At 35.8% G+C, this 69,779-nt stretch overlaps 5 protein-coding genes and 1 long non-coding RNA gene across 23 annotated transcripts in view; 3 read left to right on the top strand and 3 right to left on the bottom strand.

The window, feature by feature from the left end:
• The window catches only part of LOC115978700 (cytochrome P450 CYP749A22-like), a 3,992-nt gene extending 3,922 nt beyond the window's left edge, over nt 1-70 (top strand). Inside the window, exon 5 of the mRNA XM_031100548.1 lies at nt 1-70. This exon is cut by the window's left edge and continues 672 nt beyond it. The gene's annotated coding sequence lies outside the window, so the exon portion shown is untranslated.
• A 16,470-nt stretch (nt 71-16,540) lies between these two features.
• LOC115978982 lies at nt 16,541-20,433 on the bottom strand. Of its 2 annotated transcripts, none has more exons than XM_031100915.1 (7): nt 20,298-20,433; nt 18,891-19,093; nt 18,269-18,331; nt 18,114-18,161; nt 17,926-17,979; nt 17,005-17,071; nt 16,541-16,898 (listed from the first exon to the last, which is right to left on the bottom strand). In XM_031100915.1, the coding sequence occupies exons 2-7, from the start codon at nt 19,038-19,040 to the stop codon at nt 16,762-16,764; spliced, it is 519 nt and encodes a 172-aa protein (XP_030956775.1). In that variant the 5' UTR covers nt 19,041-19,093; nt 20,298-20,433; the 3' UTR covers nt 16,541-16,761. The 2 variants fall into 2 exon arrangements, with proteins under 2 accessions (XP_030956775.1, XP_030956774.1); XM_031100914.1 differs by having other exon boundaries at nt 18,891-19,050; nt 20,298-20,432.
• A 6,104-nt stretch (nt 20,434-26,537) lies between these two features.
• On the top strand, nt 26,538-33,666 carry LOC115978698 (casparian strip membrane protein 3-like). Of its 4 annotated transcripts, none has more exons than XM_031100545.1 (5): nt 26,538-26,801; nt 27,026-27,096; nt 30,934-31,230; nt 31,348-31,474; nt 33,192-33,666. In XM_031100545.1, the coding sequence occupies exons 3-5, from the start codon at nt 31,004-31,006 to the stop codon at nt 33,405-33,407; spliced, it is 570 nt and encodes a 189-aa protein (XP_030956405.1). In that variant the 5' UTR covers nt 26,538-26,801; nt 27,026-27,096; nt 30,934-31,003; the 3' UTR covers nt 33,408-33,666. The 4 variants fall into 4 exon arrangements, with proteins under 4 accessions (XP_030956405.1, XP_030956406.1, XP_030956404.1 ...); XM_031100546.1 differs by having other exon boundaries at nt 27,000-27,096; XM_031100544.1 differs by having other exon boundaries at nt 26,538-27,096.
• A 102-nt stretch (nt 33,667-33,768) lies between these two features.
• On the bottom strand, nt 33,769-35,313 carry LOC115978697 (photosynthetic NDH subunit of lumenal location 2, chloroplastic). Its single transcript, XM_031100543.1, has 2 exons — nt 34,788-35,313; nt 33,769-34,075 (listed from the first exon to the last, which is right to left on the bottom strand). Exons 1-2 carry the CDS (start codon nt 35,274-35,276, stop codon nt 33,977-33,979), a joined length of 588 nt encoding a protein of 195 aa, XP_030956403.1. The 5' UTR covers nt 35,277-35,313; the 3' UTR covers nt 33,769-33,976.
• A 12,886-nt stretch (nt 35,314-48,199) lies between these two features.
• LOC115981325 (14.7 kDa ribonuclease H-like protein) lies at nt 48,200-48,673 on the bottom strand. Its single transcript, XM_031103478.1, has one exon. The coding sequence runs from the start codon at nt 48,671-48,673 to the stop codon at nt 48,200-48,202; it is 474 nt and encodes a 157-aa protein (XP_030959338.1).
• Nucleotides 48,674-67,503: 18,830 nt separating this feature from the next.
• The window catches only part of LOC115978695, a 10,487-nt gene continuing 8,211 nt past the window's right edge, over nt 67,504-69,779 (top strand). For 11 of the 14 annotated variants that reach the window (XR_004088830.1, XR_004088829.1, XR_004088822.1 and 8 more), the window contains exon 1: nt 67,909-68,485. This is a non-coding gene — a long non-coding RNA (uncharacterized LOC115978695). Of the gene's footprint in view, nt 67,877-67,908; nt 68,486-69,779 lie in introns of those variants that run through there. The other 3 variants (XR_004088831.1, XR_004088825.1, XR_004088819.1) reach the window with 2 other exon arrangements.

Genomic DNA, 69,779 nt, shown 5'->3' with positions numbered 1-69,779 from the left:
TAGATATCGTTGCACAAACTCCCTGCTCGTGGCTCCAAGAACCTCTTGAAAATTTGATCTCTATAATAAACCTTGGGATGGCTTTATGGCTTCAACCATGATCTATACTATGGCTGCAACAACGCTGTAACCGTATTGATTTTTCTCTATTTTCTTTTGAAACCATGGGTGGAGGCTATATGATTCTCTCTAAATAACTCAAGTTATTAGCGTTTACAATCTCACTAAAACTTGTTTACCGGGCCTTTATGTAGGCTCCCTAATTAAGATTACAAAAGCCCACTTGTATAGCAAACATAATAAAATCACGTTAAATCAACAATTGAATCTACAATTCTCGATTGATTGGGGATGTACCAATATTCTAGAAACATCATTTTCTTCAACATCTTAGGTCTTTATCTCGAACTCACAAATACACATCAAAGACTCAACCTGTTCGTATTTTCACTTTAATTAATAATAGACTTCCACATGTCAAGCATGTAATTTTTAGAAACCAAAAAAAAAAAAGTAAAATGTATCTATATATCTCTAAATGTGACTATTTTTAATAACACCCCATATGTTTTACTATAGTTTAAATTAGAACTATGTGACTTAGGATTGCTTTAATCCCACAACTTTAGTCCATTTCTTTTGGAATATTTTCATTGGAATTCACTGCTTATAAAATAATATGTGATAGAAACTGGAGCAGAGGAAGATACTATAGAAAGAGAGTTGCTATTGGTGTTCTCAACACTACAATCATCTGACAAATCTTATGAAAGTTTTGCACACATTATTCAACACTCCAACTAGATGGCCAAGAGTCTTGTCCTCTACTAGCACTTCTTAATATTTTTAATAGAAACATCCAATGTTCAAATATTCTCTCCCTAATGATCAAATTATCAAAAGAAAAGAAAAAGACTAAAGTAGGTTTGCAATGCGGTTCCAAGAGGTGTAACTAAGTAGCCCATGCCCTTTCCTTGGATTCTATATATGTAGACTCTACAAGGATATGGTTAGAGGAAATTCCTTCTTGCATCACCACACATATACTTATAGATGTAAAACACTATTTCTGAACAAGATAAAATATGTTGTTTGAAATCAAATAAAGAAGAATGGTAAATTGCTTGATACTATCCAACATCACAATCCATAAAATTGATAGAATAAATTTATATAAATATATATATATATATATATATAATCTAATATAATTCAAACTCCCACATGACATCAATTTAATTTAGGTCCAAAATGCGGCAATCAACTTAACTTTAAGATTGAAAAATACAACAGTATAAAATTAGGTAAACAATATCCTTGAATAATTTTATTTTACAATTAAAAACATACACTTAAACACTTTCATATATCAAGTTTAGCTATTGCATCAACTTTGAAGCTACTTCAATCGAATCTGAAACCATAGCACAGAAAAAAAGTGAAACAAAACTCATTAAATGAAGTAGATAAAGAAGAATATGCTTCTATTTAAAAAAGTAGGTGCTCAAGTCTATAAGAATTATGCATAATGCATAAGAGAAGAATATATATATATATATATATATATATATATAACCTTATTATGTTTGTGGTACCAGTAAGCTTGCCATTGAATAGCCACAGTAAGAAAATAATTATTTATATTAAGAAGTTTTCAACTAAAGTGATATGGGCTAAAATGGGTATTTACCCATAATTTTAAAACTATGTAACAAAATACTCATTTTTTCAAAGTGTTTAGCAAAATGCCCCTATTTTGGAACTTGATTTTAATAAAATCAAGTTCTGCGTAAAACGTGATATCCTTAAAATCGAGTTCTATGTGTTTTTTTAAGTCGAACTCAACATTCACAATGTTAAATTCCACTTAAATTTTCAAATAAATAAATAAATAAGTGGCAAAATATGCATAGAACTCAACATTGCTAATGTTAAGTTCCACCTGTAACCTGATTTTATTAAAATCAAGTTCAAAAAACAGGGGCATTTTGCTACATAGTTTTAAAATTAGGGATAAATACCCATTTTGGCCAAGTGATACTAGGGATACCTTAACTTTTACTACACAATTCTTATAAATTGATGTGTCACCAATTACAAAAAATTAATTCAAACATTTAGTTATTAAGTTGTTGAAGTAGCACCAATCATAAAAAGGTAATTCAAATGTTTATTTATTAAATTGTTAAAGTAGCACAATTTGCATTCATTCTCACGTCAAGTTGTAAGCTTTTCATAGCAAAATTGAGTTTCAAGTCATAATATAAACAAGCCATACTCAGTGCACTCAGTGGCATAGTTACTTGAAGACTGAGGGGGGCTTGGGCCCCCTCAAAATTTTTTAAAAAGAAATTAAAATTTTTTGTGGAAATATCCTAAATAATTTGAAAATTTTTAAATAACCTTATTATTTTGGCCCCCTACCTGATAATATACATATATATTTAAGAAAGTCTAAAAATAAACATAATTTTCATTTAAATAAAGTACAATCTATAAATACATATGTCAAAAAATTACAATAATTAAACATTCAGCATCTTTAAAATGAACACATAGACATTTTAACAATTACTTCAACCAAAAAAAAGGAAAAAATTATAATTTTCATTCCCAATACATCTAGGGCGTACTTGTACAGTAGAAAAATTGAAAAGTCAAAAACTTTGATTATGTGCTGCACCACCATCTGTGCGCATGTTTGCCTTACTATTTTTTTTGTACACAAGTCACATGTGAAAGATTAAAGCTTTTGTTTGTGCCATGGGCCCATCATCCTCATCCCCAGGTCACCTAACTGTGTAGCAGTGCTCTATCTATGCCCTATAACTAACCGACTCTATCTATATCCTGATACCTATTGTTTTTAACTCTTTCCAAGTACTATTTGCTTTGTTTTGATTTTTTTTAATTTACTTTTCATTACTTTCTGTTTTATATTCCTTATAATATATTAAATCGTTTTGCCAATCTTGTCTCATGATTGTTTAATTTTAATGGAGACATTTTTGTTTATAGCCCCTATTGAGTTATGAAGTATTGTACGTTACTATTTTACATTTCATATATACACACACAAAAATTTATATATGGCCCTCCTAAAGATAAATTCCTGGTTCCGCCACTAGGTATGCTTCTATAAGAGTTAGATTATTTTCCTTTCCACTAGACCATATAGGACTCTCATAAATAAATAAATATATATATATATATATATATATTTGAAGTGTTGTTTTTAAAATATGTGATTTAATATATATATTTGAAGTGTTGTTTTTAAAATATGTGATTTAATGTCAAACACACTGATTTTATATATAAATTGGCGAAAATTAAAAGGATGCTTTTTAGGTATGGGTCAGTGTTTGAGGTAGGTTTTACTGATTGTGTGTTCTTTTTTCTTTTATTCTTTTTTTCTAGATTTCGTTTGTTATGATAAAATTTGTTTTTGCATTTGCTTACACTATTTTTCATTAGCTCGCACCAACAGTTGGACATCACCGACAAGTCTCTTTCATCTTCTCTCCTTCCCTCTTTGTTTTTCATGCTCTGAAGGTACAATCCCAAACCCAACTCACATCATATCCATGTCTTTGAATATTTACTTTTGTAATCATTGCTTAGGTTTTTTTTTTTTTTTAATAACTATTAGAAGTGCTGTTTTTAAAATATGTGATTTAATGTTAAACCCACTGATTTTATATATGCATTGGTGAAAATTAAAAAAGGAGACTTTTTAGGTATGAGTCTGTGTTTGAGGTAGGTTTTATTGATTGTGTTCTTTTTTTCTTTTTCATTTTTTCCTTCTAGATTTCCTTTTATATGATAAAATTTGTTTTTCTGCTTACACAATTTTTCACCATTCATGTCTTTGAAGTTTGGAAACTTCATTAGTTTCATTAGATTTTTTTTATTACCTTTAGGTAGACAATTTTATAATTTTATATTGAAAAGGAATTTTTTAACAATTTGACTATGGAGATTATAAGAGATGAAGTTTATTTTGTTAAGGTCAACTTTGTGCATTACTTTAAATTAGACAATTGGTATAACTTGACTAAAGTTACACATTTTCTAGATTATAGATTCCAATTAAATCTAACCATCAACACAACAATACTTTGCACATTATATATGGAGTATTATTTATATAATAAAAGCGTCCGAATTTTGTAAAGATGGGATGTAAAACCCATATTTTACAATATCCAATAAGTGATTGCCACATCAGCATTTTACTTAAAATTCAATATAACCTACCACACCTAATAACATTTTAATAAACTTGCAATTTGATTGGATTTATATAAGAGTATTAGAATTGATTGAGTGTAGTTGTGCTTACTCTTAAATATGTGATAAGATAATATAACATATTGGGATTGGAGGGGTAAGATATGGGTTTTATACCACATCCTTACTGAATTTAATCTTATAATAAAATGAGTTAAAAGCCATGACTATTTCTCCAAAAAAATTAAAAACTTCCCTCTAAGACAAATGATTAAATTCTCATTAATTAGGATAACTTGCTTTAGGTAAAATTCTATTAGATAAGTTTTAAGGAATTTATAATTCTACTCCAATCATGGTTCAACTTGTGTCAAACTTTATAAGCAAAATTTAAAATTCTACTCCAACTAAAATTATATTTCAACCAATTTTAAGATTTTTAAAATAAAATTTAAAATTTATGTTAAGTATTTTTTTTATCTATCATGAAAAATTTAATTATTTTGCTCATCTATCATTATTTTGTATTTTAATATAATAAAATTCAAACATTACATACCTTCCTTGCCCCAAGTAGCTCAATATATAATTTTTCGCATTTCAATAATTTAATATCCCATATTGGTTGTGTGTGTAAGTGTCCGCTGCTTATAATTACAGTCTACAACTACAAAGATTAAGCCCTTTTGTAGTTATACTCTAGTTATATACTGTATTATAAACCCTATTTAAAATACTAATATTACTATTTTCATGTGCGTTCTAATAAGTATTACTGTGTACAAAAAAAAAATTAATATAAATAAAACTCTATTAAAGGTTCAAGTGACTCACAAAAGTTTTGATGTTATTTTTAAAATATTTTTTTATATAGAATTTATAATTAATACATGCATCGCAATTAGCAAATGCATGCATATTACTGGTAATTAATATTAAAAAAAAAATTAGCATTTGGCATGTCAACCTATTTTAATTAAATTCACCGCTGCTCTCTCATTAAAATCATCTTCCACACTTACTCCAAAAAAATACTATATATATGATCTTCCACTCTTTGGTCACTTTTATTCTAGTTCAGTGAGGATTAATAACACTATTAACGGCAATGGCTACCAATTAACTTAACTGATAATTTTTTTTTTTTTTTTTGTTATTGAATAAGATAAACCAATTGATATTTTGGTCTGATGATAAAAAATAATCATTATAAAGTAGACACTATAGGTTAAATTTCTACCATATCTATTTTAAAAAATTGTCCTCTAGTTCTAGTGAGTACCATGGAGTCAAGAACTATCATAATGCAATTTAGATCCATCAAGCAAAACACCCAGAGGCAAAGATTGAGGTCCAGGGGCGGAGCCAAAAAGGGGGGAGAGGGGGCAATTGTCCCCCCTGACTCCTCTAAAAAATGCCTTGATACTTGCTATGTGATGTGTATTGAAGTAGTTTGCCCCCCCTACGTAAGTGGAAAAAATAGAAAAAACACTCCCACTATTATGAAACAGCCCTAACACTGGAAAAAAAAAAAAAAAAAAACAAGCTTCTCAATTCCCTCACACAATCACACTTTCACCTATTTTAATATTCTTAAATAGTATTTATTTCCAGTAGTTTTGATCTTGTCCCATCTATTGTACTATTTGCAGTACTTTTCTTCCCTATTCTAATTTTTCTTTTATTTCCTTATTATAATTATAATGCTATAAACATAATTTTTTTCACAATAAATTTTATAGTTGTGAAAATGGTTAACTGTGTGAAGGGTGAACAACTTACATTGATGAACCCACCACTTTATTTCCTTCACAACTTACAATTCTCTATTTTAACAATTGTAAAATTTATTGTGAAAAAATTTGTGTTTGTATGACAATTCAATTTGTAGGTTCCATAGTTAACTTTTGTAGATTGATTTTTTTTTTTAATTTATTTTAAGCAATCAAATTATATCTAAATTTTATATATTTAAATTAATTTCTTACTTTGATTATTAGGAACTACTAGTCGCTAACCCATGCAATGTACGGGAAAACTATTAGAAAATAATAAAGCATGCATATATTAAAAGACAATTTAAGTTCATGTGTGCTTGCAAGGGATACATACCTAAATAGTTATTGCAATAGAAATAAAAGTCTTATCTTTGAGATAAAGAACTGATATAAACAAACTAACCTTACATAAAACAAATTAAAAAAAAAAAAAAAAAACATAAAACTGATGTCACGGAAAATTCAGCCACATAGTAGTAATATATAAATCTCTTAAAACCTAAACCTAAACATAAGGACTAAATATATAAACAAACTAACCTTACAAAAGCTGAACTTTATAGTAGTAAAGGTTTCGGTTTTATATATATATATATATATATGATTAATTATTTTTGTTTCTTTGTTTTAATAATATGAAATATATACTTGTAGTTACAATTGTCTATTTATTTTGTTATTATTATCGATTAATATTTTTAGATTAATTTTGTTTTTAGTATTGTTTTTCAATCTTGCCCCCCTAAATTGAAATTCTGGCTCTGCCACTGATTGAGGATTAGCAATTTAGCATATTTTGTCAGATCTAGAAACAATATAACCATTGTATATGTTTTCTTTAATTGATTTGTGGTTTTTGAAGTCAGTTGTTATGGCTTTTTTTCTTTGGGGGTCAATGTATCAATCTATTATGGAAGATGATTTGTAGTCCATTGTTATGGTTTAATAATGAACTCAGTTTTTAGCCACAGAAGTACAGAACCATAAACTTTTTTAAAAAGATGATGGGTACTGGTGGGGGGCTAATATCATGAACTCAGTTGTAGCAACAGAACAAGTAGTGTTTCGTTTACTGTTAGATTGAATGAGAATCTAAGGTCTAAAAAGGATGTAATTTTTCTCATGTTAATAATTTTGTATATGATATATTTATGGTTATAACTTACGCTAGTATTAGAAAATTATGATTTATGATTTATTTAGTGTGTGTATGACATAAGAATTTGTTTGTATTACTTTGAAGAGTCAGTTGATGGGCTCATTAGTTTAGGACATTACATAAATCCGAACGTTTCAAATTCAATCCATAACATTATTATTCCATAGAGGTATTTGGGATGTCTCTTGGACAGGGATAAAAATAGTCCGGCTATATATATATATATATATATATATATATGTATTTTTATCTTAATAATAGATTTGCACATGTCTACCATGTAGCTTAGTAAACCAAAAAAAGCAATTTTATTGTACATTTCTTCTCCTCCTTACTTATAATTAAATATTTAAAAAAAAATAGAAACTGACTGCTTAAGAAATAGAAAAGAAAGATTACGCAAAATGGCTTAGGTAGCTTAAAAAAAAAAAAGAACCAAAATAATAATAAATCATATGAGGGAGCTAGTAGGTTGCTAAAGTAGAATAAGGGAGAGCGATAGTCAGAAATCAATAGATGAACCATGTGCCTAATAAACCTAGTCCAAACCATTGTAAAAGCTAATTCCCTTGATCAAATTAGTGGACCTTGCATTTTATATAATCCATTAAATTCAGTTGTATTGAATGTTCACCCAAGCCATGAACTTAATTCCTAAAGATTGGCAACATATATATTTAGAAAGTTCTGGAGCATTGCTCTAAACTCTCATAAAGAGGATGGGCCCAGGTGAGACCCATGTGTAGGGCCACCCCCTTTGTGAGAGTCCGAAACAATGTTTCGTGACTATCTAAGTATTTTTCCCTCAAGACAATGTATATTACGTGTAGCTTATTAAACTTAACTACTTACAAGTCATGCAATTACAGTTAAAGTAATACCATTAAAAAAATAGTACACCGATTGATAACAATTTTATAAATTGTATTGAATTACATTGTAATATTTTTTACGATAAATTAAAGAAATTTTTTTATTGAAAAACTAGTAACACAATGGCCAAATTAAAACTAGGATCAAACCAAAGGGTCTAAAGGTAAATTGTAATTTCCTCCTAAACCAAGAAGGCTGTGACTTGTGACTTGTGAGTCCATATGTCAGGAAAATGTCTACGATATTATGGGTTTTAGAGACATCATATAATAAGCATTTGATACAATTCACAATTCAAAGATGTTTTGAGAATTATCTCTAGGCACTATTTTAATGATATCTCACAAAAATAAAAATAATTTTAAAGTGAAATGAGTAAGTAGATATTCAAGATTTTGAAACGAGTTCCAATTTAAACATTTTGAGATCCAAAACAAGTTCCAATTTAAACATTTTGAGTTCTAAAATAAGTGATATTTATGGTCTTAAAATTGGTGAAGTTATTCTATCTAGAAGTAAAACAGCACTCATGGTTCTAGAAAAAATTGTATATGTAACAGCCGAAAAGGTATCATTCGTGTGTTTTCATAATCTTTCTTAAACTTAAAAAATTCCTCATTTTATAAATTGTCACTCTTTAAGCAAAGTAATTCTTAGGTACTTTCAGAGCACGATGAATGATGATTCCTCCTCTCATATTCATGTTGGAGTTCACTCATTAAAGTCATAGTGGGATCTACAATAAATGTGAGATGAAAAAACACTATTTTACTATATTCCGAGAGTACCTAAATATTTTCTCTCCAAGCATTAGTTTTATTTATTTTTTATATAGCACTCTCTCATATTCTTGTAGTCTACGATCTACCTATAAAGTATAAGCCCAACCTAGATAATCATGAATTAGCCTTTATCTATGAGGTTAATTTTGGTTATTAATCTATAAAATCAAATGGGACATCCTTTCTCACACTTTAATCCATGGGACTAATGGCACAATCTTAGGCCCATATTTGGCATGAGTTGAATATAAGTGACTTGGACCTACGAGAAAGTATGATTAATGTCATGTCTACAAATTTTCACAATAAATCTTACCAATAATTGGTATTATTTTTTTACTTACCAATAACAATTTGCCTCATAAAATTTATTATAAAAATATTGTGGATTTAGCATTTTTTTAAGAAGGTTATTGGTTGCTAACGTATAAATATTTCTTAAGCATTTGTGCATTATATATATATATATATATATAGAGAGAGAGAGAGAGAGAGAAAGAGAGAGAGAGAGAGAGAGAGGGGGGGGAGGTTAAAAACTATTTACCAAATCTAAAACTGTAGCTAGCTCTTGAATTTTCTGTATAAACGACATCTCAATACGTTTCCGTTTCAAACCATTCAAGTAAACAACTTGCAAAGTGAATTAATGACTTATGTTGTTCAAAGCAATAATGAGAGCCTTGTTTAGCCTTCTGCCACATTGGGTCTTGTGATGCATAATCAAATCTGTAAGGCAATAATGATAACTCAATCTAATACATTCTGCAAAGAGGTCAATTTTAACTTTTTTGTTCAAATTTACACAGATTCTAATACTTTCATCAAGACAAATATAAATTGATACCTATGAATTATCAAGTTTAAAGGAAAAAGGAAGTGGAACTGAAAATGAAGGATGAAAAGAAGTAGGGACGAGATCATTGGCTTGCACTTCAACAAGAATAAGGATAAATAAATACAACATTGCACCGTGAATTTTTTCATAAATTTTCTAACATCAATTCTTTCCCACCTTATTGTTTTCTTATTTTGAAGTAAATTCATAAGGACTTAAATCCTTAATTATCTATTATATACAGCTAAATGATTAGACATATTTGAAATAAATATCTTCTCCAAAAAATATTTTTTAATTTATAAAATTTAATTTATTCTTAATATATTTTTTTCAAATAAAAAGAATAGTGACTTTTGTAAATATGAGCATTTTTAAGGGTTTTTTTTTTTTTTTTTTTGTATTAGTACAATGACATTTTCAACTTAAATGAATTCCACTTTAAATAATGTCTTTTGGCTAGGTTACAAGATTTTATCATAGTTTTAATGTAAGCATGTGACCTTTCACAAGAATCAAATGAAATTAGGTTTACATAGACATTTGAGAAGGAATGATCCAATAGACAATATCTATTATATCAAATCACCAACAAAAAAAGAAACAAAAAAAAAAAAAAAAGATTTTGAAAGAAGATATTGGTTTTAAAAATATGATAAACAAGTCATATTGGAGTAAATGAAGTTTCATTATTATTATTATTATTATTATTTTGGATCTAATATACAGTTATATAGAGTTCAGATCATCTTACTATTCAATATTTGAAAAGACAACATATATAGTCAAAGTTATAGTTAGAAGTTATTATAATAAGATCTTTTATTTGAAGTCAGTATAATAATAAAACTCTCATTTTAAAATATGTGACTATGTATATGGAAGTAAATGTGTTGATTTAATGTTTAAGAAAGGCAAAATGCTATATGACACAACATTTTTGTAAACTAAGTTTTATTTAAATGTAGAGCTTTTTTTTTCTTTTTCTTTTTCTTTTTCTTTTATGAGCTTTCTGAACAATTGTATGTAGTTAGTGGTTAGCATTTAGCAAATGTCATGTCCATTGTTAGCATCCACAATGGTTTATGCCATCCTATCCTATTTTACTATTTCAAAAGTTACTTTATCAATTATACAATACTATTTTACAATTCAACCAACATTCCAACTTTTATTTTATCATACTACATATTAAAATAATATAAAAATATTTCTCACTTCTCTCTCTAATCTTTGTTTCTCTCTCTCAACCACCCACCATAGTCACCACCACCACTGCACCATCACCACCCACATCGATCTCCACCAAACCCATCACCAATCTGAGCAAACCCACAACTCCGACAGTCCGACCACCAAACCCACCACCAACCACAACCACAACCACAAGAAAGAGCCACCACAGAGAAAAAAAAAAAAAAACACAAAGAAGCCTCCGAAAACCACCAACAACAACCACATCCACAAAAAAACAACCACCACACAATCACCAAGAGAAAAAAAAACACACACACACACACAATATTGAAACCCAAAAACCTAGAAACTCACCACTGCTGATCCAGAAACCAACAACCGCCAATCTCACCAATATTGAAACCCACCACGTTGATCTCCACCTCGCCATTCCACCACGCCGATCAACAAACCCATTACCCATGGCAGCAAACCCAATACTAAAATCCACCAACCCACAACCAAAACCGACCCATGACTGAAACCCACTCACGACAGCAACTACAGAGAGAAACCCACCCACGACAAAAACCCACCCATGACTGAAATCCACCATCCCCCAACACCACCGACCCAGACCCACGTCACCACCCCCGCCACATCAACGGAACTTTTATGCCACGCTTACCTCTACCGCTACCACCACCACACGGGGTTTTGGGTTTGAGAAAATGGTGTTTCTGGTTTAAGGAGTAGAGAGGGCAAAACAAGAACAAGGGAGAGAGAAGAGATGAAAGACGGGGAGAGAAAGAGACAGAAAAGAATAAATTTATATGGAGGTAAAATATATTAAAAATTATTCAATTGAGCTACAGTGCGACTTACATTTAGAATCGCATGGCAGCACAATTGTATTTTTTTTTTTTTTGCAATACTTACATTTTACAACTTCGTGGGCATTTTGGGCTTGAATGCTAAAATAGGCTTACATTTGGCATTTGCCCTTTCTGTTGCTGATGCTTTTAAGGATTATCCATGTTAATATGTGAAGAGTTACTGGCCTAATGTCACAATTATTATAATGAAATTGACCCCTCAAAGTATAAAGAATTGAGGTTACAATCTGTCTTGCAACATCATATGAGACTTTTGTTTCCTTATAACATAATCAAAATGATGTTGTTTTCGTATCAAACGTTATCACAACATTAATTTGAGTTTTTTAATGCCAAAAAATTTATTGTTTTAAATTATAACGAGACATTAATTTGAGTTTTTTAATGCCAAAAACTTTAATGTTTTAAATTATAATGAGACAATTTGAAGACAATTGAATAAATTGACTTGATTAGGGATGACAATAGAGCCAGACGAGATTGGATTATGGGTGCCTTGTCCACTCTTAGATGAAAAAATAAAAAATAAAAACCCACGTGAGGTGAGTACAAGATAGGTTAAGGTTTGGTGGGGCACTAGCTTTTTGTCATCCATAATGAGATGGTGTCAATGTTGTTGAAAGTAAGTTCTCATTTGGGAAAAGGAAATGGAATGAAAAAAAAATGAAAATAATAATTCTAGAATATTATTTCATTCCCTTCCCTTACTTGGGAGTTTTAATGAAAGGAATGGAAAATTCATTACCTTGTTTGAGAGTTTAAGTTGGAGAAAATGAAATGAATAGTACGGAATACTCATTCCTCTCTATTTCCTTAAAATTTCAAATTTTCATTCCCCCCAAAATTGGGAGAAATGGGAGGGAATGAAATTAGATTTAATAAATTTTTTACTAAAATGCCCAAAATACCACTATATATTCAACCCTTTATTTTAAAATAGGGGTCAATAGTAATATTTTCATAAAATAATTCAATTCTATTCCCTCTATGTTGCTCCCAAACAAAACTACTTACATTCCATTCATTTCCATTAATTTATTTTAAAACATCCCATCAAGGTTACTTAATTTCATTCCATTCCATTTCATTTTTTTCCCTTACTTAAATACATTTCACTCTATTCCATTCATTTCCATTCTCTTATGATCATTTTATTTCATTCCATTCCATTCCCTTATGAACTCTTCATTCTGGAGTTTACAAGGAAATAGAAATGAATAATCATAAGGGAATGAAAATGAATGGAATAGAAATGAATGATCATAAGGGAATGGAATGGAATGTATTTAGTAGAAATATGAGAAAACATACGAAATAGTGTCTATAGCTATTTCTTGTTTAAAGAATAAAAACATTTGTTTTCTTAGTTTTGCTCAGTGTTAGACTTTAATTTGTTACATTCACCGCACACTTTTAGTGTGATGGTTACTTCACAAGTACAAAGTTCTTGTGGGGTGGGAGGGCAAGGGCCAGAGTTCACCTCTTCAGGAGAGAGTTTTACACACATATACACTTAGATTATACTAGAATAGAATTTCTATCATGAATAAAAAAAAATAAAAAATAAAAATTTAATTTCTGAAATCAATCTATTATAAATTCATTTTCTCACATATTCATTTTAAATTTTGTGTCATGAATGTTCATTCATCATGGAAACTGTAAGGGTACAAAAATGGTTCCGAACCCACTTAGAATAGTGGTGCTTGATATTTTTGGCCCAACACAATTAATTTAAAAGAGAGTGAGCTTTCTAAGTCAACTATAATGCTATGTATGGCCCAAGCGTGAAATCAGTGAAGTTTTGACTCTTAATATGATGAAATGAAACACAAATTAAGTATAAACTCTTCCTTGGGCTTGTCTGAGGATGGAATGTTCATATATTATTTGCTCCAATCTTAATACAAGTTAATGCTCTCTTCTCTCTTGTTTAGCTTCTATTTTCAACCCCTTTCTTGGAGGGATTCTTTTCCTTTATATAATCCCTCCTAATGCATTTGAGCTCTCCACTTGTACGTCTCTGGGTAGCAATTAGGATGCTTGTCCCATCAAGACCCTGCTAGAGGTGGTAGAGAATGTTGTGAGCTGTGGAGCTACTATTCAGGTGTTTTTTCCTCATAAATGCGGTCAGCTAAGTTGGTGTGGTACATTAAATGTGAAGGTGATGGTTATCTTCCCAGATATTTCCTCTCTTCTTTACTTGCACATCTCTGATGTCTTCCATGGTGCCTTCCCCTTTCAGTGCAAATGGCCAATTGAGGTACTCTCGAGATGCATTCGTTCTTAAGGCTTCTCGGACGATGGCTTCGTTCGCATTCCATCCTCGGACTTAGTCCACGTGTCAGGTTTAGATTGGTGCATGAATAGTCCTTTGCCCATCCTTGATCTAGACTTATGGGCTCTATGCTATGTTCGGATCCTTCCCTCCCACAAAAACATTAGGTCATATTAGATTTGGAAATACACATGAAGTAAATTATTGCATATAAATCATAGTCAAGGTCCTGAAAGGAGATGATATCATTGAATATGTAAAATTTTATGACATATTAGATTAGGATTTTGATAATTCAATAGTTACAATGGGGAGGGGCTATTTAAACCCTAAATATGATAGACACACACTAGGAGATGCTAACCAATTTAGCTACAAAACTCTTGACATAGATTAGAATTTTAGTGTAATAAAATTTGTACATATTTATTTCCATTTGACAAGAATGTAAATAAATTGTATTCGCATAAGAAAATCTAAAATATTTATATTCTTTTGGCATAGGTCAAAAGTTTAAGAATGTATTCATTTAAGTTGTATCACAAAAAATAATAAGTATAGATGTGGTTTTCATTCCTTATTTCTTAAACATCATTCACATGTCATGTAGATTAGGTTCATTAATTTTTCTCACACAAGAATCAAGAAAATTCATATTTTGTGAAAAAACCAACAAATGAGTAAACAATTAATATGACATAATTGAATTTCAAAATATTTTTTCGATAACTTATTCATAAAAAAATTGTTCCATTCAACATTTTCATGCATCATTTTGAACTCATATCTACGGTTTAATGGTACAATTTAAAGTTTAGGATAGATATTGCAAATGACCCTAGAAATTAGGATAGATGGTTTCGATAGAATTAACTTTGATGCTGCTATAAGAGCATCGAAAGTTTGTACTGCAGTTGTCTTTAGAGATCATAAGCAGACACAATTTGGATTGAGATCTATGGGTTGAAGCTCAACCTAGACTTTTTGCAATCTCCAAAGCTCTTGAAGTATGTTATACAAGAATTATTATGGCCTCTCCACCTCAGTACTCCATTGGAGCATAGAGTCTATTATCTCTATTTTGTTTTGTCTTTAAGTCTCTCTCTTTTTGGAAAGTCTCACATGCTTTAAGAAAACTTGACTCTCATTCTCTTGTTAGTAGGGTGGGTTTGTGAGTTATGATTGTAACTGTAGAGGAACCCCTTCCATCTCCTCCATCCCTCTCCCTGTGATGGAAGTTTAGGATGGAGATGGACTATGTTCTTCTTTTATGAAATAATTGAAGGATTCAAGTGATAATCTAGTGGTAATAACATCTTTTATGGTACCCCATATTTTTTATGTGGATGTCACCTCTCTCCCCCCATTGTATACCTATCCCAAAAAAAATCCTATTTCAAAGAAGATAAAGAGTAAAGGAGAGATAGAAGAGGTTTATGAAATCTGTCTCACACACACACGAGAACTAGCTTGTTTAACCGTTTAGAATTTGGAATTTGCGGTGTAGGAATCATGATATTAGGGGTGTCCAGGAGACCCGGTGACCCGCTCAACCCGGCCAACCCGGCTGAGTCCGACCCGCCACCACCAGATCCGACGACTCCGGCGGTCGGACGCAGGTTCCGAACTGTCAAACCCGACCCCCGACGGGTCGGTTGGTGGTTTTGCATTTTAAAACCCGTGAAACTCGACCCGAACCAATACCTTTAACGTTTCCGGCGAAATATTACGCAACCCAAACCAATCTCCGAAACCTTTAAATGTTTCCGGCGAAATATTAAGCAACCCAGACCAAATCTCCAATATCTTTAACGTTTCCGGCGAAATATTCAGCATACTAGATCAAATACGGCGAGATCTCGACGGATCCATCTAGATTTCAGCTAGATCTCGTCAAATTCGACCAGATTTCGGCCAGATCTCGTCGGATCCAGCCAAATTTCAGCCTCGGCGATGAAACCCGAAACCGACCCAATACAACCCGAAACCGACAAGACCCGAACCAAAAAATCCGGCCAGTCGCCCGGGTCGGTTTCGGGTCATATTTTAATCCACCCGACTAAGTCGGGTCGGTTCTGGGTTGGGCACAAACTCGACCCGGCCCGACCCGTGGACACCCTTACATGATATGCCTCAAATACAAAGACATGGGCCAATCCAGACGTCTAATTCACTTATTGTCACTCTTGCCTTATTCATGTTTTTCATTTGAAAACTTATCTAATATTAGTTTATATTCTGTTTCCATACTCCAAATAATTGTAGTTATGTTTTTTATACATAACTTCAAAAGCCTCAATTAACATTCAGATCTATCTTTTAAGCAACACTTTGTAATGGTGATGACGCGCAAAACTTGGGCCATCGGGCACTTTCTTGTCATTTTGTGAGGCCCGTTTCCATCTCCCTCCAACCTTTTTATGTTCGGTCAATTTCATGCATTAAATATATGCATTCTCCCTCTTAGTTTGTGAGGCTCGGATATATCATCATCTTCTCACAAGGTAAACAGGCCACACATGTAATAAGAGAAAGAATGCATTTATCTGATGCATGTGATAGCTTCTTGTCAACTACAAGCAGTAGAGGAGAATTCAAGCAGATGATGAGAATGGTATAAGCACTCAAATGTTATATGGCTATTAAAATTGATGCAAAATTTTGCTATGTTTTGCTTATTCAGTAAAGGACCTTAAGAAGGTCTAAGCAGCTTCCAACTTCAAGTTACCATTTGCCGTTCTGCACAGACAACTACTCGTGGCACTTTTGATCATTGGAACCAGTTTTGTCATTGTTGTCACCATCAGAAGTGGTATCATTATGTTCCCCAGCATCTAACATACAGCTTTGGTCCTCAGATGAAATGGAGTGATTGTTGCTGCCATCAACTGTATAAAAAGAGAAGGGGGGCTGAAACATTGTTCTGGCAAATACTAGTTAGTGGATTCACTGGTCATGCACTAGGACCAGGACATGATCATTTATTGCACATACCTTCACCACCTTCATCTGCAGGAGCATAAGCTGAGCGCCTTGAACGAACTTGCTGGTGTGGCGTCGGCTGATGAGCATAAGAAAGATAAGGAAAACACAAAGAAGAAAGAGCATTGTTAAAATGAAGACAGATGGAAAACTAAAATAAGAAACACAGCCCTAGTTGTATAGGATTTTTTTGAACTTCATGTTGCTATGAATTATCTGGTTACCTTTTATTTGGTTTTTGTTTTTTTACTTTTGCCAGAGTATTTTTAGCAGTAATTATTGATGCATTAGGTGAGTCTTGTTGAACCCACAACCTCACTCTCCACCTTGCCCTTAACCTCTTACAAAGTAAATAGATGTCATTTGAGCTAGAGATCATTGACTTCTACTTTTTTCTTTATCTTTATTTTTTCCTTTCTTTTTGCAGGAGTTATAGCAAATTATGGCAGGAATAGGAGGTTGGTCACTGTTGAGAACAATAATGGTTATCTTGCCCTTTGTTAAAGTGAAATACTAAGTGATAATCATACAAGAGGCACCAAAGCATGCACACCAAGTAGTAATTTAATATATAAAAGTTTCAAATAACAAGGCTATCTATAAAACTTTAAAATTTCAATTTTAGCACATGAATAAATTATCAAAGTTGACCCCAAGTTATCTGGAACTAGAGGTGTCTGTTTCTTTGTCCAACCAGTATAAACAACCCCATGCAGAGGTGGTCTTCTTTCCGATTCTAATTATGCTTTGCGTTATATGCAGGTTTATCATGATATTAACCCCAGGCAGCTCCATATACACAATTTAAAACTGTAATAAACAACGCAATTTATTAATTTTCCTGCATAGCATGTAAAGATCTATTAAATTATTGCATAGTAAGCTCAGTCTAAACTTCAAGTAGAATAAAAAGCCAGACTTAACAGTAAGTACCTGCAACTTTGGGCGGAGTGCTTCAAGGGGTCCTTTAGGTTTTTGTGCTCCTTGCTGTTCAACAAGTCAAAAAGGCAGGTGGCAGGCCAAGACATTAGGCATTCAAACTAGAAATTATGCAGTCAATGTCAAAACTCGTTATAGCAACTGTAACTGTTTTGAAGTTCTCAAGAAATTAAAATGAGTACCTTTCCCAATGCCCAATCAGCAGAATCAAAAAAAGCACGTTCATGGTCCTAGAAAAAAAAAATTTATTTGTGGTTACTTTCAGGGTAAAACTTGAACTAAATTAATGTCTTCAGAGAAAAAGAGAGAGGATGAGGAAGGAAAAAAAAATATTCACCTTGGATATCAATGGATGCTTCCTGGGTAATAGTCCTCCATACTTTTTCTTGACTATCTCCTCCTGCAGAAGACATACCAGAGATTGATTTTACTGTATTCCATGATGAAAAATTGACAATGATACGATGAGATTATTTTGGAAAACTATGCCTGTGACACCGCTTTTCAATTCTTGGAAAGTCATGATTAATGCAACGCAGCTTTAGATTTCAAATTTCAGGCACTACAAAATGGAAGTGAACCACCTTGCCTCTAAGAATTTTATATTTTTTCTGAGTTGTCTTGTGGTGAAAACTGAGACAGGTAAAAATTTTGGCCAAACAAAATCTTTTCTCAGCATTTTTATGATTTCAGGGGTATCAAATTAAATAACATGAGATCTGAATTTTTTAACATGTTCAATTTTTTATTGTCCTTTATCCTGATCTAGGAAGCACAAACACTTCATTTGTGGAGCCGTACTCGTGTCATACTCACCATGTCATGTTATAATTTTTCAGAATTTGCTCGTGTCACAGTGCCATACCTGTGTCCTTGCTTCCTAGATCCTAATTACGTATGAAGCCCATATTCTTTCACAAAACAAACCCAAATATAAAAAAGAAGAATTTCCACAATACCTCCTGCTGGGGTGAAGGCATGGGATTTTCATCATTTCTATCCAAAGCTTTGTTAAGGTCATCCACGGAACTGTCACCATCAACTTGATTATTTAGAGTATTATCAGTAAGCTCCTGCTCCTTTATATCCTCATTATTTGCACCTGACATTTTCTGCTTTCTGCACCGGTGAGGAATGCAACTATGAACAACTGATTTTATATCTATCACAAATGAAAAAACTAGATTTTAAACTTCTCAACAAGTGCAGGCATTGAATGCAATGTCAAACAGAAGAGAGAAATTTCACAGCAATTACATGACAAAAGGAATGAGCCCATTCATCCATTCATTGTTGCCAATCAACATAACAAAGTAGCAAAAGATATGTAATATTCCTGCCAAATTACCCAGATAAAGCCACAGAATGTGATATAACTATGACTTTGTTCCTTAGTGTCTGACATTGCTACAAGTGCAGAAGTAAAACCATGCCCTTATACAACTGGTCCTAATAATCACTTCCATTCTTGCAATTTTTACTAATTTACTAATTCATCTCAGCATCCTCATAAAAAAATAAATAAACTTACTCTAAAGTCTAAACAAGCTTCTTAAATTGACAAATGAGAATTTTGTATTTCGTTTGGCTTTATTGATATAATAATGTAATTACACAACACTCAAAATGCAGAGTTCCACTTTAACCATTCAACTCTAATTCTCAGCCTCCCAACTATTTTCCCCTTTCAAGCTTAATGTCAATACACGACACAAATGATTACTTCCGTATATGTTCCGACTACTGATCACAACCGTTCCCCCATCGTCTCCTGAAAATGTAAGACTTACTACATTATGTCATAGTTATACACTTTATTCCATTAGTTGTCTAATCCTATGCCTCATCCAATTCATTCATTCAAATGGTCAATTATTACACAAATACACTCTGATCCTAATGAAAATTCAATAAATATCTCACCAAATAAACTCATGCACAAGCCAATTTAGTAACCAACAAAATCAATGACAAAATAAATAACCAAGTCATGTAAAACAGCACAAAGACTTTTTCAATGACCAGCACAACTAGTTCACAGCTAAAGTTAACATATTGAAGATTGAACAATACAAATTTGTTAATACAGGTCACCAGCACAACTAGTTCATAGCTAAGCATTTATTACAAGCATTCAAATTTATAGTCCCATTTCAGAGCAAAATCATTAATGAAAAACCCAAAATAAAAAAAGACCCAGATGAGCAAAAGGCTGAAACTTCACAATAATTATGGCTGCAAGGTTGTTAAATTTACAAAAGCGGTATTGGGTATTGGTATATTGATGAATGAACATTGAATACTAATTACTAAGCTTTGTTTAAAGCATGCAATAAAAGAATACAGAGAGTAATGGATTTGATAACCTGATTGATCTTAGATCCGACGGCAGAAGCGGCCCTACTTGATTGAATTCCACACCGTCCTACTAAAACAAAGCAGCCTAGAGACTACGCAGTACGCAGAGATGAACTTTGAGCGTTCGGGTAGGTGGGTTGGTCATGGGCTTTGAGAGCAAATGGGCTTAATGGTAAGACTGTTGCCTGCCTTCTGGATTGGGCCTGAATCTTTTCTTATTGCATTTATCAAAAGACCAAGATCTTTAGTTGATTTTTTGTATAAGCAAAGGTTGAACCCAATATTTTTTATTAAATCATAAAAAAATTTTTACAAATTAAACTAATCGAAACCTACAAACGAGGGAGACTTAGACACAGAAAGTTTTGTAAGAAAGACCAAGGGACATGAGGTACTAGACTACCCGGTGAAGCTGCATGTCTATTAGCCCATATGATAGAGCGGATATAGAGCTGTATTTATTCAATATCAAGTTGTACATTGGATGAAGTGCTTTTTCTATTAAATTAACCTTTCATATCTTTTATCTCAAAAATAAATAATAATAAAAAGTTGTGTAATGGGAAAGAGAATAGATGTGAATTTTGCAAGCCAGACATTGTCGTCCTCCCTCTCTTTTGTATTATTAGAAAAAACTAAAGCCACTTTATTGCATCTCAAATGAGCATTAGTGTCCGGCCTTCAAATGTAACGGTATGCTAAATTTTAGCATTAAAGCACAAAAGATATGCTTTACTTGGACTTATAATTGTAAGACGTTAATGTAGCAAAATGGTATAATATTAAATTCATATTTTTAGAGTCCTTTGGAAACAGCTTATTTAGCTGAAATTGAAAACTTTTTACTGAAAATTCTGTAAATAAAGCTAAAAGTTAGCTGAAATAGTAGAATAAAACTCATAAATAGTATCAAAAAATACAATTGGACTCATAAATAGTACCAAAAATAAGCTGAATAATACCAAGAATAAGTTAAATAGTAAAAAAAGCTGCATTTTTCAGCCAATGCCAAACGCAACCTTAGTCTTTTTGCTTTACTCTCTCCTCGCATTCTCTATCTCTCTTCGTCTCCCACTCTCCCTTTCACTTCTTTGATTCTCTCTCTCTCTCCCCTTCAGTTCTCACTTCCTCTCTCACGGCGGTGGTGGTGTTTTTTTGTGTCGAGATCAGCATGGTCAAGGGTTGTTGTGGTTCTGGTTGCGAGATTGGCATGGGTCTGGTGGGTTTGGGTCATGGGTATGGGTGGTGATGGGTAGTGATTCTGGTTGCGATATCGATGTGGGTCTGGTGGTTTGCGGTTGCGTGGTTGGTGTGACAGCGAGATCGGTGTGTTCGTGGGTTTGGGTGGTGTTGGGTTTACTTGCTAATCGGGTTTGGTGATGGGTTTTGGGCGTGGGTATGGGTGGTGTTGGGTTTGCTTGCTAATCGATTTTGGTGATGGGTTTTGGCTATGGGTTGTTTTGATCATGGTTTGGCCTAGTTAATTTGGGTATGGATGGGTTTTGTGCTATTGATGGTGGAAATTGTGGTTGTGGTTGATGGGTTTTGGTGGTGGCTAGGGTTCTTTTTTTTTTTTTTTTTTTTTTTTTTTTTTTGTCGTGGTGGGTTTGATGAGTGTAGGTGTGGTTGGGTTTGTGACTGATGTGGTGGGGTGGGGGGAGTTGTTGCCATGTTGGTTGTGGGGGATGGGTTTGCTATTGTGTTATGGGTCAGGTTCATGGTGGTGGTGGAGGGTTGCCGTGGTGGTGGGGATGGGTGATTGATGGTGGTTGTGGTTGTTGGTTGCTTTAAGAAAGAGGGAGAAAGAGAGGAAAAAGAAGGGAGAGATATAGAAATAGTAAAAAAAAAATGTTAGGTGTGTTGTGAAGTGGTATGGTGTAATAGATAAAATAGTTTTTGAAATGGTAAAATGAGATAATTTTTAGAAACCGGATGCTAATACTCTAAAAAGATATTAATTTGATTCTTCTTGACTTCATTGGATTAAATTGTACTTTCTCTCTCAAATATTTAATATATGATAGCCAAAGATATGACTTTTTTGGAGTTTTCCATATTATGCCACATAAGATTTGGTAGTCTCACAATTTTTCACATAATTTTTAATTTTTTTAATTCTTTATTTATTTGACAAGTAATTTTTTTTTAAATTCCCTATTTATTTGACAAAAACTAATCAAATGTCAACCATTCCTTTTAATACCCAGTACATAGCTTGTATTTAGACTGCCATTAGGATTTGTTTTTTTTAGAGAGGCATGCAAGTCTTTGACTTGCTTCACAGTAAAGACCCAATACATAGCTTGTATTTAAACTCCCATTATGAATTTATTTTTTTAGAGTGGCATGCAAGTCTTTGACTTGCTTCACAGTAAAGGAGGTGTAGACAACTTGCTCTCCTAGAAATCATATATGATTAAAAGAATTAGGATAAGGTCAACCCATACATCTATATAAAAAGCAAGAACCCTCATAGAAAAATTAAACAATAGTGGTAGTTCCAACTTTCAAGCCATGGAAAACCCGTTGTGGGAACATCAGCGAGACATATAGAAGAAGAAACACACCATGACCAATTATAGGAAGATTATCCAATCTTCACATGCCAAACATGCATAGCCCATGCAGCTACAATAACAACTATGTGCACCCTATTTTATGATGTCAAATACATCGAAACCCAGATTGACAACAAGGTTCCAAACATTGAATGTCCTATATTTATTTATTATGCATGAATTGTTTGTTTAAATAAGATTAATAAATAAAACTTAATATAATATATATTCCATATCTATATTTGCTACCTCACTTTGAAGCCTTCATAACATCATTATTTTATTTATTTGATTTTTAAACCAAATTTTACCACTACAAGTGTGTCTCTTATATTTTTGTAGTGTACTATGGTTCATTTTTTCTACTTCGTCCAATTTGGTCCACATTTGTTCTACTTGGTCCATTTTAAACACTTTGGTCCTATTTGGTCTTATTCGGTCCACATTGGTTCTATTCGGTCTATATTGGTTTTATTTGGTCCACTTTGGTTCTATTCAGTCCATTCTATCCACTTCGGTCCAATTTGGTCCTATAAGGTTTGTAAAGTTCTGATTTACAACTATGTTTTCTGTTGGCTTTATTTCATGACAAAAAGTGTTGCATTTGCTTTAACTATGTTCCTTGTATTTTGTGGGATTTAATTGTATTAGGTTTAGTATTAAGTGAGTGAAGAATCGAGCATGAAATGAAGAATTAGTGCGATTTTGTGAGTAGCTTGCAAGAAGTTCACAAGAAGAGTAACCCGCGAAAAGGGCACGTAAGAAGCACATGCTGGAAGCTAAAAAGTCTTGCCAAGCTGTCCATTTCGCGAGTGTTTAGTGAGTAAGGCCTTCCAAAAAAATACTCACGAAACATTCTGCCTGGAGAATTTTAAGTGTGACTTTTTTACCCTTCACTCATCCTATATATACCATCATTACCCACAAAAGTATGAGAGGCTATTCAGGGAGAAAAACCCTAGATAGGTTTTCTACAACACAACACACCCATCTTTTAGAGAGAGAGCTACTAATTCTTAGTGAGAAATTATTCTAGCCTCTCCTCCTTCCCTCTCCCATTGTCATACCTTAAAAGGAGATTTGTACCCAAACACAACTCACACCTATTCAGAGTATAAAGAGTGTTTTGGAGCTTGGGAAGTTTTAGGGATTTGTCAAAAGAAGCTGATGAGGCTTGGTGGATATAATCGGGTGTCTTACGTAATCCAAAAAGCTAAAGAAGACATGACTCCGAGAAGTTTGTTAGTAGCAGGAGTTTGGAGGGCTCAAATACATTGGGTAGACTAGGCTTGGAGGGTTTTTTGTTATTTGTGTACTCCAACTTTATTCTCTAGTAGGTTGATTTTGACTTGGAGGGTTGCGGAGAGGTTTTTCGCCCAGTTTTTCAGTTTTCTCTTCGATAACACTTCTTAGTGTTATCTTGTGTTTGCATCTCTTTTCATTTACTCTTGTACTTTACATTTATTATTTGTTGTTCATGTTTATGCACTAGAGTAGTATCAGTTCACTGCGCACATTTACTCTTGTTCCGCACTTTGTTTAAGTAAGAGTAAAAGCAATCTAGCCGTAATTTTTAATTGGGAGTCTAAACAAGCTCCTGTGCTTTAGCACAAATCCGAGCTTTCAAGGTCCTATTTGGTCCAATTTTTTCCACTTTGATTCTAAACCTATCGTATTTGGTCCTATTTGGTCCGCTTCAGTCAACTTTAGTCCTATTCAGTCCAACTCGGTCCATTTGGTCCAATTCAGCTCATTTGTGTCCACTTCAGTCCATTTGGTTCACTTTAATTCATTCGGTCCATTTTTTTGTCATTACATAATGGGAAAAGACAAGTTTAGATTGAGAGCAACTATTCTAAATCCAAACTTATTAATATATATATATATATATATATCTTAAACGTATTATTTAAAATCCTAAACATAACATTTGTTGTTGCTATACTCCTGTTGAAGTACATAAACTAGACATTTCAGTCCACTTTGGTTTAGTTAAATTTAAGTGAAAGACTTTCTAAATATGAATGCTATGAACATACTAATGTACTTTAGGGATTATAACAAATATTTCAAGACTTTGTAAGAAACGCTTTGATGTTCAACTTGAACCCAAACTCCAGTGTATTTTGATTTTTTGAAGATAAAAGAAATACAACTTAATGAGTGTTGAATTACTTAATTCTCACATTAAAAACTATAAATGAATGATGTAAGCTTTAGAATTTAGATAGTCCAACATATTAGGTGCATAGCCTAGAAGTCAAGAGTAGAGGGATTCCATTCTAAACCCGTGACCAAGAAGCAAGTGGGTGCTAGTACAATTGCACCTGAAGATGGGGCAGAAAATAGGGATGACTGAGTTCAGAGTTCACAAGAAAGGAGTTCTCTGTTTCATAAGGATCAAATTGGTACCAAAAAAAATTTATTTACAGCCCATGTCATGCCCATAACCGTATCCACTGCCCCATTCCATTACATCACCAAGTAATGCTATCTCCTCATAACTTCTTTGAAAACTCTGTCAAGCTGCACATTCTGCATTTTTTTCCCCCAAGCTTGAAAATCAGTACCTAACCCCGTATTCCAATCCAATCTGAAAATATATATTTCATAGTGGGGAAAAAAAATTAAGGTTAATGACCCTTTGGAATTATGTATATGGTAGAATAAAATGTTTATTTGCTTGCATTGCATAGACTTTTGAAAGGCTTTGATTTGGAGAGAAGAAGTAGATAAACAATTTACCTTAGATTTCTCAATTAAATTCAACAATGTGGTTGCAACGAGCTATATTAACCAATGCAATTACATGATTAAATTTAATTATGAACTTAAAATACAATACTTAGGAAAATGTATTCAAGTTTTTTCCAAAGTAAATATATCCTGTTAAAAAAAGTGTTGGAGCATTTTAATATTATATTATTAAAATTTATTTATATTACAACATAAATGTAAAGATATGGAAATATGAAAGAGAAAGAGCTAGTGAAAATGTTTAATCTCACATTGAAAATAAGAGATTATTTTATTCATTTTAATTGTGATAATTAATAGACTAATATATATTAATTTAGATATTAAACTAAATACGTACATAAGTTGAGGTGAAGGGAAGAAATGTCAAGAATGAAAATGAACCAGATCCAAGAATGAACTAGCCTCTTAGATTGCATTCTTCCCTTTGTGTTATTTTTATTATTATGTTTACGCCGACAAAAAGTAAACAATTAATTTGGCATAAAGAAAAAGCTGAAAAGTAAATTTTGAATAGAAAATGCTAGACTATCGAGGCCTAACCTTCATTTAAGTAATGCCTCTACTCATCAAAAAAAAAATTTTAAGTAATGCCTCTGTCCTTAAAGTTGAACTTGGCAAACGATCACACGCAGAAAATTCATTGCAAACTGTCAATTTGTTGCTAAAGTACATTACTGTACAATCACATGTCGGTAGAAAAGAAAAGACATATAATATCTTGATGGGTTTGGACTTTAGAGCAATATAGTGCATAAGCTATCTTCACTGCAGGTGATAGAATTATATTTTTTATCTTTACATTTGATTTCTACTAGATTCTTGACACCTATGCAATTGTTGCATCTAATTTCCAACCCCACTTTAAGTACTAATCATTTCTTCTCTCTCATCTTATTGGTTCAAGTTCACCAATTTCACATACAAAAGGGTGAACATGCCTATGTACCTAACCAGTAACCACACAAACATAATAACAACTCTTTACCAGCAAGAATAACACTTCACATTCAAAGTTCAAACACAACAAAGCTCACAGTCCCATTCTGTGATTCTTCTTCTTCTTTTTCTTCTTCTTCTTCTTCTTCTTCTTCTTGTCCAGCCCACTTCCACAAATTCCCTACTTGACAAATGCTTGTTGTTGGTTGCTGCTGTTTAAGGTGTTATCATCAAGCTCCTACATGTGGAGGATGAGAGGTAATTTGCTGCAGCCAAGGATGACTTGCCGGAAAGCTTTATTTATAGCTTTGTAATTTTCAGATGATAAAATAGTAAATCTAAGTATCCACTATCCATGTGAATTCATATATATAGAATCAAATGTTCATATATTTCTATTAGAATTAATCGGCAAGTTCTCTTTGGCTACATGTTTATCTCCTATTCACATGTTAGATCTATGATGATAATGATAATAGCAGTAATGGTGATTACGTCACTTGCAATGGAAGAGGCTTAGCGATTCAGAGATGTATAAAAAAATGTTATTGCAGTAAGTTCTCTCTTTACATTTCTCCATATGGTTTTGTTTTTTTATATAGATTCCTCCATATGATATGAACTCTCAATGATTTAGTTAATGTTCACTCCGCCAATGTTTGTGTAGTGCCAATTTTTTAAAACTCTACGGACCCAAATAATCTCGCAAAAAATTCCATAAAGTCAGGTGTATCTTGTCATTTTATACAAGCAAGGGTCCACCAAAATCTGAACTCATTCTCAATTACAGATATAATATGATTCGTGCTTTCACTTCGGAACATACTATGAGAGTATAAAACACAATTATCAACAAAGTTTGCTTTAACTGAAATTAGTATTCCTTGGTTAGTCTCATTCAATGAATCTTCAGCATGTGTAAAATATGAAACATGTGTTATGCAATTATAGACACCAGTTTACACTTCACATCCAAGGTTACTTTTGAGCTTGAATTGAAGTCTGTAAGTGCAATAGCCAGATAGAGTCATTATTTTTAAAAAAATGTTGAAATAAAAGATTGAGTGAGAAATATTAGATTGTAAAAGAGTGGAATCAAAAGAGAAAGAAAATACAGATATTATACGGTCTGGCCTACATTCATGGATGAAACTCTTAGCGGCTAGAGTTCAACTATATTCTTAACTGTGTTACAATAAACTTTAAGCAGGCCAAGGTACATATCGAAGTTACAGTTACCCCTAGTTGAGCTTACAATATATTAAGCCTCTTGGGTCATGAAAGTTCACTTGGTGTGTAAAACACTAGTGAATGTTTAGACTCAAATTTTAAAATTACCAACACAAGCTTATACTCAAATTAATATATGTGCAGAATGATAAGTACAAGCTACACCCAAACAACCAAACAACTCTAAGCCATAATGTAATCACAATAGAGCAATAATTAAAAATAAAGAGTAAGAGTTAAAGAGATGCAAACACAAGATAACATTAGCACGTGTTATCGAAGAGAAAACCGAAGAATTCGACGAAAAACTTATCTACCGCCCTCCAAGCGGTGAAATGATCTATTAGAATATCAGTTGGAATACATGAATAGCAATAGACTTTCCAAACCTAATCTACCCGATACACCTAAACTCTCCAAACTTCTTAGTCCAACAGGGTTAAACTTAATGTTATCTTCTCTAGCTTACCGGATCCCGCAAAAAGCCTATTGCATCAACCAAATGAATTGATCCTCTCTGAACTGCTTTCCAAGCACCAAATAGCCTTCTCATTGATATGAATATGGTGATTTAAGGATTTGGCTAAAGCTCCTCTCAAGGGTATGTCAATGGAGAGGGTGAGAGTAGAGGAATTTGAAGAGTCAAATGTATAAGATTGTAGATGAATCAATCTTTTTGTTCTTTGGAGTTTTTTTCTCAAAATTCTCTCTCTTGAAGCTCTCTACATTTCGTGAGTATAAGGGTATTTATAGTAGGGTATGAGAAGGAATGTGAAAAATCATTTTTCTGCAAAACAATGAGCTTTGGCAAGTGACTCGCGACTGGGATGAGTCACGAGTTCCAGTCGCCAACTAACAGAAAGGTCAAACTGTACTTTTTGTCCTGTAGTGATCCAACTGTCATGACCCTTCAACTTCCTGCATGCTTCACACATGTGATACTTCTAGCGAGTCACCACTCGCGAGTCAATCGCAAGTTCCAATCACGAAAATGCTCTTGAATGTATACACTTGATCAATTCTTCATACTCTCTCACACGCAACCCTTACAATATTCTCATCTAAATACAGGGTTTCTAATTGCTGAATTACAAGAAAATTTAGTACAAGATAAAGCCAACACATGATTGAATAAATTTAAAGCCATTACACAAACATATGATAACTCAAATCTTTAATACTTTCCCTCAAGTTCAAGGTAGAGGCTTGATGATGCCTTAAGTTTGGAATGCAAATTTGATGTGTTATGCTAAATAACATAGAGCGTCAAATTTTGTGAAAGTCTTTTGAGAATTTCTTATTAGCTTTATAATCTGACTTCAGCTAGAAGAATAGTAAGGTGTTTTGGGTTTTCACTCCATAAACAATCCACGATGTGAGTGTGTCAGTTGAGATGTGATTGTTCTATTACTGTTGTGTGTCTATTATCCATGAAACCTATTAATTAATCACGTGGACATCAATTGTCAATCGGTAAAATTGGTAGAAAGTCGTTGTTAGGGGCCTAAATGCATTTTTCATTTTGTTTTCATGTATTTAATAATTGGTTTTATCACTGATGGTTTAATTAGGCAAGTGTTCACTAGTGGGTCCTGCCAAGTAGAGGGAGGAAAACTTTCATATTTGCCCCACCAATTATTGAGTAAAAAGCGCTACTAATGATGAGTCAATGTGATGTTCATGCTAACAACTGCTATAGTTGTACAAAAGAGACTCACATGTTTACTCCATCTATGGTTGTGTAAAGGGTACTCCATTGATGATGGTAATGCATTTATTGTTGCCACGTACACTCTTGTTAAACCATGTTATGGTATCATTTTGGGCCACTTGTTCTACTTTGGTCTGTATAGTCCACTTCGGTCCATTTTTGTCCATTCAGTCCATTTCGTCACTTTGGTCCATTTCGGTCTTTTTTTTCCATTCAATCTATTTCAGTCCACTTTGGTCCACTTCAATCCATTCTGTCCATTTTGGACTAATTGAGCCTTAAATTGATTCTTTTTTTAGGTTACCTATTCATTTTTAGGCTTAAAAAATATTCACCCCCTGATTTTTGAGTTGAAAAATATGAAATTTTATTCTATTTAGACCAAACTCTTTAGTTTTGGGCTAAAAAATATAAACAAAATAAGCATTAGAAAATAGAGATATTGGCTCTAAAAAAAGTAATAAATATTATAAAGATTAAAAGATTACCTTAAAAAAATTTTGAGAAGAAAGATTACCTTAAAATTTAAGTTTCAATAATATTGGCATTATACTTATATTTGGAAAAAAAAATGCTACAATTCTAAACTAATATAAAACTTTAAACTTAATGTAAAATGTTACATATGTTCCATAGAATTAGAGTGTTTTTTTATAAATATTTTTGAATATGTTCAAATTAGTCAACAGATTATGGTATATTAAAAAAAAAAATGTCCTTTTAATAACATTTTCTCTATTTATATAAAACAATATTATAATTGTGTAATATTAACCTAAAAAATTTACATTATATTCTTATAAAACAATTATATTAAATTTTCTCATGCATTGTATGGATTTGTGACTAATTACATATTAATTAATGATAAGAACAAGTGATTAATATAACAACTCGAAACCAAACTCATTGGCCCAAACTTTTAAATTAATTCATATTCCTATACGTTATATTAACTTCTTAATTGACCTCTCCCCAACTTATACGTGTCAACGCTTAGAACCTCGATTAGATGCTAAATGCCCCATTTATACAGCTTACAGCATTTTAATTTTAGAGGGCATTGAGCAGATCCAAATTTGGACAAGGACTTTGTTACAATTTGAGTAGCTAGTAACTGGCTAGGAAGACATTTGTTATATTTTAAAATATCCACAAGATAAAGCAAGTATGAGCAGGTAAGATTGTTAAGATAATACAAAGCTCCCTCCTAAGTTTGGTGTTAAAAAAAATAATATATAAAAAATCATGTACCATTTGGCCTGCACCAAGTCACAAAATGACATACATTTTATCTGCTTAGAGAAGCAAAACTCAGATCAATTCAACTTGGCTAACCTCTCCACTTTGATTGTTTCTAACTGGTTGATTCTTTTAGAAAATCCACATCTGCTTTCGTGTGATGATTTGTATATATGCATGTCCTTCCCTAACCTCTCTGTCAAGCAGCTTCAGCTTCTAGCATTATCCAAAGCCTTAAAAGTGTAAAAGAGAAAAGAAGACTTTAGCCCCCATCAAAATGAAGACAGAACCTCAACCACTTGAGGCTGGTGAAACTTCCAAGCGTTTAACCTCAACACAAGGGGTCACTAGAGGGCTCTCTATAGTGGACTTAATTCTTCGAATTATTGCAGCTATTGGAACACTAGGAAGTGCTGTAGCAATGGGAACAACAAACGAAACACTACCATTTTTCACACAGTTTGTCCAATTTTCTGCTCAGTACAATGATCTTCCTACTTTCACGTAAGTTATGCATCATGATGCACTAGTCATTTTTTGATTTGTTGGGATTTATTATAAGTAACTTTGTTATCTTGATATATAAAAGTTTGACTCTATTTAAGTATCTATATCAAACAGGTTCTTTGTGATCGCGAATTCGATTGTATGTGGCTATCTTGTTGTAATTTCTCTCCCACTATCTATCTTTCACATCATCAGGAGTGCAGCAATAAATAGTAGGATCATCTTGGTCATCTTTGACACGGTAAAGATACTTTGTACTTAAAAGCAGCAAGGTAGTTTAGAACCATACATATAGTTGCTTAGAAACCCAAAAACAAAAATAATAATTGTCTCATAAGCTGTGAGAAGAATAATGCTGCATATATTGGATCAACTTATATGGGGCGGGGCATAGTTTTCAAATATAATATCTCATAGGTAGCATATGATTAAAAAAAACTCAAAATTTGTATATTTTACCTATTAGATTAGTGCATTATATAATGTTTGTATAAGTTCAAATCTTACCTAAGTCATTTTAATTCCTAAAATTTTTATATAGTAAATAAAAAACAATTATCAATGGTCAATATCATAATAATTTAGTCATAGAAAGTTTAAACATAATATTTTATATAATTCTCTTGCTTTATAAAAATACATAACCAAGATAGTTATGATCAAATGCCGTATATGGTAAAATCAACATACATCTAAAAGTCAAAGACCAAAAATATAAGAATTGTAAATTAACATTGTTCTTATCTTGTGACACGTAAATAAATAAATAAAATTATTCGTGCAATACAACACCCTACGGATAGTGGTTGTGTAGTAAATCATTGGTCCATGTCATTTCTTTTAAGATCAAGCAATTAATTTTGATGATCTATATCTTTTTTAGAAATAAGATAAATAAAAAATAAAAAAACGTGTCTATGCATGCTTTGCGCTTCTTCAAAAAGCTCCAAAAAAGCATGCCTAAAGAGCATTTCGTTAAATGCGCTTTATTTTTGGCCTAGCGAAGCATTGAGAGCTTAAGAGTTTCCAAGCTTTGAGCTTAAGCGCACCTAAAGCGCGCTTTTAGCAACATTGAGTGCAAAAGATCCTAATGTTCAAAAGTCAAAACTACTTTATGCTAGAAAATACATGGATGAGCTCACATATAGATGAGCATATATAAGGATGAGCATCAGTTTTACCTCCACCCCCATTCTTTCATGGATGAGCTCACTTATATATATGAGCATCACGTCAGGACTTGGGACACAAATAAATAAAGGATAAAGCTATTCACCATAAGCTTAAACTTCTGGAGTAATTAACAGTCAACAAATATGTTCCTTGCTAGCTTTTTTTTAAATATATAAATATATATATATATATATATATAAAAAAGATAAAGAATACAAATATGTTGTATCATTATATTAGACTAACTTGGTTGAGACCATAATTTTATTCTTTACCATTTAGCTTAGTGGCCTGCTTTATATATAAAGACAACGTCAATCTTTATCTCCTCTCTAACTTTTTTTTTCCTTTTTCCTTTTCTTTTTTTAATAATTTGAGAAGAGGGTTTTAAATCTTGAATTCCTCTATTAGAAATATTGAAAAGTACTAGTACTTGTGCTAAAAGACTCTTGGTTCATCTCCCTTTTCAATAAAAAAAATCTCATTTCCTTTTTTTGTGCTACTAAATTACAATTTACACCCTTAAATTTTGGGATAATTTGATTGTGTCTCTTAATATTATGTCTCGTTTTGAAATAGACCCTTTTGTCCATATACCCAATGCTTATGTATTTCTTAAGTACCACATAATCTCAAAACAATCATACAATAAAACTACATCATTTTGTCTACATCAGGAAAAAATTTATTTAATCCACATTAAAAAAAAAAATTTACAATCTATTATGCACATAATTAAAGAATCTTAAGATTTCTAATGAAAATGTGTTTCAACTTTTGTTAAGGTAATGTTGGCTCTTCTTACTGCTGGAGCTTCTGCAGCAACAGCAATAGTATACTTGGCACACAATGGGAATGCTAGTGCAAATTGGGTTGCAATCTGCCAACAATTCAATTCCTTCTGTGAGCGCACTTCTGGATCTTTGATTGGCTCTTTTGGAGGAATACTCATATTCATGCTGCTAATTGTTACCTCTGCTGTGGCTATTTCTAGATGCTAATCTATGACATACAGACATCCATGTTCATTTATAAGGGTTCTGAAACCATAAATCTAGATAAAAATTTTCACAACTGCTTACGTAACCTATTACGATTGGTACATAATATAATGTGGTGTCAGTAGTTTAATCCTTGTAAACTGATGTTATTTTGATCAAAACTTGTCATGTTAACAAGTTATGAAAATTGTGCCCTTAACATTTCTCTCTGTAATGGTAATATAAAGTATGTCAGAAGTCATGTCTATGAACTTCTTATAATGTGTTTGTATAGACTCTTGTTGGAGTTTTGGGCTTTGTTATTTTATAGACATGTTTTTCCTATTCTTATAAATATTCCCATGCACATAACAATATAACCTGATCTTAAGCTATGGTATATAACTATATATTCCTTCAATCTACACCTTACATAATAATCAACAAATTGCAGAGTTCAGCACAAAAGTCCAGTGAAATTCAACATTTTTCTTGTAATCACCTTAAATTGACTGGAAATCTCAAGTTTCCAATTGATTGAGAACTGCAGCCATGCCCCCATTTTAGCACTCATAAAACTCCATCTTGTACTAGGCTAACAATGCCACAAGATCATCTATTGATTTTAATGTCTTCTCGTAATATAGGTATGATTCATATACTTTCGGCGTGCGGACAAAATAGTCAAGCTGGGAAAAAAAAAAAAGTTAGTTAAATAAATACAGAAACAGGAAATCTCACTAGTAGTTCTGTTGATAACTTGTAAAATCCCGAATTCTTTTTACTTGGTGAAACTTCACCTTTCAAAGATAGAAGGTCTCTTCTACCATGTACAACAAAATTTCCCAACACATTAAAGAACAATAATAAAGATAGAACTATATTACAATTAATATGTCAAATGTATATTAGAGATATCCAGGCATAAGGTTGGATTAGGTTGTATAACTAATTTAGATTCAATGTACTATAACCTAGTCGCAGAGCTTAATAAAGTAACCATAATCATACTTGTAGTAACATTACTTCTAATACATGTAAAGTAATTCTGAAATTAATTTAGAGTTTAGTCTATCACTTATATCTTTAATGGGCCCATTGAAACATACAATTCAAAACAGTAAAGATGTAATTGTTTATGAATATAGGCCAAGTCGAACCACTTAAATTTTTATGTGCACCTGCTTCCTTTCTCTCTCTAATTTTCGACATAAATTCTAACAAATACATGTGCCTTTGGATATTCTTATCATAAAAGCCTTAATAATTTTCTAAACTAGTCTCAGTCTCACCAATTTAATGTCAAGTGTCAACAATGAGCAAAGTCAAATTTTTATTTGCTACCAAATCAAATACGATGAAGATTGCCATAAACTCTTAAAGGATACACAAACAACATACCTCCATCATGTTATCCACCAACTCATTTGCAGTTTTAACATAATCCTTCCGGCGATTTTCCGGCAACAGAGACATAACATTTTTCATATCCTGAGAAAGATAGGCCTGCTTTAATCGAATGTAAAATAAGACATACCTCCAAGCCATGGTGTCCAACATGTACCTAATGCTATGTAACCCCTCAGCAGTTTGTCTAATCCTAGCCACTGCATCTTCTGGTGATAACCCTGGCTCAAAATAACGTTCCTTTAGAAATGAACGTGTACCCCAATTCTGAGCAAGTGCAATTGGTGTGCCATGTACACCAATTGCTGCCATTGAAGTTGCTAACAATGTTGCTACAAAGTTTCTTCTATGTTTCACATTTTGTTCACTAGGAAATGAGGCTCTGACAGTTGGGACTGAGCTTTTCTTCCTGTGATCATGTCTGTGTGGTTTGGTGAGTTGGGCATGAATTGGAGCAGTGCTTGTGTTAGTGAAGCTGGACATGGTTTTTTTTTATGAATGGGAAATTGTGTCATTGTGGATTTTTGGGGCAAGTTTTGTGGCTGACCTTGTTGCCTGTTAAATCCAACATGGACCTTAGCTTCTTGCCACGTTGGAGTTATCTTGTTCTGGTGGTGGGAGAGTTTGGGACCCATCTGGATGTGGGTGAGTTTAACTTTAAGCCCAACTATGGTTGAAATTTATCTGGGCTTCTTTTCTTCTTTATCCTTTTTGGGCCAGAATATGGGCTTGGTTTGAAAACAGTATTTCTAAAAATAATGTCCAATTAAATAGAGATAGAGGTGTATAAGGATCAGGGTTTGTGTTAAATCCTAATAAAAAATTAAGTTTTAATTTATTTTATTAAAAAAATTATCGAAAAAAAAAAAAAAAGATTAATATGTGATATCAATAGTAATTGCTTCAATTTTTGATCCACCATTCTCCCATCCCATGTTTCTATAGCTTTCTCCTTTACTAGTTTCTTAATGTATGTTGAAAATCAGGCTTCAAGCTTCAAGCTCAAGCTCTCCATCATAGTTCCCTACCATAACACTCATGACTCATGGCTTGCATGTAAGGCAAAATACCATCGAATGAGTTATTAAGCTCAGTGGGTTCCAGTTATCTCAACTAATAAAATTTCTGATGGTTGAATAAGAGATCTAGGGTACAATCCCCATCTACACCAAAAACCGATTAATGCCTTAATCTACTAAAGAGCACAATTATCAAAAGTAAACATCATAAGTCAAAAATTTATATTTATAATATAAATATATATATATATATATATTTTAAAAAAAAGGGCTATCCATCTACTACCAAAAACTAGTAATTTCAAGCTCTCCATCTTGCATTACTCTCATTGAGGTATTGGATATTGGTCCTTTTCTGATTTCTAATGAGAACTTCTAATACAATTAAGGGGCCCCATCCTGGAAATCAAATCAAATTCAAATTTTTTTTTTTTTTTTTGAGAAATCAAATTCAATTGATCAATGAATACTTGGGATTTTTAGCTTTGACACCGCCATTGAACTTCATCGTGTCTCAACCATATACTTTTCAGTCAACTTAAATATGTTGAGCCAACTGAATACAATAAAATGGTTGGGAACAATATTAAATTCTCAAATATAGACTAAATTACCAAGGCCACATAAATTTTTCTTTATAATCTGTCATCCTTTCCCACTTAGCTTGCATAAAAGAAAGGTCTAAACTCAACATATAAGGTTGGACGCCCACATTTATGCCCAACCAATGAAGTCACAGCTAGACCCTTGTCATTTCATAAAGGAAAAAAAAGTTAGATAATCATAAATTATATTTAAACTACCTGATTTTTATTTTTTATTTTTTTTATTTTTTAGAAGAAGCTGATTTTAAACTAGACCTTATAATTTCAATAATTTTATTGTCTCAAAATGTTCGAAAACTTTGATATCTAAGATTACAATTAATTAAACTGTATGGTTTTAATTAATTGAATCTACATTTTTAAACCCCTAATAAAACTCAATAAAACAAACCCTAAATCAAATATAAAAAATTTTAAAGCTTACATTCGAACAATTTTAAAAATTCAAGATTTAATATGAAACTCAAAAATTATTAAATTAAACTTTAGGTAATGATTGATTTGAGCATTTTGATATGCCTCACAACATTATCATCAAGTCAATACACCACTTGATTTATGATGTAGTTAAGATTTAAATCTCAAATCTCTTATTATTAAATTTAATTTGAAATCTTCCAATCCAAAAAAGTATTACTAGCTGGCTTGTTACAACTTACAAGTCACAACATTTTTTATTCGCGAAAGCATAATTAAGCTTTTTCCATGGCTTCAGTTCATGTCTTTAAAACCTCTGTGATTTCTCGTTTTCTTTTCTAACAACTTGTAAACCTTTTCATCCAATTCTCGAAACCCTCTTTACCTCACAAATTCAAACAAAAACCATTTTCTTTTCTCGAGAAAACTCACAAAAAAATCACTTAACTTTCACTTGAAAAGAAGGAAAAAATAAATAAATAAAAATCCTTACTAATACCTTTACCATAGCAACCCAAATAAACATAGCCATTTACATGGTGTTTGTCTGGCCAATCTTTTTCAAAGCTCTTCAAATCAATTTTTAATTTTTGTTTTTTTTGTTTTTAGATAATGTTAGAGAAGCATGCCTTTCTTGATTTGTTATTCCTTTAATTATTCCTTTAAAATCTTTTTGTTGTTTTCTAATGTTGGATGAGGGCTTCTCTTCTCAAGTATGACCTACTTAACAAAGGAATTGTCCTGTTACAGCCTTTTCTTACTGAGAATTATTAAAACTTGGCTTTATAATAGCTAATCGTAATTAAACACAACTTTGCTTTAAGAGACTCGTATGTTTGACTTTATAACTTGCTTCTACATACAATTTGTTGGCTTATAGGTCTTCTTCACTGACACCTCTATGCCATGCTCCTCATAAAAGGTTAATAGTCTTTCTGTTTTTCTTTTTTCCTTTTTGTTAATCAAAATAAATATTTTTAAGAGTTTCACCTCCAAAATAATAGATTCATCCTTAAGGGAAGGAGAAAAAAAAAAAAAAAACCTAGTCTTGTAATGAGCTTAAAAAAAATTGAAAATTTATAAGATTACACTGATTATGCTAATTAGATTTAATATACATGACAAATTTTTATTGGTTTTTATACAATTATTTAATACATGTGTCTAAAGAAAATTTATTATCAAATCCAAAGTGGTGACTACCTACTTAGTATGGGTAAGAAAATATTTGTTTAAGGAGTTTTAGATTTTGTCAACCTACTTGAGATATGCACTTTCATATATGTTCAATATGATTATTTTTCATAATTTTCTTGGATACTCAAAATATTTTTCATAATAACATTAGCATCAGATTATTACTTAAATATTACAACGATCAAGTAGAATAGAAATGGAAAAACGAGAAAAATGAGATAGAGCCACACTTTTCCAAGCGTGTTCTTTTTTATGAACTTTGTTTTCTTACACCTTATTCTCCATCTATTCCACCTCCCTGCCCTTATTTCTCTCTAATTCTTATTCTTTCCTAACCCTAAATCCATCACAAATAAATGTAGACAACTCCCTAATTTGTCCTACATTAAAGCATAATCATTAAAAAAAAATTCATTATGAATGAAAACAAACATACCCTTGTCTCTTTATCGTTGGCCTTGAAATTCTCCAACTTTGTGCCAAGTTTGCGTGACTAACATTTCCAAAAGAGACTTAGTGATTTCAATAATCGAAACCTAAGACTTGAACAAGAAAAAAGAAAAAAAAAAAAAAAAAAAAAAAAAAAAAAAAAAAAAAAACATACATATACCCCGGCAATGTGACGAAATCCGTCAAGCTCTATTGCAACAAAAATTTTCATTGCAATAAGTAATTGCAACAAAAAAAAAATTGCAATAAGTTATCGCAAGAAAATATTTTTATTGCAACGAAACATTTTATTGCAATAAGATACGGTATAAGTTATTGCAACAAAGTAGTTTACTATACTTTACCATACTTACCTTTTTCTTCCCCATATTTAGATCACCAAAGAAACTTTAATGTATTTGATTTTCTCGGAAAGACCTTCGATGTCAACTTTTTTTTTTGGAATAACCTTCAATGGCTACCTTACGAGTATAGCTGAAATTAGGGTTGGAAGTGGGCACAATTGGGTCCAATTAGTGGGATTAGTTGGAACACTTTATAAAAAGTTGAAGCCGACTAACATTTGTTTCAAAAAATTTACACTTTACATAAGGACTTGTTTTGGGCTGCCATAATTTCAAGGGACCAGAAAAGTTAAGGAGTAGTTGGAGTTGGGAATCTTTTTATGAAAAGTTGAAGCAGACTTTATTAATTGGTTCGTAGTACTAGCTCTCTTCCAAGAAATTAAAGGCTTTATTAATTGCTACCTCTTTTTCTTTTTCTTTCTTTTTTTTCTTTTTTTGAAAATGAAAAATTATTAAATGGGTTGGTGTTTAGAAAATAAGAAAAATTGGAAAGTAGGGTATTAGAAAATAAAAAGGATTAGAAACATACATATGTCATTAATTAGATCAAACTCTCTAGATTTAAATACTGACCCTTTTGTAAACCGAAATCGGGAATCCATGAAAAGGGTAATGACCATTGCAACCACATCTTTGGCTTGCAACAATAGAGAATTCAAGAATGTGGTAGAGGCAACCAATCTATTTTGAGTTGCGAGCAACCCTATTCACCGAACCACGAACTACTCCAAACCAAATATCGATTGGTTTCACTACTTCTTCTTTGAACCTACTTAAGAAACTCCAATTTAGATAAGAAGATACATATTTCTCTCTATACCCAAAATTTAATATCCCTAGCAGCATGACCAAATCCGTCTCCACATGCAACTCAGTCAAGAATTTTCTATGAGCCAAATAAGTAGTCTAAAGCCTCAATGACTCTTCCTTTAATTGAGTGTTTTTCTTGAATTTGTATCCCAGCACACTCTAGCAAACAAGGGAATAGACCGCTTGTCCCTCGCTATAAAGGTTGTGACAGCCATCTCCTTTGGAAGAGATTTTATCGCTGCATCACAAGACACTGTAACACTCTTATCTGCTGAGGAAATCCATAACTCTTAATGAAACTTGCATCTCCTTAACAATGTAAATAAACCTAAAATTAGAAAATAACAAAAATTGGAAACTAGGGTATTAAAAAATAAAAAAAAGATTAGAAACATGTCTCTACTGCCACTAATCACATCAAACTCTCCAGATTTAAATACTGACCCTTTTGTACGAAAAGGGCAATTGCCATTGCAACCTAAAATTAGAAATTAAGAAAAATATATTATTGCAAAATAAATTTTATTACAATAGATGGGACTAGATCACTCAATTCATCAAGCTCTATTGCAACGAAATTTTTCATTGCAATAAGTTATTGCAACAAAAAAAATTTGCAATAAGTTATCACAACAAAATATTTCTTTGCTATAGTTATTGCAACAAAACATTTTGTTGCAATAAGATACGGTATAAGTTATTGCAACAAATTTGTGCCAGGTCTGGGCGAGTGACATCTCCAAAAGATAATCAGTGATTTCATTGCTTTAAACCTAAGATGTGAACAAGAAAAAATATATATAAATAAATATATATATATACACACACCCAAAAAAAAAAACAACATGTAAAAAGGTTTGAAGGTAAATGAAGAGCATGAAGCACATATGCAGTTACACTCTTATATCTTGTATAAATATCTAATGTACTCTGACTTAGAGAAGTAATGCAATACATAGTTTTTCATCAAATTTTCACACTCTAAGAGGTAATTATCATCTATCTTATCCTTACAATATTTTATCTTCATATGAACCAGCAGTCTGTGGGCCATAGAATATAAGGATCTCTAGCTCTACAATTGGTGCAGTTAACTTTTTACTCCAAGACTAGAATACAACAGCATCTAAAACTTTATCTTTAATTCCTTGCCTAATATCTGCAAAAAAAAAAAATTCAATTTAAAAAAAGAAATCTCAATTTAAAATAATACATTGTAACACTTTAAAATCTATATTACCTTCAATCACACCTAAAAAAAATCTCCTAGTCTCATCTAATGAATTGAACTTAGAAATTTTGATATTCTTCTCAAGGTCATTCTCCACAAATCCTTTCTCCTTAATCATATGGCCTTCTAAACACCTCCTAACAGAGTCTAGAGCTACACATAACTTTAGCTCTCTTGGAGAGTTCTTCTCTACAACCTCCACTTCTACAGAAATTACAGGATCCTTTAGAACTTCTACAGAAGTTGCGGGATCCTTTAGAACTTCTACTTTATAAGTATCATTGCTCTTCAAAGCTTTCCTAAAAGTCCAAACTTCCAAATTCAGATTTTCTTCCTCTTCAATAAAGTGGTATAGGCAATCAATTATGTCAAGTTGTGGGTAACCCTATTTACCGAGCCATGAACTACTCCAAACCAAATATTATTTGGTCTTACTATCTCTGCTCTGAACCTACTCAAGAAACTCCAATTCGAATCAAAAGATATATCTTTTTCTCCATACGTAGAATTTACTATCTTGGCAATGTGGTTAAATCCGTCTCCACATGCAATTCAGTCATAGATTTTCTCTAAGCCAAAAAAAGTAGTCCAAAGCCTCAATGACTCTTCCTCTAATTGAGTGCTTTTCTTGAACTTGTATCCCCAACACACTCCAACACACAAGAGAATAGAACGCTTGTCCCTCGCTATAAAGGTTGTGGCAGCCATCTCCTTTGGATGAGATTTTATTGCTGCATCACAAGAAACTATAACACTCTTATCTATTTATGGAATCCATAACCTTTGATGAAACTTGCATCTCCCTAACAATGTAAATAAACCTCAAATTAGAAAATAACAAAAATTGGAAACTAGTTATTAGAAAATAAAAAGATTAGAAACATACCTCTACTGCCACTAGTCACATCAAACTTTTTGAATTTAAATACTAACCCTTTTGTAAACTGAAACTGAGAATCCACGAAAAGGGCAATGGTCATTGCAACATAAAATTAGAAAATAAGAAAAATATATTATTACAAAATAAATTTTATTGCAACAGGTTGGCCATGGAGGGCTTTTGGAATCGAATCACTCAATTCATCAAGCTCTATTGCAATGAAATTTTTCATTGCAATAAGTAATTGCAACAAAAAAAATTTGCAATAAGTTATTGCAACAATTTTTTTTTGCAATAATCACATCAAACTCTCTAGATTTAAATACCGACCCTTTTGTAAACCAAAATTAGGAATCCACGAAAAGGGCAATAGTCATTGCAACCACATCCTCGGCCTGCAACAAGAGATATATATATATATATATATATGTAGGAACACGATTTTAATGGACTCGATCCTTGTAGGTCAGATCTTGGCCCAAAAGGTCCCACGCAATGAATTTTTTGTAGAGTATGGGCTGAAGAACTTGGTTTCAGTTAGCTTAAACGGTTTATTGCATGGGCTCAAGGGATACGGGTACAAGAACAAAAGAGGTAGCAGTGAAGAGAGGCCCCTCTTAAATGATCAGGTCTCAAACTTGATTAATAGCACAGATTCATACAAATAAAAGTTCTCTACAGTGTTCTTTCCTCCCTTTTTCTCTCCTTTCTCATCCTCTTCTCTTGAGGGACCTTTACATATTATATAGACCCTCTCCTATCATCTGGGCTTTACACTTGTTGATCATCCAAACCCCCACTTGATCACCTGTCCCATCAGACACCCTTATCAGTTCTTTGTGAGTTGCAGTGGCCAATGTAGCACTGTTCAGGGGTCTTCTCTTCATTAATGCGGCCAGGAGAGTAGTTGTGGTGCATTTAATGTGGTGGAGGCAGCTTTAGCTGAGATATTTTGGGTTTCCTTTCTTTTCACGTGCTTGGAGGGAGGACTACAGTAGCCAGGACGCATTCTTAACTCGGATTTTGGAATGTCCAAGGAGGAATTACTCCTCGGACGTGGTCTCTTTGCCCCAGTGGGCCTAAATAAGGATTCTGGGCCACGACGTCTCCTTGGACGGACCGTTCCTCGGACGGGCCCAAGGCCCAGCCAACCTATTATTCTGGGCCGGTCCCCACAATAGCCCCTCAAAACTCCGGTTTTTGATCTCCTTCCGAGGAGGAAAACGGGGTTTTGACATTTACGAAGGATGGAATTAATGAGATCTTGGTTCGCGCTTGCGGGCAGTTACTTTTAACGCGCTACAATTTACGAGGCGCGGCCATTTACTCCAGGTAGCTTTAGGTCTCCTTCATCCAATGACGAGGCGTGGATCGGACGACCAGCATTTTTCCTCGAATTCTTGAGTGGGAGTGGTTTTCTCTCTCTCTCTTGCTATATAAAGCGCTAGAGAAGCTCATCTTTTCTTTTTTATCTGCATATCAGAAATCCAGAGAACTCCAGAGAACTCCAGCGCCCAGAAGTCTACGAGCACTTCCGTTCTTCAAATTTCCATCACCATTTCTGTGAAGCGTCCTTCCTAGAAGAGATTTTCAAGCATCTCACTGGTCGTTTGTGAAGATACTCGTAAGTTCCGTTCATTTCGTTGCTTCGAATTCCTCCTCGAATTTCACTTTTCTCCTCGGTTTTTATTTCCATCACTCCAGTTCAACTTAGATGGGTAGATTCAAAGACCTAGTAGACACTCCGGCTACCATGGAGGCTTTTAGGGCAAAATACCACATCCCGCAGGGGGTGGTTTTGCGGTACTGTCCCCCAAAAGGAGTATTGATAGATAGAGACGTGGGTGAAGTGGTCATTCCTATGATTGCCTTTATAGAAGGAGGAATAACACTTCCCATACGTAGGATTACCCAGGACTACTTGTTCTACTATAGGTTGACACCGCATCAGTGCGCTCCAAACATGTTCAGGGTATTAGGCTGCATAAATGTCTTGAACAAGCGGATGGGTCTAAGCCTGACCTGGCATGATGTGGTTCACATGTACGAGTGTCATTACCTCGAGAAGGGAGGGTATTACCTTAAATCTCGATCCGAGGTGGTTAGGCTAATCTCCTGTCTCCCCATATCCAATAAGACTATGAAGGATGATTTTCTCATTACCTCAGGAGAGTGAAGCGATGGTTTTCATTGTCCAACTCGGGCAGGAATTCCAGGTGCGACGCCTTTAGGGCCAGTCCTTTAGGGAGGGGGCTTAGCTCTTCGGACTCACTCTTTTTTTCTTTTTTTTTGCTTAAGTCATAAATTTTATAGTTTAATTCTAACTTCCTTCTCGGCTGTATTGCAGATAGAGCTCTAGTTGCCCCCAAGCTAAGCCACGTGAACATTCCAGCCTTGAACTATCTTCTAAGGTCTGAAATCTACGTTACCGAGGACGGGCAGCTGCGCGTGTGTCATTTGGTATTGGGCTACTGACCACTAACCCGCTCTTTCCAAGCCATTGGCCACGCCATAAGAGCTGGTAGTCCCAGGTTGGCTAGGATTGACATATCCAAACCCAAGTTTCTGGCTCGACAAGATCTTAAGCCAGTCGTGTTACCTAGCACTCGGAATCCTCCACCAGCCGTGCAACTGCCCCCGCCAGACAACCTTGACGTTGCTGCGCCAATTGAAGGAAAGACCGAATCATCTCGTCTTTCTCTTGAGGAGGAGATAGACGAGTTCTATTTTGAAGAGGAGGCTCATCAAGCCCCTTTAATTGAGCTTTCAGACCCTGAAGGGGAGTAGGATCGAAACTCCATGGTTGGCGCTCCGATTATTATAGCCTACTCGGACGACTCATCAGACGAGGAGGTAGACAAAATGGCTGGCAAAGGAAAATCCTTATGGGAATTGATGTCCTCCCAAGGAAAAGGCCAGTCTTCGAAGGCGCCTGCTTAGTCGCAGACCCAGGACCTTCCTCCAGTTGCTCCTCAGGTTCCTTCTGACCTTAACCTCAAGGTTAACCCGGACCTAAAAAAGAAAAGGCTGGTTGAAATCCCCGAGGAAGGCGAGGTGGTGCCCCGCTAGGGCAAGCAGCAAAAAACCACCCGCGGGCAAAGGAATAAAAGGGCTTCCTCCATAGAGAGCCGAGAGGAGGAGAACCGGGCTGAAGTGCGTGTTCAACCGTGCACTTGGAGCCCAAAGATGGAGCTAGATGGGGTTGCTATCCCTTACACTGCATCGGTCCGAGAATACAACAGGGGCCGAGCAGGATACATAGCTGAGGCCCTAGAGCAGCCAGTACTCCTTCCTCGGGACATGGAGGCTTACAGGCGATTCTCCCAACCCGAGCTCTTTCTATCCCTCAAGATGGACCTTGCAATGGTAAGTGACTCTTCTATCCTTCCATTAAATCATTAGACCTTGTAGCATTCTAAGACGTTGTCTTCTTGTTTTGTGGGCAGATCACTCAGCAAGTGTTCGTGGCCGAGGAATACTGCCGCGAAAACCGCAAATTAGCTGAAGCTGAGGCTCAGTCTCGTGTCGAGGTTGAGAAGTCTGTAGGGTCCCTCAAGCAGGAGAACTTTGAACTTGCGGAAAAATTCAAAGAGTCGGAGAAAGCCCGCAAGAGCACCTTAGCTGGGCTAAAGAACGCCGAAACTCAAGCTGAGGACCAGCGCCAAAAGTTATTTGTGACCGAGACCAGCCTTGCAACCGAAAAGCAGACAGTGCTGGATCTCAAGGCCACGCTACAAAAAGCTGAGGAGGAAGTCCGGCGGGCTAAAGAAGAGGCTCAGCTGATTCAGGAGGCTGCCGAGACTGAAAAGAAAGCTGCTTATTAGCTCGAGGTTGGAGAAACTGAAGTTAGGCTCTCCGAGGAAATTCCAGAGGTGTGTAGGGATTACTGCAGCATCTTATGGGCTTATGCCCTTGATGCTGCAGGAATTCCTGCAGACTCGGTGCTGAAATTGCCCGGGAATGTCTTCTTTCTGCCGAAGATCCGAGAGAATCTTGATGGCGCTCCTGAAGCTTCCAAGCAGGCCATGGCTATTCCTGATGCCATCCCTTTGCTTGGTAAAGCCAAGGATCCTGCCAAGAAGTCTATCTCCGAGGTTCCTCCTCCTCAGCCAGAGCAGAAAGAGAATATTCCTGCTGAGGCTTAGATTTTAGGTTTTTAATTATTGTATTTATATTTTTTTAATGAGAGTTGTCTTATTTTTGTTTTTTTGTAAAAACCTCTCTTTGTATGGATTTCGGCTTATTAATATAGTATGTTCTCTTCTTTCTTCTCTCTTTTTTTTTTTTATTCTCTCCTGATGTTTACTAACACTGTTCCTCTATTTAACGTTTGCAACAATATAAACAAGTATAAACGAATAAGAAAGAGGAATGCCGTGCAGCGAATTTGAATGATAGTTGTAATAATACTAAACTACGCACGTACCTTGAAATTGCACAAGAGTTACAAGTTATTAATTTTTCTTAAGTCTGTTGTCCGAGGAACTATGCAGGACTTAGGTTCTGTTTAAAACTTGTGGAGATGCCGTAAGTTATTAATTTCCCCTAAGTCTGTGGTCCGAGGAGTCATGCAGGACTTAGGTTCTGTTTAAAACTTGGATAGATGCCATAAGTTATTAATTTCCCCTAAGTCTGTGGTTCGAAGAGCCATGCAGGACTTAGGTTCTATTTAAAACTTGTGGAGATGCCGTAAGTTATTAATTTCCCCTAAGTCTGTGGTCCGAGGAGCCATGCAGGACTTAGGTTCTGTTTAAAACTTGGATAGATGCCATAAGTTATTAATTTCCCCTAAGTCTGTGGTCCGAGGAGCCATGCAGGACTTAGGTTCTGTTTAAAACTTGGATAGATGCTATAAGTTATTAATTTCCCTAAGTTTGTGGTCCGAAGAGCCATGCAGGACTTAGGTTCTGTTTAAAACTTGTGGAGATGCCGTAAGTTATTAATTTCTCCTAATTCTGTGGTCCGAGGAGTCATGCAGGATTTAGGTTCTGTTTAAAACTTGGATAGATGCCATAAGTTATTAATTTCCCCTAAGTCTGTGGTCCGAGGAGCCATGCAGGATTTAAGTTCTGTTTAAAACTTGGATATTGTCAAGATGCAACTGGACTAATGGGTGTGCGATGATCGTGGAATAAAACATAGGCAGAGCTACTTTCATTAATAATAATATCTTCTTAGATTATTCACATTCCATGGGCGAGATACAGTTTTTTCATCTAAGTCTTCTAGGTAATAAGCACCTATTCCGGCTACGGATGTGATGCGGTATGGTCCTTCCCAGGTCGGTCCCAGCTTGCCCCAGGAAGGGTTTTTAGCATTGTCGAGAATCTTTCTCATCACGAGGTCACCTGGACTTAAAGGTCGCAGCCTTACATTAACGTCATATCCCTACTTTAGCTTTTGGTGATAGCAGGCCATGTGGATCATCTCCCTTTCCCTTTTTTCCTCGGCCAAATCTAGACTTCTCCCCAATAACTCGTCATTATTATCTGGGGTGAAGGCGTTAGACTTCAAGGTGGGGAAGCTATTCTCGATTGGGAGTACGGCCTCGGCTCCATAAGTCATTGAAAAGGGAGTTTCACTCGTTAACCGCCGCGGCGTCGTCCGATAGGTCCATAAAACATATGGGAGCTCTTCCACCCATCTCCCCTTTGCCTCATCCAACCTCTTTTTCAGCCCACTCACAATGACTTTGTTCACGGCCTCGGCCTGTCCATTTCCCAGAGGGTAGGCAGGAGTGGAATACCGGTTAATGATCCCAAACTCGCAACAGTACTCCCTGAAGTTCTTACTATCAAATTGGAGACCGTTGTCCAAGATGAGTGTGTGCGGAGTTCTGAAGCGTGTAATAATGATTTTCCAAATGAATTTCTTGGCATCCACGTCCCTGATATTGGCCAAAGGCTCAGCCTCCACCCATTTGGTGAAATAATCAGTTCCGACTATTATGTATCGCTTATTCCTTGCATCATTGGGGAAAGGACCGACAATATCAAGACCCCACTGAGCAAACGGCCAAGGGCTGGAGAGAGGGTTAAGGACTCCTCCAGGTAGGTGGATATTTGGGGCGAATCTATGGCACTGATCACACTTCTTTGCATATTCTTGGGCCTCTCTTTGCATGTTCGGCCACCAGTATCCTTGGGTAAGTGCCCTGTGCGCCAGCGATCTCCCTCCGGTGTGACTTCCACAAATCCCCTCATGTAACTCTTCAAGCAAGGACTCAGATTCTTCTGGGTGTATACATAATAGGTACGGCCCAGAATAGGAGCGCCGGTATAGTTTGTGGTCTCCCGATAACCAGAACCGAGGAGCATTCCTCCGTATCTTCTCGGTTTCCAGTTTTCCTTCTGGTAATGTATTGTCCTTGAGGAAGTTCACTATAGGATCCATCCAACTAGGACTCTTTCTAACCTGATGGACCTGAGCTTTCTTTCCTCTAATGGAACTTGCCTAGCATAAATCTTCAACAAGGATCGTCCTGGGCAGGTCATGTGCAGGGGATGTGGCTAGAGTGGCTAGGGAATCCGCATGTGTGTTCTCACTTCTCGGAACATGCGTTAGGTTAAAGGATTCAAAGTCTGACTGTAGGCGTTTGACCCGGCCGAGATATTCCTGCATTCCAGCATCCCTAGCTTCTAACTCACCCATCACTTGGCCAACGACCAATTTGGAGTTCGAGAACGCTTCCATTGCCCTTCCACCCAATTTTTGAACCATCATCATCCCTTGAAGTAAGGCTTCGTACTCAGCCTCGTTGTTCGTAGCTGAGAACTCGAATCTTAGCGATTTCTCAATGGTAATGCCTTCAGGCGATATTAAAACTAGCCCAATTCCAGATCCTCTTTGGTTGGCCGCACCATCCACGTAGACTTTCCAGCGCAAGGTCTCCCGTGTTGATATTGTGCCAACTGATTTTCCATCCATGTCTTTCTTCTCGATTATTGTTTCTATAGAGGGTTCAGTGAATTCTGCGACTAAATCCGCGAGGACTTGACCCTTGATAGAAAACCTGGGCATGTATTTAATGTCAAAAGCACCCAACAGTGCACTCCACATAGCGATCCTTCCTGTGTAATCGACGCTTCGGAGCACCGATCAAAGAGGAAGCTGTGTTAAAACAATAACCGTATGTGCCTGAAAGTAATGAGGGAGCTTCCGTGTGGTGTGCACTACCGCCAGAATTGCTTTCTCCAATGGTAAGTATCACACTTCGGCCTCATGTAATGATTTACTCACGTAGTACACTGGTTGTTGTACCCCGTTGTCGTCCCGTATCAGTACCAGGCTTACAGCATGAGGGGCTACGGCTATGTATGCATACAGTACCTCGTCTGCCTCAGGGCTAGACATGATGGGTGGTCGCAACAAGTATTCCTTAAGTTGCTGGAAGGCCCGGACACAATCCTCCGACCACTCAAACCCTTTCCATTTATTTATCAAGAAGTAGAAGGGTCGACATCGGTCTGCAGATCGTGATATGAACCGGTTTAATGCTGCGATCATGCCAATAAGTTTCTGTACTTCTTTCGAATTCCGAGGAGCCTGTAGGCTATTAATCGCTTTGATTTGATCTGGGCTTACCTCTATCCCTCTATGGGTTACCATATAGCTTAGGAATTTCCCAGACTCGACCCCGAATGAACATTTGGAAGCATTGAGTCGCAACTTGTGCTCCCTTAAGATGTCAAAGATGATCTCTAGGTCCTTTACGTGCTCGGACACTATTTTACTTTTTACGACCATATCGTCTATGTAGACTTCAATAATTTTGTCCAACTGTGGTTCGAACATTCTGATCATCATTCTTTGGTAAGTTGACCCTGCATTCTTCAGTCCGAAGGGCATTACCTTATAGTGATAGTTCCCGACGGGTGTCATGAACGCCGTCTTCTCCTGATCCTTTAATGCAAGGGGTATCTGATGATAGCCCTGGAAGGCGTCCAGGAAGCTTATTCGAGGGTGGCCTATAGTTGCATCCACCAGTCGGTCAATTCAAGGTAAAGAGAATGGGTCTTTTAGGCATGCCTTATTCAAGTCTGTGAAGTCCACGCAGACTCGCCACTTTCCCGTTTTCTTTCTAACCACCACCGTATTTGCCAGCCATTCAGGGTAAAAAACTTCTTTAATGGCTCCGGGCTTTTTGAGCTTTGTCACTTCGTCTCTAACAGCACTGGCATGTTCCTTCAAGGGACGTTAGAATGGTTGCTTCTTTGGAATGGAAGATGGGTTAACATTCAAGTGGTGACAAATAAGGCTAGGGTCAACCCCCGGGGCGTCGTAAGTGTCCCACGTAAAAACATCGACATTTCTTCTCAGAAATCCGACCAGTTCCTCTTTTTCTTGAAGAGGCAACTCGGAGCCGACCTGGAAAAATCTCTCCAGGTCATTGTCAACGATAAACTTTTCTAAACCTTCACACCTCATCTCCTCGGCTGACTCATCGACTTGCCCTGCCGAGGTGGCTGGTTGCTATAAGTTCTCAGAGGCCGAGGACTCTGCATGGGACCTATGTGAGATGGCGGCCACCATACATTGCCTGGCCATGGCCTGATCTCCACGAATCTGCTCTAGAAGGGTATTTTACCTTTTGGTGAAGTGTGGAGGATACAGCTTCTAGGGCATGGATCCATGGCCTGGCTACTATCGCTGTGTAGGGCGAGTAGGCATCGACCACGATAAAGTTCACCTCTACCACCTTTGACCCAGTCTGTATGGGTAGTCTGATCTGCCCTTTTGGCGTAACAGTCTTCCCTTCGAAACTGATAAGGGGAGAGTCATAAGCCGTCAAATCCTCTGGCCTCAGGTTCAGCCCCTTGTATAGATCAGGGTATATTACCTCTACTGCGCTACCCGGGTCTACCAGAACCCTTCTCACATCGAAGCCTCCGATTCTCAGCGTAACCACTAAGGCATCGTCGTGAGGTTGGATAGTTCCCCTTTTATCCTCGTCCGAGAATCATAATACTAACGAGCTTCCCTTTTTAGGCCTTTTAAATTCTCTTCCCCTGTCCTTGGCAGAGAGCCGAGCCACAGACAGCACCCTGGAAGGAAATGACCCAGTTCTCCTTGGAGCGGCGAGGATGACATGAATCGTTCCTGTGGGGGGTCTTAAGGATACATCTTTTCGAGGCTCTTGCATTGCCTGGCCCGGATGACTGCTCGAGGGGTGTAAAAGGTGACATAACTTTCTTTCTCAGACCAACTGATTTAGGTGATTCTATAGATTCCTGCAATCCTCAGTGGTATGTCCATGGTCCTGATGATAGTGGCAATACAGGTTCTGGTTACGTTTTGAAGGGTCTCCAGCCATCTTTCCCGGCCATCTGAAGAAGGATTCGTTCCTCACTTTCTCCAGCACTTGTTGTACTGGCTCTCTGAACACGGCATTCACCGTTTGCGAGTTACTTTATCCAGCCTGTCTCGAAAAATCTCTCCTCAGCTGGTTATAGTTATATCGTTCCGACCTGAAATCATTCGCTTTGGGGGGAATGATCTTCTCCTTTCCCTTTCCTTGTAGCTGATCTTCTTCCACTCTTTTGTACTTATCAATCCTATCCATCAACTGATGAACGTTGGTAACTGGTTTGCCAGTGAGAGATTTCCTTAAGCCATGCTCGGTGGGGAAACCGCTTTTGAATGTGCTGTAGCGACTTTATCATGGTTCTCATCCAACTCGTTATACATCTCCCAATATCTATCCGAATACGCCTTCAGGGTCTCTCCCTCGTGCATGGATAAGGACAACAACGAACTTAGGGGTCGAGGGACTCTGCTATTTGTAATAAAGCGAGAGCAGAAAGCCTGAGTGAATTGCTTATATGAGCTTATGGAATTTATCTCCAAGCTGTTGAACCATCTCATCGCCATTGGTCCTAAGCTGGATTAAAAGACTTTGCACATTAGGGCTTCATTTTGCGAGTAGATAGCCATTTTTTAGTTAAACTGACTCACGTGCTCTACCGGGTCTGCTCGACCGTTATAGATGGCGAACGCCGGTTGATTAAAGCGTCGAGGCAACTTAGCCCCTTCAATTCTGTACATGAAGGGTGATCTTGAAATCTGGTCTAGTGCCCTATTCATAGCATCGTTTCTCAAACCCTTGCTGGATGGGCTCTCATACTTTCGTACAGGGCGAGACTCCTTCTTGTAAGAAAAAGTTTCACTTGGGGGTGTTCTCGATCTCCGTCGATAATTCACGTCATCCTCGTTAGAGGACGCATTTGAGCTAAAGGGAGATCGCTTTCGCTGCGCACGTCGCAACTTCCTTTTCAGGTCATCTATCTCTCGCTGCATGGTCTGATGACTGTTTCGCCTTTCGGATACGTGACTACCTATCTGGGTATGACTTTGGCTCGTCTGGGTAGTATGTACGTTTCCCTCACGATTTCTTCTGCTGCTTGGGTTGGCAGGATTATTTTGCCGTTGGGACTCAATGGGTTCTGTCTGTTGAGGGTTAGCCTGATGAGGATTCTCTTGGTGTTGACCTAGTTCTGCCATGCTCGTCCGTTGTGCTTACTGATATTTTAGTTCTTCCCACAGACGGCGCCAATTGTAGGAACACAATTTTAATGGACCCGATCCTTGTAGGTCAAATCTTGGCCCAAAAGGTCCCACGCAATGCATTTTTGTAGAGTATGGGCTGAAAAACTTGGTTTCAGTTAGCTTAAACGGTTTATTGCATGGGCTTAAGGGATACGGGTACAAGAACAAAAAGAGGTAGCAGTGAAGAGAGGCCCCTCTTAAATGATCAGGTCTCAAACTTGATTAATAGCACAGATTCATACAAATAAAAGTTCTCTACAGTGTTCTCTCCTCACTTTTTCTCTCCTTTCTCATCCTCCTCTCTTGGGGGACCTTTACATATTATATAGACTCTCTCCTATCATCTGGGCTTTACACTTGTTGATCATCCAAACCCCCACTTGATCACTTGTCCCATCAGACACCCTTATCAGTTCTTTGTGAGTTGCAGTGGCCAATGTAGCACTGTTCAGGGATCTTCTCTTCATAATGCGGCCAGGAGAGTAGTTGTGGTACATTTAATGTGGTGAAAGCAGTTTTAGCTGAGATATTTTGGGTTTCCTTTCTTTTCACGTGCTTGGAGGGAGGACTACAGTAGCCAGGACGTACTCTTGACTCGGATTTTGGAATTTCCGAGGAGGAATTACTCCTCGAACGTGGTCTCTTTGCCCTAGTGGGCCTAAATAAGGATTCTGGGCCACAACGTCTCCTGGGACGGACCGTTCCTCGGACGGGCCCAGGGCCCAGCCAACCTATTATTCTGGGCCGGTCCCCACAATATATATATATATATATATATATAAGATAAATGTAAGAAAATTAAGCATATTAAACACTAAATAAGTTGTAATCTTTTTATTGGATACTACAAGATAAATGAAAGGCTTACAAAATGATGCTTTATTTCTCACGAGTAGGGAGGGAGACTTGGTTTCAATTGTTATAAAGAAAGGATTGTATAGGCAACCAATTGTGTCAAGTTGTGGGCAACCCTATTCACCGAGCCATGAACTGCTCCAAACCAAATATTATTTGGTCTCACTACCTCTGCTCTGAACCTACTTAAGAAACTCTAATTCAAGTCAGAAGATATATTTTTCTCTCCATACCTAGAATTTACTATCCCGACAATATGGTTAAATTAGTCTCCACTTGCAATTCAGTCATAGATTTTCTCTAAGCCAAAAAAGTAGTCCAAAGCCTCAATGACTCTCCCTCTAATTGAGTGTTTTTCTTGAACTTGTATCCCTAGTACACTCCAACAAGCAAGGGAATAGAACGCTTGTCCCTCACTATAAAGGTTGTGGCAGCCATCTCCTTTGAATGAGATTTTATTGTTGCATCACAAGAAACTATAACACTCTTATCTATTTATGGAATCTATAACCTTGGATGAAACTTGCATCTCCCTAACAATGTAAATAAACCTAAAATTAGAAAATAACAAAAATTGGAAACAAGGTATTAGAAAATAAAAAGATTAGAAACATACCTCTACTGCCACTAGTCACATCAAACTTTCCGAATTTAAATACTAACCCTTTTGTAAACCGAAACCGAGAATCCACGAAAAGGGCAATGGTCATTGCAACCTAAAATTACAAAATAAGAAAAATATATTATTACAAAATATATTTTATTGCAACAGGTTGGCCATGGAGGGCTTTTGGAATCGAATCACTCAATTCATCAAGCTCTATTGCAATGAAATTTTTCATTGCAATAAGTAATTGCAACAAAAAAAAATTTGCAATAAGTTATTGCAACAAATTTTTTTTGCAATAATCACATCAAACTCTCTAGATTTAAATACTGACCCTTTTGTAAACCAAAATTAGGAATCCACGAAAAGGGCAATGGTCATTGCAACCACATCCTTGGCCTGCAACAAGAGACATATATATATATATATAAAAGAAAATTAAGCATATTAAACACTAAATAAGTTGTAATCTTTTTACTGGATACTACAAGATGAATGAAAGGCTTACAAAATGATGCTATAGAGAGCCATTCTTTCTCAAGAGTAGGGAGGGAGACTTGGTTTCAATTGTTATAAAGAAAGGATTGTATAGGCAACCAATTGTGTCAAGTTGTGGGCAACCCTATTCACCGAGCCATGAACTGCTCAAAACCAAATATTATTTGGTCTCACTTCCTCTGCTCTGAACCTACTCAAGAAACTCCAATTCGAATCAAAAGATATGTTTTTCTCTCCATACCTAGAATTTACTATCCCGGCAATGTGGTTAAATCTATCTCCACATGCAATTCGGTCATAGATTTTCTCTAAGCCAAAAAAAGTAATCCAAAGCCTCAATGACTCTCCCTCTCATTGAGTGCTTTTCTTGAACTTGTATCCCCAGCACACTCCAGCAAACAAGGGGATAGAACGCTTGTCCCTCACTATAAAGGTTGTGGCAGCCATCTCCTTTGGATGAGATTTTATTGTTGCATCACAAGAAACTGTAACACTCTTATCTATTTATGGAATCCATAACCTTGAATGAAACTTGCATCTCCCTAACAATGTAAATAAACCTAAAATTAGAAAATAACAAATATTGGAAACTAGGTATTAGAAAATAAAAAGATTAGAAACATACCTCTACTGCCACTAGTCACATCAAACTCTCTGAATTTAAATACTAACTCTTTTGTAAACCAAACCGAGAATCAACGAAAAGGGCAATGGTCATTGCAACCTAAAATTAGAAAATTAGAAAAATATATTATTACAAAATAAATTTTATTGCAACGGGTAGGCCATGGAGGGCTTTTGGAACCGAATCACTCAATTCATCAAGCTCTATTGCAACGAAATTTTTCATTGCAATAAGTAATTGCAACAAAAAAAATTTGCAATAAGTTATTGCAACAATTTTTTTTTTTTTTTTTTTTTTTTGCAATAATCACATCAAACTCTTTAAATTTAAATATTGACCCTTTTGTAAACCAAAATTAGGAATCCACGAAAAGGGCAATGGTCATTGCAACCACATCCTTGGCCTACAACAAGAGACATATATATATATATATATATATATAAGAAATAAATGTAGGAAAATTAAGCATATTAAACACTAAATAAGTTGTAATCTTTTTACTGGATACTACAAGATAAATGAAAGGCTTACGAAATGATGTTATAGAGAGCCATTATTTCTCAAAAGTAGGGAGGGAGACTTGGTTTCAATTGTTATAAAGAAAGGATTTTATAGTAATAGAGAGAACAAAAACCCAAGGACCAAACTAACCAAAGGAATAGAAATAGATATTTCCTGCCACATCCGGCTCCATGATTATTCAACAACAATGGTACAGATACAAAATGTTAGCTTTGAAGGCCTAGTTGCCTAGAATACAACCAGAAAAATTTGTTTAAAATATCTGTTTAAAGCTAGTGCCATCCCTCCTACAACAAGAGTCTCCCAACCCCCAATAACTTTGTTTCTTTTAGCCCCATGATATCCTTGCCCTTGGCTTCTATGCCTTGTACCATTCCTTTATATTTGTAGACACAAAAGAGGTGTGGTGTGTCCCCCTCTCTCTCTTTGCACAAATTAAAGTCACCTACGGGTCCTCTATCATTTGTAATAAAGTTCCTAATTCCTCCTAATCTTAACTGGGTATGGAGGCCCATAGAAACCAACCAAAACCCAATTACAAAAGTCTTCAGAGATCTTCACTGCAATAATATGACTATTGTTAAATATTAGCATTGATACACCATGTTGAATATGCTAATATGGATGTGGAAGCGAAAGTATAAAGTATAAAACACAATAACACACGAGAGTTACGTGGTTCAGCTAAACAATCTACATCCATGGAGGAAACCCTAAAGGGCTACATCAATAATATATTAAAGTGTAGTACAAATTATGTATTACAATGAATCATAACATGTGTATATATAGTAGACTAACCCCTAGACTAATAGACTTCCAGTACAAGTAGGAGACTTGGCTTGCACACAAAGTAGAATTAGGCTTGAACCTATGCTAATGGGCTAATATATCTCTAACAACTATTAAAATCTTGAACTTCCACTATTGCTTCATTTGACCACAACATACATATTCCTCCTAATGGATTTTCTATGAACCAGATAAGTGGTCCAAAGCCTCAATGACTCTCCCTCTAATAGAGTGTTTTGATCTCTCTTAAGTTTTATCCTTAGCACACTCGAGCAAGCAATGGAATAGACCACTTGTCTCTCGTCACAAAGGTTGTGGCACCCATATCCTTTGGATGAGATTTCATAACTGCATCACAAGAGACTGTAATACTCTTATCTGATGAGGGACTCCATAGCTTTGGATACAAATTGCATTTACTTGACAATGTAAATAAATCTAAAATTAGAAAGCAAGAAAAATTGGAAATTAAGGTATTAGAAAATAAGAAAAAAAAAAGGTTAGAAACATACATCTGCAACTAATCAGATCAAACTCTGTAGATTTAAATACTTAGCCCTTTTTACTATACTGTAAGTGCAATGGCGATCGTGCTTTTCGTATATTCTCGAGTTTTTTAGACTCAAGTTTGATGACAAAATTCATACATTTAAAACTCTAGTTCCAGTGCTGGCACACAACTGACGTGGAACATTATCCATATGGAACTCGAGTCTTAGAGACTCAAGTTCCATAAAGTGTGTACAGACTTAGAAGGAGAAGGAAAGAGAAAGAGTAGGAGGAGGAGGAGCAAGAGTAGGACAAGGAGAAGGAGCAGGAACAAACCCAACACACACAAACCCAAAATTTTCTTCAACAAGAAAAGACTCGAGTTCTGCGTGAATTTTTCTTCCACATCATTTCGCCACAACTTTGAACTCAAGACTTAAGAGACTCGAGTTCTTTCATTGAACTCGAGTTTTAGAGCCTCGAGATACCAGTTTGCAAAATAGTTTTACAAACTTGACAACTAACTAAATAGTTACTAAAATAATGCTAAATGCCAAATTTCCTCCTATTTTTTAAGTGGAAAAGTCTAACTAGATACTACTGTGGACCCACACACAAAACAATGCAATTCTTTTTCTTTTTTTGAACCTTTTATTTTATTATAAATATTTTATTTTATTTTATTTAAGGGTTTTTGACTGGAAGTTGTAACTACAAAAAAAAAAAAAAAAAAAAAGTACAAATCCTCTTAATAAATAAAAAATAAAAAAAACCTACAATACTATTGCTTTGTTATTTGCGAGTTAACTAATTGCAAGGCGGTGACCTAAAGTCACCAAGACTTTTAAAGCAAGACGCCACATTATATAGTTTTTTTTTTTGGGAACTCCATAATATAGTTATTATTATATGTAGATAACTTTGTTCATATGTATCTAACTCACTAAAATATTATTATCAAGTGTTTTACATGTGTTGCATGAAGAAATTATGTGGCTTAATTATTATCAAATAGGCTTAACAAGCTTTAGGGATTTTAATTCTATTAATTATTCTAACAATAGGTTTTACAACAGGCTTGTGTAAATTAATTAATCTAACAAATATAAGCTTTTTTAAATTAAGTAATTTAACAACAGATTTTACAACAAGCTTTTTTAAATTAATAATCTAACTATAGGTTCTACAACAAACTTCCAAAAAAAAATCTTTTGATGGGTTTTATAAAAAAATTAAAAAAATTATTTAGAGCCTTTTTCATGGTTTAGGGCTTTCGCCTTGCTCGCCTAGGCTCTAAAGGCACTCGGGTGCCTCGGTGTTTAGTCTAGTTTAATTTATTAATCAACAAGAATTGTGACATAGGACAAAATGGAGAATTTGTCTATATGTGCTTATGATGGGTTTAAGATTTGTCTTCTTGCTCCCTCCCTCTCCATTCCCTATGTCTTTTGTCTATATTATCTCAAAAAAAAGATTTAAAAGAATTTGTGGATTGAGAGTTTAGAATTGTTGAAGAAAGGATTATGAGGTTGTGTTAAGAATTAAAAGATGGTTTGATGTGCTATTTGATGTAAGAAAGTATGGAGGGTTTATGGGTTTTGAAAGGTAAAAGTTAAGGGCTTGATTTTTTGGGTTTGAGGATGAAAAGAAAAAAGACCATACTCGCAATGCCGGCTGAATGTTAGAGCAAAAAATGCGGCCGCCTAAGGCCCCAAGTAAAAATAAGGCCCCTAAATTTTAACCAATAGGGTTATTTATAATCACTAAATAAAATAATATTTTTTTATTAGATAAAAAACAAATAAAAGAGAGAGAAAAATGCAATGTCCACAATATTTTTCACAACACTTTTACAACTAATGTTAAGTAGTAGGTTGTTATTGATGACAAAAAAAATAAAAATTATAGCGATATTTTCAAATAGAAAACAAAAAGCAACTTAAAACCTAGGATTTGTTGTAAAAAATATTGTGAATGTTGCACTTCTAAAAATAAATAATAATAATAAGAGTTGAGTTTACAAACTTTTACTAGTTCTCATCTAAGTCTACCACCAACACCGCTTTTTTACTTACCACTATCAATCTGCCACAACAAGTATGAAAAATTTTGTCAAACTTTTTCTATTTATAAAATTTCTAAAAAAAAAAAAAAAATTCTACGTAGTTCATATTAATTAGTAGAAATTTTGCATCTAAAATAAGATAATCAATTTTCACCTTAGGCCCCCAAATGCATCAAGCCGCCCCTACATACTCGTTGCACAAAACTCTCACTTTTGTGGGGTCTGGTGTAGAGGTCATGGTAGATAACTAGACTCATGGATTATTTAATCCAGTTAAGGATCACTTGTTTAAGATAACTGCATAACATTTTCTGAGTCCCCCCTCTTTTTTTTTTTTTGATAGATAGCCTTTTCTGAGTCCAAAAACTATAGTCACATATATTCTTTATTGGTTTCGGACAAATCAACACATTAGTTTTTATAGTTCCTACCGAATAACCGAAAACATTAATTTCATTAGTTTTGCTTAGCTATCTTTGTTACTGAGTCAGCTACCAAATACTTATATACAGCGAATTAAATTGCCCTCTACCTAGCTAGATTTCGAGGAGGGATACACAGAGTGAATACACACCAATTTAGTGGAGGGATAAAAACACATGGTGAATTTTATCAATCCATTTTATTTCAACACTCAAATATATTTCCAAAACTTTAGTTCACAATAAATTTAAAAAAATACAAACACATGGTGAATTTGAACAATCTATTTTAAAACTACATACGGAATAGAAATAATAAATTGCAAAAATACATATAGAATGGAAATGGCAAACACACATAAGACATTTTAAGGAATGATGCTAGTAAAAGACTTGCGGAATGATGCTAGACATCACAAAAGTAAACACACTGTAAAGAGAAATAGAGATATAGAGAGGGAAGCTGAGGGAGAAGAGGGCCACCTAAGCAGTGGCTCTTGACAGCGGCTATTGGCTGAAACATGGAGGTTCGGCCTGGTGGTGGCAGCGTGGGGTGAGAGTTGATTCATTTGGGTCGGGTCAAGTCAATCCATCAGTTGTTTAGATCAAGCCCAAGACACTTTTAAGCCTAAAATCAAAAGCCCACTAATAAAAGCAAGCTTTAGCCCATACACTAAGCCTAGGCTAGCCCAATCCGAAAATTCCATCAAACCCATGCCTTTTCTCAAGACCAAATTTGAACCCAGTTTAAAGCAGTTTAAAGCCCAATTCGTTTGATCTTTGGGCTCAAACCCACTTTAAAATACTCAGCTCCTCCAGAGAGTACTCCTATATATAAAACCCAGGATATTCTTCATTTTCATAAATATTTCATCCTCCTGAGGTATATATATCATCATCCTATCCTATTCATTTCTTCTCCGTAATTAAGATATTTTGAAAACGTTTTTTCATTTACTTTCATTGCTTGTGTGAGTTGTGTCTAATCCAACCAAAAAAAGTTAGAAAGTTTGCAAATTAGAACATAAACATATCTTTTTTAAGAGCTGGCTTAAGCTGCATCAAGACAGGTTCTCTATGATAATTTAGGGCTATAGTTTCCTAATATGCAAATCCATCATTGATGATTGATGTCATAAATTTTGAATTATAATAATAATAATAATAATAATAATAATAATAATACTCTCTAAATATGGTTGTTTTCGGCTTCCCTTACAATACTACACAGTTATTCCCAATGTCAATTTTTGTACTAACTATTGAATGCTTCCTTCATTTTCTTACTAAATAATAATAATAATAATAATAATATATGAGTCCGAATTTGGTAAGTATGAGTATAAAACTTATGTTTTACATCATCCAATAAGAAATTGTCACATCAATCTTTGTTTAAAACTCAATACATTCTTCTACATTTAATAACAATCTTTTACTTTTTTTTTTTTTTAAGGAAAAACACCAATCTTTTGCTTAAAACTTGATATATAGTGTTTATTGAGATATATGTGTGATTAGATGTACTTGTTTTTAGTAATATAAGGATGTAACATATCCTTGAAGGGTGTAAACCAAAACCTTTACACTAAATCCTTTTATATATATATATATATGTGTGTGTGTGTGTGTGTGTAGACCTGGATGATCTTTGTGTCTGTCACAATTGATTGTAATTTCCATCCCTTCAAATGGTGCTACCAACTCTACACTCTAATTTTAAAGAATGGTAGCATTTAACACTTGATTAGTTATCCCTTGCTATATATAATATTTAGAATTCTCATATTTTATAAGCCTACATATTACCTTAAGTACATTAACCAATATATTATATCAAATAATTTTTTAATATAATTTTTTGATTATATTAGCTGAAACACCAATACCGACAAATACAGTCAAAATAAACCAGTACAACCCGGTACATTTTTGGGTATGTTCTTAGAGGAGTAACGGTACCAATGTATAGCTAGTATATATGTATTTTTTTGGTTAAAATGAACTTTCATAAACTAGAACGAAAAAGGAGGAGCAGGGCTGGGCCTACTCAAATACAAACCACTCAAGTCAAAATCAACTAAACTAGAAATGTCCACAGGCGGACTTTCAAAAATCAAAAAACCAGCAGCTTGGCAGCCACCCTTGCGAGCTAACGCATCCGCACATCTATTCATCTCACGATAACAGTGCCTGAAACACGTCCGGGGAATCTGAGAAAACAAAGTCCTACAATCATCCATGATGGCCGAAACAAAAAGGTTGGAATACCTTGGGTTGTTTAACGCATCCACGATCGCCTTAGCATCAATCTCAACTTCAACAGCATGGAACTTACGGCTGACACAAAGCCTCAAACCATCCCTAAAAGCCCACAGCTCAGCAAGGAAGCAAGAAGTCACCCCTATTCTGCGAGAAAAGCCCACAATCCATCTCCCATTATCATCACAGATCAACCCCCCACCACCTGCAATACCCGGATTGCCAAGAGAAGACCCATCGGTATTCAATTTCACCCAACCCAAATCTGGTCTTGTCCAACGGACTGGTTTAGGAACACGAGTAGAAGCTTCCCTAGTAGGAGCGACACAGAAAGAGAATTCTAGAACACTCCGCTTAATGATGTTTGCAAGCTGAGGATTAGGCCCTTGGTTTTTAAATAAAAATTGGTTCCTGTGTTTCCAAATACTCCAAATAGCAAAAAGAAAAGTTGTGCTCCAAGGAATATTATGAAGATCACGGACCTGGTGGTTAGTGCCATTTTCTTCAAGCCAAACAGAGACGTTGCTGGTGAAGAAATGATTAGAAAGCCTATTACTACCCAGCTGGAACCACACGGGCTGCACAACAACACAATCCCGGAGTGCATGGATAATGGACTCGCTGCCAAAAGAACAGAGGGGACAACCACTCTCAGTCACAATACCTCTCCTTGCCAAGCACTCCCTCACCCCAATGCTATTATGAAGGCATAACCACACAAAGTATTGAATCCTAGGCAAAATCTTCACCTTCCAAATCCAGTTTCCCCCAAAACTAATCTGCCTATCCTGGTTCATTGCTATCTTGTATGCTGACCCAAGGGTAAACATACCATGCTCCGAGTCTTTCCAAGCCAACTTATCACACCCCCGAGAAGCCACAGCAAATGGAATGGCTTGTAATTCCAGCTTTAAATAATCTGGAAGCTCAAAAGAAGTTGCAGCCCAATTCCACCCATCTGCTGACACCACATCCCTTACCCTTAGGTCCACACAATCACCTTGAATAGGACCTTGGATGACCTGCCTAAGAGGCCCAAACTTGGTCCAGTTATCCTCCCAGAAACTAAGGTTACTTTCTCGGCCGATTGTCCATCTCACCCCTTTTTTGAAGACTACTGGCCCCTTTTTCATTGCCGACCAGATTCTGGAACAAGGAAGCTTATCTCCGTTTCTTGAGCTTAATCTCCGAGCATTACAATATTTCCCCTTAAGCACTTTAACCCATAAAAAGTCGCCTTCTATCTGAAATCTCCAATTTAGCTTTGCTAGCAAAGCTAAATTCCTACCCCTAGCTGTTTGAAGACCCAAGCCACCTTCCTTCTTTGGCTGACTAACTTTATCCCAGCCCACCCAATGCATCTTCCTTACCGTATCCGAAGAACTCCACAAAAAGTTCCTATTAACTCTATCAATCCCATCAATGATTTTCCCTGGGAGATGATTGCATTGCATAACATAATTGGGAATAGTTGAGGAAACATGCTTAACTAGCACAGCTCTACCAACTAAGGACAACAAATTTGATTTCCAACCAGACATCTTCTGCTTCACACGGTCCAGAATAAAATTAAAATCATTAGCCGAAGCCCCCGGATGCTTTAATGGAATGCCAAGATACTTCCCAAGGTTAGGAGTCGATTGAAAGCCCAAAATATCACGAAGAGACTCCCTATCATCTCTACCAACATTTGGGGAAAAGTAGACCCTCGATTTTGCCCCACTCACAGATTGCCCGGATTTACTACAAAACTCATTCAGCACCTCTCTTATCACCAAACAATTAGCTTGATTAGCTTTAGCGAAAAGAACAAGGTCATCCGCAAAAAAGAGATGAGAGAAAGCCAAACCACTCTTAGATGCCCGAACTGGATTCCATCTTTTCTTGCTACATTCTTCTTCAATAAGCTGCCCTAGGAAATCCATACAGAGAATAAACACATACGGAGATAACGGATCCCCTTGCCTTATGCCTCTGAAGGGAAAAATAAGATCCAAAGTCCCCCCATTAACCAAGATCGAAGTAGACACAGTAGAAATACAACTCATAATCAGCTTTATAAGGCTTTGCGGAAGGTTAACCTTGTTGAGCATAAATCTGATAAAGCTCCACTCAAGCTTGTCATAGGCTTTCTCGAGATCAATTTTTATTGCCATGAAACCAGACCTACCCTTCTTCCTGCTTATGGTATGTATGAGCTCTTGGGCAATAATAGCATTATCTGTACCCCTTCGCCCTGGAACAAAAGCAGATTGAAGAGGCGATATAATATTACCAAGTAGGGGTCTTAATCTGGCAACCAAAATTTTAGAGACTATCTTGTATATCGTATTGCACAAACTAATTGGGCGATAGTTGCTGAGCGTTTCTGGACCAGGGATCTTGGGAATAAGAACAATAAGGGTCTTGTTAACTTCCTCCGAAACTTCCCGGTTAGCAAAAATTCTTTTTACTTCCTCCTTCACAGAAGAACCCACTGTGAGCCAAAAGCGTTGGAAGAAGCCTGCATGAAGCCCATCTGGGCCAGGGGCTTTAAAGGCTTTGAGAGACCAAAGATCATTCTTAATCTCTTCATCTGACACAGCCTTATCAATACTGTCCCGATCCACATCAGAGAGCCGATTTTGCCAGGCAGAAATCGCATTAATCTCAAGAGGGGAGAAGCTTAGAGAAGATGTATAAAGCTCAGAAAACCCGTCCCTAATAACTTCCTTAACTGCCATCTCATCATGCACCCATTCCCTTTCTTTGGACATGATAAAAGTGATGGAGTTTCTTCTTCTCCTCACCAGAGTGGACACATGGAAGAAAGACGTATTCCGGTCACCAGAAATCAACCAGTTCACCCTAGACTTTAAAGCCCATAACTCTTCTTCCTGCCTTAGAACACAATACAAATCAGCCTGAAGCTTCCTTTCTAACTCGACTAGGGAAACCAGAGGACTCAATGCTAATGCCCTTTGAATGCCATCCAACCTGGACATTAATCTCCTTTTCCTAGCAAAAATATTTCCGAAGTGATTCCTATTCCAGTCCGAGGCATCTCGGGTAAAAGCCTTGATAGCTTCCTGAAGGTGAGGGGCGTTAGTCCATGCCTTTTGAACCACCTGAGGAAAGGAGGGGTCCGAGAGCCAAAAGCTTTGAAACTTGAACAGATGAGTCTGTCTGGTCCACCCAATAGGGGCAATTTGAAGCAAAACCGGACAATGATCGAAATGGCATCTAGTAAGGTGGGAGACCTTGGCTTCGGGATACAGAGTGCACCATTCCAGATTGACAAAGAATCTATCGATTCTCTCTTGAATGAGAACATGAGCATCCCTTCGATTAGTCCAGGTAAACCGAGACCCCGAAAATCCCAAATCAATCATATTACACTTATCTAAACAATCTTTAAGGATAAGTGATCTACTAATACTCACAGGTCTACCCCCTAACTTATCATCACTAACAATAGGCTCATTAAAATCCCCTGCAATAATCCAGGGAAGACTATGCAATTCCGCAACATTCATCAAATTATTCCAAAGAATAGACCTCTCAGTAAATCTAGGACTGGCATAAACTGCCGAAAGAAGCCAAGAAATGTTAGAAGAACGTACCTTTACAGTAACATGAATTTCCTGCTCTGTTTTAGACAATAGAATAACTTCTACTAAGTCTGAGTTCCATAAGAGCCACAACCCTCCAGACCAACCAATAGTATCCGTGTGAATTGCACCATCGAAAGGCAAACGGTTTGTAATATCCTTAGCTCTCTCCCCTCCAAGACGGGTCTCCATTATCACAAAAATTGCTGGATCATACACACGAGCAAGCTCTCTAACATGACTCTGAAAGTTGGGCTTCAGAGAACCCCTGCTATTCCAAATGATGTAATTCATCACACTGATAAAGCAAGAAACGGGAACCACTTCAGAGGTGGGAAGAGGCAGCCCCACCTCCTTCCACTTCCATCCCAACATCAATAGCTTCATCGCTGCCTGCAAAATCCTTAGCAAGGAGCTTAACCGTACTACTAGAAATCCCAACCCCATGTGTAATAGCACTTGTACCGTCCTGGGTATGGACTTGCTGCTCCTGAGGCAGCATACAAGTATCCTGGCCTCCATAATCAACTTCACCACAAGCCACATGGTCATGAACCTCTTGCACAGATCCAGTACCAGCGCGATCCCTTCTCAGATCTCCCTCGCCTTCTCTTTTCCCCTGATCTTCGCACAACTCGATGTCACCGTTATCTCCAGCCACACTATGACTGCTCCTACGCATATCAAAACCCACCTCGTCATTTGCTGGAGTGTTGAACTGGAAATTCTCATCCCATCCCTTTTTGCTGTCAAAAGAAATTTTTGAGGAAAGCTGCTCTGAAATAGGAAGCTTCTGGTTGCTAGTAACATCTACTGCTGCGTTGCCCAGGGAACTTAGAGCCCTATTTCAAGCTAACTCTTTTTTACTTTTCACAGAAGTGCAATGAGCCAAAGGAGTTGAAGTTCCATTGGAAAATTGGCCCAAATTACTTAACTCAGCTTGAAGGACACCTTCCTGATCTGATTGCATATGCTTTGGGCCTGTATAGTGCTCTTGGGCTTTGAAGGAATGGGCCTTCAAGGACGTAAGAGCCTCTTCTGGCTTTCTTTTGCCAGCAACACCAACACTGTGCTTATGTCCCACACTCAGAAAAGCGTTGCCACCACTCACTCTGAGTACCCAAATCCACTAGTGTTAGACGGGCTCTTTGTTGTTCTGTTACCTTGTCGTTTTCTGGTAACCACCACCCACGGACCATACGTGTCCTTTTGGTCAGGAGACGTTGGCTCCACCCCTACCTTGGGGTCCACATGGTCACACTCAACGTGTGTACTGCCTGCTGAATCCTCCTCTTTGTCACTACCGTCCTTGTCGCTACCGTCCTTGTCTAGCTGGGCATTACTACGGATCAAATACGGACAAGCCTCCTTCCGGTGACCGATCCGTCCACATGAGAAGCAGAGCTTGTGTATACCTTCATAGTTTACTGCCTGGTGAATACCTCCAAGGAGAACGGTGGTGACAAGCGGCTTATCCACGTCCACCTGAACGCATAATCTAGCAAAACGGCCCCTCGCTTCATTTGCCTTATACGTATCAATCCTGAGAATTTTTCCAACTGAGTTACCAATCTGAGAAAGGACCTCCATTTCGTAATACTCAATGGGCAGCTCATTGAGCCTTATCCACACAGCAATGGAAGAAACATTCGTGGATGAAGGTTTGAAGTTTGGCTCCCATGGCCGTATCGAGAGAAAATGATCTCCCACGAACCACAAACCTTTTCTAAGAACCATTTCATGGTCTTCCTTACAGCTGAAGCAAGTTAAGAAAAACTCCTTCCCCAAATCAATCACATCCATCCTCCCCGTGGGTTTCCAGAGTGCATTAAGTTTAGACTGAATGAAGTTGAATCCCACTGAGCGACCATAGACCTTCACAATGAGTGATTTCGCCCAAACCGTTCGAATGCGATGTTTGACCTCCTTTGATAGCTTAACAGCAGCAAAACCTTCTCTGAGCTCTTCAATCTCATCGTCTGACTCAATGGCAGAGTCCATTTGTTCATCAAAGGAAAAAGCTTGGTTATACGCTCCTGGAATCTCCCCGAGGAGCTTATCTTTGAAAGTTTGCGTCTCAGAGGGACGTGAAACACTGGGTTGCCCATTAAAATGGCCGCCACCCCCATGACTAGATGGGAAACCTGCATGACGGACGTCCTTTACTTTCTTGTTGCTTCGTTCAAGTTCGGCATCCTCCTCTCTAGAGAGCACACGCTCTTTTGTACGGACCATGCTATTGCTCTTATCTACTTAAATAACTAGTCAATACCTTTCATCTGCCAAATCAATTTATTTTGAGTCAGGTCTATCTTGTCCATATACCTAATTAAGAAATATGCATTTACAAACATAATTACAAGGTTAAAATGCACTTTATACCCTCCAAGTTGGGCAGTGCACTTGGGCAGTTCAGTCATCAGCGGGTGAACAGTAAATAGAAAGGATAAAGCATCTCTGACACTGAAGTACCATCCTAGCAGATAGCAAAGCTACAGTAGATAGGAAAAAAAAATTAGAGTGAATGCTATTGGTTTGTCTCGCAGAGTAGGTAGGAAAAAAAATCATTCTCGCAGAATTTAGAGTGAATGCTATTGGTTTGCCTCCAGAACATAGTTTATTTTTTTTCTGAGTTTGCAGAGTCACGGGTTGAAGATGCTCAAAATTTCGCTCTTTTTCTGAGTTTGAGGTTTGCTTTAGTCAGGCATATTTATTGGAGTAGGTAGGACCCGGACTAAATAATTCAAGACTCGTTTAGTTGTTACAAACTCAATAATTCAAGGCTTAGTTTATTATGGCCAGTTTGCTTGGATGGAGGGGTCATGTCCACAGGGTCTCTTTTGTATCTTCATTTCTCGGTAACTCTCTCTCTCTCCTAACTCTCCCACTCTTGTGTGTAAAAGTATTTAGATGTGCAAATTTCTTTGTGTTCATCCTGTGGAAAAGTTCTCTCACTCTCTTTAATCTCTCCTCCTAATTTCCAAGTGAGTGGATGGCGCCACCGACGGGCTCTTCTTCCTCTTCTACCACTCCATCATCCAAAAAAGGACAAGCAAAACCCCCCAAAAGCCTGGGAAAAATACCTATCCTTTTTCTCATTTCCACCAACACAAAACAGACAATACCATCTTCTCAGCCTCCAATACAAAAACCAAAAAACACAAGAAAAATCGGTACTTTTTACATCAACCTGAGACTAAAAACACAGCCAGCTCCTCATCCTCCAAAACCCAAAAAACATAACCAAAACATTGAAAGCTTCCTCCTTTCTACTCTCTACCATCAAGCCCAAAAATAAAACCTAGCAAAGGTCCCTCCTTTTTGCCATTTACTCAACAACCACCAACAAGGATGCCAAACAGAGGGTGGAAGAAGAAGAAGACAACCTCCACAAAAAGCAAAGCAATGAGGAGAAAGCAATAACAGAGAGCAGTGGGAAGAAGATCAAGCATAAAACCAAAGAACAGGTAGCATCTATTTCTCACCTTCCTAGATTATTTACTTATCTATGCTTATCATTGATACTCACATGTTTATACTTTATAGTAGCTCAAGCATTCACATGAACACAAGACACACATGCACACAGATTCTTGTTCACACCCAAACCCACATGACCAAGCAGTGAAACAAACACACTCAGCTGTATTGGAACAAACTCAAAACCAAAAATCCAATTTTTCCAAACCCCTAAAATCCAAATCAAAATCCCCTTTTTGGAACCCTGATCTCTAAATCCAACAAACCTATACCCACAAAGGCTGAAATGCAATGAACTTGAATGGAGATGCATTTTGGAAGAATCCATCTTTGAGCCACCTCTCAGGTTTGAATGAAGCTGCATCAGGGCCCCAGTTGCATTCCATTCTGCCCATTGAGTAGGGAACATAAATTACAATGCCTCCTGCTTTTACTTTGGTTCCATCCGGCAAGACCATCTTTTAAAATGCCCTTGGGGTCCTATAAACAAGTGTATTGGACAAATACTCTTGTTATACAATGAGGCTTTTGTCTCGAGTTGATTGGCATAATCGAATTAGAGTATACATGGCGATCCTAGGAAGCCAATATTAATTTTCAGGATTTGTTCTCAGACTCATATGATGGAAAAAGAAATGGGTGAAATGCAAGTATGAGAGAATCCAAACTCTGTACCTTACAAGACGAGGAGATATTTTCCTTTTTCTTATTTCTCAACCTAAAAACACCAAAACTCCTGGACCTAGAAAAACATTAATGAAAGGAAGATGGAGAGTTGAAAATGGAAGGGATATCCATATCTAACATCTAGTCTGATTAGTTTCCCATTAGACAACTTTCTCAAAAAAAAAAAAAAAATGTTTCCCATTAGACATGATGCTAATACATCGCTGCTGCAATAGGGTAAGAAGGTATCAGACCTTATTAAACCCCATCAAATTAGTATGTACCTTCGAGATTAGTAAAAAAATTTATGGAAATGAACATGATGTACTCATGTACCAATCTCAAGAAACAATGAGGCTAAACACAAATTCATCTAGCCCTTCTCTCATGGCGTTGAGTACCAAGTTAAAAAGGCATATCATCTTTTGAGACTGAAAAAGGGCTTATGATAGATAGAGAGACAAGCCCAAACTATCAACACTAAAGTTTGGTTCCAACTAAAATAGTCAAATTTATATGAAAAATTAATGTATGATGCATTACCAGTCAAGGTATCTTGTCAACTAGAGGCATTAAGTATGATACAGTTTGTATCATATTCAATGGCTTTAATGC

Source organism: Quercus lobata, chromosome 3, assembly GCF_001633185.2.
Source record: "Quercus lobata isolate SW786 chromosome 3, ValleyOak3.0 Primary Assembly, whole genome shotgun sequence".
NCBI classification, from domain to species: domain Eukaryota; kingdom Viridiplantae; phylum Streptophyta; class Magnoliopsida; order Fagales; family Fagaceae; genus Quercus; species Quercus lobata.
Note: the sequence above shows the minus strand (reverse complement) of the source record. Positions and strands in the feature narration are given on the sequence as shown.

Excerpts from the sequence above, each read along its gene's own strand:
- LOC115978982 (XM_031100915.1), bottom strand. The coding sequence starts at position 19,040 with ATGTCAGGTGCAAATAATGAGGATATAAAGGAGCAGGAGCTTACTGAT. Across the intron at positions 18,332-18,890 it reads TGCCTTCACCCCAGCAGGAG|GAGGAGATAGTCAAGAAAAA; the intron begins GTATTGTGGAAA and ends TGTCTTCTGCAG. Across the intron at positions 16,899-17,004 it reads TGCAGATGAAGGTGGTGAAG|TTGATGGCAGCAACAATCAC; the intron begins GTATGTGCAATA and ends CTTTTTATACAG.
- LOC115978698 (XM_031100545.1), top strand. The coding sequence starts at position 31,004 with ATGAAGACAGAACCTCAACCACTTGAGGCTGGTGAAACTTCCAAGCGT. Across the intron at positions 31,231-31,347 it reads AATGATCTTCCTACTTTCAC|GTTCTTTGTGATCGCGAATT; the intron begins GTAAGTTATGCA and ends TATATCAAACAG. Across the intron at positions 31,475-33,191 it reads TCTTGGTCATCTTTGACACG|GTAATGTTGGCTCTTCTTAC; the intron begins GTAAAGATACTT and ends ACTTTTGTTAAG.
- LOC115978697 (XM_031100543.1), bottom strand. The coding sequence starts at position 35,276 with ATGTCCAGCTTCACTAACACAAGCACTGCTCCAATTCATGCCCAACTC. Across the intron at positions 34,076-34,787 it reads TGGTGGATAACATGATGGAG|CTTGACTATTTTGTCCGCAC; the intron begins GTATGTTGTTTG and ends TTTTTTTCCCAG.
- LOC115981325 (XM_031103478.1), bottom strand. The coding sequence starts at position 48,673 with ATGGATGGAAAATCAGTTGGCACAATATCAACACGGGAGACCTTGCGC.